Genomic DNA, 72,089 nt, shown 5'->3' with positions numbered 1-72,089 from the left:
ACCCTATTATCAAACCAATTCCGATGCCTGGTGTGTCTTTAGGCCGGTAGTCATTCACGAGCACCTTGCCTTGTCTCCTTAATTCTTGAATGAATGCGCTGTTAGCTGATGGCAGCGCTACGTCATGATAAATAAAAGGCACCACTACTGCTTTTACATCGACCGTAACGTGGTTGTACCGATTTCGAAGGTGCAGTGTGACTACGTTGCGATTTTGCATTGCTGAGGTTGAAGCGCTTCCGAAGGTGTTTTGCGTGAGACATGGCTTGCAGATTACTTTAAAGGGACCGACAACTGCCCAGAACATGAAATGAGATGACGGCATGGATAGAAAGATTGTCCCTTGTAGTGACTGAAAGCAACCCAGATTTTCTCATGAGAAGTGGATTTTTACGTTTATTTCTGCATTGGAAATCGCGAAAAATGGCCTGTGGCGTCTCTGGTGGCCAAACAAACTATCATGAATGTTCTGTTACGTGACCATGCGTTAATGTACACAGTCAACAATTTATTGATTAGTACTGAAATATTGTTCAATTTTTATAGCAAAATATATTATTTTATAAAAGTATACGTATAAGCTTGCGTTAGTAGTACACATTTAAAGTGGCACTGCCTTTGCGTGACACATGCGCAGTTCCGCTTTCGATTACTTGGCTTGGCGACGCGATACAAATGCAGGGAAGCTCTATAGAGCCACACCGTCTCATTGTGCCGGCTTGTTATTTTCAAAATTAGTTCCAAAGTGCAGAATAAACGTGGTTAAGCATTGTTTCAGAAAATCCTGTGAAATAAGAACAACTACAGCACCACATAGCTACCGGCATTGCTATTAATACTCTGCGTTGCAGATGAAAAGACACTACTGTATTTAGAGCCTTTCAGTTAAAAAAATACTGCTTATAAAATGACTGTTAGCTCTTGTGATTAACTGCTGCAGCTACGATCACTAGGAAGGGTAAGCTTTCTGTCGTGCAGGAAAAAACTGGATCGAAAAATGTCAGTCATCTGTCCCTTCAAGTTTCAACTTGTGGATTAGCTCTTCTTGAATAAATGTCCCTTGGCTACCTCCATCTAGAATACATTGAACGAACTTGCTCCTGTCGTAGTTGATCAACTCAGTGCTGAATGTCGGAAGATAGACCACATTGTCCCAAGGTGGTTTGTCAGTGGATAGTACATATTCGCAGGACAAAACAGCATTTGAAGAAATGCACATTATGGCCACTCCTGAAGTTCCTTTGGTCATCGAAGCCTTCTTTTAACTGGGGTTGCACATGCTGGAAGCGCGTCTTCCATGACAAGAACTGCAGGTAAGCTTGACACAGCACTCTTTCACTCGGTGGTCTTTTGATGTGCAGCGAAAACACCGGTTGTCTTTTTGCAACTGCTCTTTCTTGACCTCAAGAGAAAGAGTGGCGTTGCAGCTGCGCATCCCATGCTGATCAGTATGGCAAAAGAAACACTGCAACTTTGCGATAGATGCAATTTGCATCACTGATGCCGTAGGAACATCACCATTCACTTCGTCAGTGGATCGTCCGTTGCAGGACTTCGACTTGGGGTTGCATGCTGTTCTCTGCTTTCGAGCTCTACCCACATGAAGAGTAAAATGTCGTTAAGCTCCGTGTCGAACTTTGCTACCGCATCTACTGATACACTTGACGAGGAGGTTCGAGCAGCACGAACGCCGGAAGGCTGTTTCAAGGCACGGCGCCGTTTTTCTCGCGTGAAACAAAGACCGATGTCCATTAAAAGAGCTTGTAGCAAGATTTTGACAAACATCACTGAATACGTCAACGTCGGCACGTTCAGCGCTCCGAGGCAGCGAACATTCAGTTGCGTGGCATTGTACAATCTTCGTAACCCACGGGTGTCATTGGTCGTTGTCACAGCTGGTAGATTTCTCAGTGCTGTCAGATGGTGCTGAATAATCGTTGTTTTATCACCGAATTTTTCCTTCAACATACCCATGGCATCGGCGTAGCAAGATTCAGTCGGGGGCGCCATTGCTACTGCTGCGTCCCCAAACAGAAGACTTTTGAGGTAGTAAAACTATGTGGATGGCGTCAGGTTGTTATTGAGGTGAATCAGCTGTTCAAATTGTTCCCAGAAACCTGTATAGCGTAAGATGTCACCTGTGAACTATGGAATCTGCAACTGCGGCAATTCGGCTGCCATGAACCTTGAGGGAGCTTCGTTTCTGAAAGCCGTTGATTCTGTATTTTCAGTACTGTGAGATTGATCATGGCTGTTCTGCTTCCGTTCCAACTGGCTGAGTCGGCAACGTAGCTCGGCGTGCATGCTGACAGCTTCATCTTGATACTCCGCTATAGCTGCATACTCCTCCTCAATATGTTCTGTCGAGATATAAAGCTCGTATTGCTCATTATCTGGGAGAGCTCGTCGTTACTGGAGATTTGCTGCTGTACAGCTGTGAGCTTGGCGATGTTGACACTAGCGGTGTCAAGCAAGATCCGTGCTTCTTGAAATATCTTTGCGTTTAGAGCGCGTCGTGCAGATTTCTTGCCTTTTAGACGATCCATCGAGAGCGTAACTGCTGGCTGGCATCGTTGCCCCAACGCCGATCGTCAGGTCATCACTCCGTCAAGTCCTCACCGCCCGCGACGCGAAGCGAGAGTGAAAGGTCTGTCCGCCGTGCGTAGAGGGAAGGCTTGTCCGCGCGTGGGTTTTCGGCACCAAAACTTATGTGGACGCTAACACGTTAACAGGCGCGGAATAACTCAGCCAGAAGCCATCGTTGCCAATATCGAACACGATCTTATTCTTTCCTGACTTCACTGGCTGGCAGTATTTGTTGCATTTTCAACACCGGGTTCACTCGGAGTGAGCTTCCTCAAAGTATTACTCACGCGGACTCGCCCAGACTCGAACTCATGGCTCGTTGTGAGTCTAAGTGAGGATGACTGAGTAGGTCGTTAGGTGAGTTTGCTGACCTATTCCTTTTTTGGAGGGCTCTGGAGGTTTTCAACGTTTGCTGTTCTCGGGCGTGGATTAATATCCACTTTAGCATTTCGCCTAAAATGACAACAATCGTCGCGTCAAGAATCAAACCCACGCCTTCCGTGACAGCAGCCGAGCACCGTAACGTTTGCACTATCGCAACGCGCCGCCGAGGATTCCAGCGTCAAATTGTTAAGTATACGTCTTTCAACTTGAGGGGCTTACTGTTTGGTGACAAACTTATCGCCAAACGTATCAGTTTGGCCAACTCTGTGTCCTTCCTCTGTTCGTATCTAACCCATGGCGCTGTAAAATATTCCATGATCAACTCAGAATTAATGACATCTGCTTCGTTTTCTTGAATTATTCACGAGTTTTCCGCCACTGAAATACAGATGAAGGCTATGGGAAATGTTGGCATTGCCAGTTCTTATTGTTTCTTCTCTTTGTTCCATGAAAGCAAAAAAAAAGTCTTAAAAATAGGATAAAAATAGTTTTATTGCGAATTCAGCAATTGAAATTTTTGGAGCAATGTCTCCTCAGGTTGCTGGTTTTCTCGGCCTAAAGCGTTCTGTGGAGATCAAAGTAATAAACCTCATGGCAGTCAGTGTCTTGTTATCACGTTAACCGACGATTTCCTACCGGTGCTCTTTTCCATAATGCAGCGTCGTTATTCGGCCTTTATTGGCTTAATCATCGCGAGGTGTATTGCCCTTGCAATATCAAATTATGCAGTTTCCTTTTCTCCACATTGAATAATTTGTTTCAAGCCGGTAAGATGTATGAAGGTAAGAAAGAAAGAAATATTTGGTGTGCGTTTGTCAAATGACCTAGAGCTGCTGTATATATAGGAGCACAAATGAAATGAAAGACCTGTTCTCTGCCCCACGGATTATATTTAGTCTTGGTTGAAGGAATACTGTGCTCCACTAGACTATAATGAAAAAGAAAAGCTAGGTTGATGAATCACAGCCCGCAATTACAATATTCTTCTCATATCATTTCTCTAGGAAAAAAGTGTGACTCATAAAGTAGGATGGTGACATTTTGAGAACCATATAAGGTGATTGTAAATAGAACCTGAATGAATACGTCTCAAAAATAGATGAGCAACAGTGTTATTTCTTAGCATTACAGGCTTCGCAGGAGTAACGCTTGCTTCACAACGCGATGAACCGCCCTAGTGCAGTGAATGAACAAACACCTGCAGCCACAGTATATGTCATTATCAGGGGCCACAAACAAACCTCTGAAAAGTCGTGATAAAAGACAGGAGACCAGGACAAAAGAAGTAAAAAGGAATTAATTAATATGTGGGGTTGAATGTCCCAAAACCACCATATGAATATGAGAGACGCCATAACGGAGGGCTCCGGAAATTTCGAACACCGGGGGTTCTATAACGTGTACCCAAACCTAAGCACACGGGCCTACAACCATTCCACCTCCATCGCAAATGCTGCCACCGAAGCCGGGATTTGATCCCGCGACCCACGGGTCAGCAGCTGAATACCGTAGCCACTAGATTACCGCGGCGGGGCAGAAGTAAAAAGGAAGACCTTGCACTTCGGCATATGAAAAATGGTCTTGAGTGAATCGCGCTAAAAAGTAGCCGAAATATTACAACGATAATGACTTATGTCTTATTCGTTTATTATTGTCACGAGGCCATGACGTGAACAGAAGGAGCTGATTCCACGTCGAAGAAAAACATATTGGACAAGTCATAACATTAAAATCTTGAGAGTGTGTCATGAATGTCATGATTTACATTTCTTGATCCTGCAGCTCTTGTGGTGGTTTCGTTCACGTAGCATCTTGCCAAACTGGTGTGGTATGACACGATTGCATGGCGAACACAAGTGACAGACCCTAACATGAAAATCATGGCATACGTGTCATGTAGCAGCATGACTACATGCTACGTTCATGATGCGCTTGCAGGCGTTTCGCTAGCGTCACATGCACCAAACTCGGTATTACGGGACGCGAAAGGACGACAGAGATAAATGACACATCTAAACATGAAAAATTGGCAGCATATCCACGGAGTGAATGATCGAGAGTGGGGCGAAGCATTCGTCCATCCATTCGTTCTTTTTTCCGTCCGTCCATGCTTCCGTCTGTGTGACCGTCCATGCGTCCACCGGCCGATCTTTGCGTGCGTCTGTTCGTGCGTCCATCCCTGCGTCCATTCATGCGTCCATTTATGCATCTGTCTATGTCCGTTCGTCCATCTATTCAACACTCCAAGTACCACCATCTCGCATCTTTTCATCATATATTCCCCATATAAAAGCACCGACATCCGGCGGACATTCCAAGGACTAAGAAGAGGTGGCACACGCACACTTTCTTACGGCTTGCGCTTCGGGTCTACTTCCCACTTTTAACCACTTCGAGTTCATGGTATATACTTATTCACTGTATTCATGGCACTGCGTCCCGACACTCGCTAAACCTTTCTAAAACCAAGAAGGTTACGCCCAGCGAGTATAACGTAGCAACACTTTCTTGTCAGATAGAGCTCAATGTACTTGCCAATGGCTGCTAATGGGGATCGCAGTGTGCGCGTTAACTAAAAGCCGAATGCTGCTGTCTCTCATTCCCCATTAGCAGCCACTGAGATGTACATTGAGCACTATTTTGTATTGTTCAACAACGCACAGAAGAAATATACCACCGGCAACACCATGGAGGTCAAAATGTCACATTTGTTACACACTACGACTACGAAGTACGAACGGGTGGCGCTTTAAAACATTTTGCGCCTAAAAACTGTTTATTTGGGCCGAACTTGTGGCCACGCAAAAGGAAGGTAAGATACTGGCACTGATAGCGGCAAACAGAGCGTCGGCCGTCGATCAACCGACAAACGGCGAGGCGTGTCGGCAGTTATACAGTTGCCATCAAACATTTTAGTGTTATTGGTAGCGGCTACCTAGGTTTCAGAATAACCTGAAAGGTTCACGAGGTGGGCGTAACTTTAACAAAACAATCTACTACAGCCTCGAAGCTTCTCTAACACTGTAGGCGTGGTTTGCGCTGAACATGGTGTAACGGGGCGATAACAAAAATTGAGGAAAGAAACGTGGCATTACTGTATTATTTGTTTGGTATACACAGAAACCACATAGACGAAGAGGACCATATGAGGTAGCTAGCTAAAAAGTGTTACCTAAAGGGGCACTATGGCCTATCTTATCCTTATGAAAGAGGCTAAAGAAGATGTAACCAAGATAGGGAGAAATAAAAAGAAAAAGATGAGAAAGCAGAAACAAATCAAACACTATGGACCTAAGTAAAATTAGGTACTCTTATGGAACAAAAGAAATGTATAGACTCCAGGGGATGGAGGTTTCATTTAAGAACGTTCATCCTTCTAGATGTCACGTCGTCGCGGGAACCAGCATTCAAGATTTGTGCTCGTAAGTGCAATAAGTTTTTATTCCTTTATGGAAGCGCTGCGTGCATAACGGATGCGAGGCTCCAACAGTGATTCTTAAAGCCGTGGTCATTGGGCCACATGTGGTCTGCTAACCTTTCGCTATTGCTGTCCTCTGACCACTCGCATATTCACAAAAATTAGTGAGCCACTTGCCAGGATGGTAGCGAAGCAGTGTATCTATAGGTGGTACAGAAATCCACGTCAACACATGGATGGTTATTTCCTTGCCTAAAGACTGGCCGCAGACTTTTTAACAGTAGTTGTCAGTCCTGACTGCCACGTCTGTTACATAGGCAATACACAAATCTTTCCGGTAAGACACGTAAAAGCCAAAACAGCATTCTGGGTTCACTGCCACCCAAAACGCTTACGCAAAACCGCCAGGAAATGAACCTTCGCATCAACTTCGACATCACCCGGGTCATCGAAACAAAATGTAACTGTGCCAAAGCACCATACTTCGCATATTGGCCTATACAAACGACCCCTGCAAACATTAATCACTCGACAGAAACCTGTCGGCCAGTTGTATGGAGGTATCTACGACGTCTCCGGAATGAGAGAAGACAGCACATTGATAAGAGTGTTCTGTGTTATGTCGCTGCACGTTAAAGAACAAAATTCCGGAGCCCTCCATAACGGCCTCTCTCCTAATCATATTCTGATGTTGGGACATTGAACCTTGGATAGTAATATTATTACAATTCCAAGATGTCTGTGGCACTTTATGAAGTAAGTTTACCTATGAAAGCTTTGCGTATGTTCCTGCCAATTTACAATTGCTTATTTGTGCAAATTTTCAGTGTCAGCATGTCGAAGATGTTTGCATGCGGGATGTGGCTAAAGCCATAATTCCGCGCCTGGATCCCCACCCAGATGCTTACCAAAAGATGTTACACGGTTTGTCGCAAACCAAAGAACGTGCTTCTAAGTGTTTATCTTAAAGGTGCCCCTGCCGTGTTTAACCGAAGAACGTGCACTGATAAAAGCGTTTTCATTTTACGGGTGCAACGGCCTCGTTTATGGCACATAGAAAAATAAGTGCTACCTATGTACTGTCTTGTTCATACACGAACCTACCACGATAATCTATTCTGAGAGGTAACAATGTTCATTGTGGTACCTCACGGGCTCAGTGACAAAGGGTGGTAATAATACTTTCTCTTTTCTCCACTCCGGCTCTGGTAGGACAGCGTATTCTGTAGTCCGCACTTTGGTACAGAAACAATCACTAGTGGTTGGGTAATCCATGTTATACAAGGCGAGCAAATCTCGCCAGGGGTGTATTAGTATTGTTCCCACAGAATGGTTGTTATGCATTCCTTGGGAACATTCCCCAAGAGATGCATAACAATTATTCTGTTGTTGTCCGTATAGTGAGGCAACTACTTGCTATTTTTCTTGGTCCTAATACTCAATACACACAACACAGTAGAAAGAGTGTTACATGTACTGCTGGTATAGATGAATCTTTCATCACTGCCCCTCATAAGGCAACGCCATGCTTAACCTGACCGCTCTCAGTGGCAGTGCGCTGAAATGACTCCTTGTCACGAGTCCCGTTAATTAGGGAGGCGATCGCCGGGCTAATTCCAAGGGCTGAAGTATCGGCCCCCCGAACCACACCACGAAAGCGTGGACAATTTAGAAGTGGTCCTTTTTGGTGCGCCAGCGGACGCCGGCTGTGGCCTAAAGAACAAGTCAGAGCCGAGAGTTGATAAACAAAACAGAATAAAATTCTCAATAATGGCAGATCCAAAAACAATACACAAGTATGCACACTCCACAATAGTTGAATACAATATGTCACCCACCAAACAACGTACTACACAGTACAATCAGCCACACTCGAAACAACAGACACAGACAACAATACGCACTACAATGCAGTCGCATGCATTGAACAACCAAGACACCTAAAGTCTAAAGAGATAGAAAACCTATTCAGTCCAAAGTTCTTGGAACAAAAGTCTGGATGATACTCTTCCGAGAATCACTCACTCAAAATCCAGCGTTGTTGTCGTTCCGCTGCCCCCGAAGTTTCTCTTCCAGGAAACCTCACCGAAGTTTCTCTTCCAGGAAACCTCGCGTCTTCAATAGGCCACTCTCCAAGCTTCAAACTTCTTCGCCGGAAACACGGCGGCTTCACACACGCAGCTGTTGCCACGCGTCTTCGCTCGATAGCGGTAAACACACGCTCTTGCCTGTAGCTCGAGTCGTCACCCCTCAGGTGGAAATCATCTTCTCCTGCTTTGTCTCCATGGACAAAACCTTCGCCGACTACACGGCGGAAACCCTACGCGCTCTGGCGCTAACTTCTGTCTTCTCCTGATCTCTCACCTCGGCTGCTCGATTAAATACCCTCCGCGCGAGATTCCAGAAAGTTCTCGTCATTTCGTCGGCGCGCTACGCAGCGAAGGCTGGGGAGAAGGTCGAGACGATACGAGGGCCATCCCCAACGGATGACTCAACCCGGCGTCTCCACGCCCCTTTCTATCTAGAAAATTCGAGTGCTTGCTCGGCCGCCGATGTGGGGTGAGGAGGTTCGTCGGCGAAGCCACGCTTCCTAGAGGAGAGAGAGCGTGCCCGGGGAGCTTGTTTTCTTTTTCCTCTTTTTCTTTTGACCTCGCGGCGTCACTCTGGCGTTTCGTCATGGGAATTTGGCGGCGCGCCCTTTTTGAGCGCTCGTTCTGTGACACTCCTCTCATTTTAATATGCGGGCCTAAATTCAAAGCCTTGCAGTACGTGATGACCACTGAAACAGCCATATTTTTGATAAAGCCGTGTTTCTTCCGAAACACCGTAGCGTTAGAAACCTGCTTTACGAGACAACTACCACGGAAATGCCCTTTAGCGTGTCTATTTGTGTATAACAAGAATCTTTCGTGCGTTATTGACGAAAGTCAACGTCGTTCCATTGAGTTGGTCTTGCGCAACGACGCCAACATGCAGCATATGAAAGCAGCGGCATCTCTGGAATCGGTTGGTACCTGTTTACGTGATCTGGTGAGTTTCTTTATGCATGTACGTAAATAAAAAAAACAGGTAGACAGGAGAATGTTGAAAAAACCGTGGAACAACACAACGAAAGTTGATTCGAGGAAATATAATGTGGGGCTTCATCTGGATTTCAGGAGGCAGATTTATGTTGCAAGCGTTCAGCGGTAGAGCTTTCTTTTACGGCACTGGTACCAATGACCTGTTTGAAGAACTAGTAATTCTTGACGAGTTGCGTATTTCTTACTTCTTCTTTTAGAGCTGTTGGGCCCTCTTTCTATGTGCGAAATGCCTTATAAATATCTGACACGCTGGTACCAAAGATATCTTATAATGCTTCAACTTACACCACACTAAACGCACTGAATTTGAACATAAGACAACCTTTAAAGCCTTCCGCGTATGTGTAGAGAAAAAGTAGTTACCGATTTAGAGTACTTTGTACTCTACTATGAGATAGCTGAAAGCCGTCCCGTAAGCCTCACTATTGACGAGGCCACATTGGCTAAGAAAAAATCTGTTTTTTTTTGTTTAGGAAAAGAAAAGTTCAACAATTTTTAGTACTTCGTACTAAACTATGGGAGAGCAGTGAGCCGCCCCGATTCTCAGAAGTGTCGAAAAGGAGACACAAAGTCACTTTTCCACGGTTGGATTGTAAAAGCTTTTATTTAGTCCTCCAAAATACAGATCACTGTGTTGCGGGCAGTTCCCACGTAGGGACTGAGATGTCGAGCTCCTCAGCCGCCTCGCGGTCTTGGTGGACAGCCCAGAGCTTATCTGCCAAGGACGAGCTGCAGATTGCCGCCTCCCATCTGGCAGAGTTGATGTTCGATAAATGAGCGAATTTGGTACACCGCCAGAGCATATGTTCGAATGAAGCTATTTCCCCACAATGTGGGCAAAGATTACTTGGTATAGGTTAGGGTACATGATGTGTAACATTTTCAAAGTAAGGTACATCCAAGTTTGCAAAAGCCTTATTGTAAGTGCTTGGGGCCGAGTTAGATTTTTGTGAGGTGGAGGGGAAATCCTTCTAGACAGGTAGAAATGTTTAGTGAGCTCGTTATATGTTGTAAGAATTTCCTGGTTATCCCCTTCACCGGTAGAACACATCCCCGGGGAGTCATGGTGGGAGAGGGCTCACGCCACCTCGTGTGCTGCTTCAGCGAGATTGGGAGGGGAGTCGTTGATTTGTCCAAGGTGAGCTGGGAACCAACTCAGAAGATGATGCGTTATGTTCTTGCCATGTAGTACTCACAGCCTTTGTTCTGAGACCGTCCCTTTTGCGAAGACCCACAGTGCTGCCAAGAAATTACTGTAGACGACTTCAACGTTATCTATCTTGAGTGCTAAGGCGATGGCCGCCTGCTCCGCAATGCTTGGGCATTTCGTCTTGACTGTCACTGAGTAGACGACACGGCCAGCCCCATCGACGATCACTGCCACGAAAGCTTTCCCATTGGCGTAGGAAGCCGCGTCAACAAATACGACCCCTCGTTCCTCGTTTGAGACTTGACGAAGTATAGTCCTGGCCCTCGCTACTCTTCTTCCGTCGTTATGTTCTGGATGCATGTTTTGTGGTATAGGAGATACCGTGATATTCTGCCAAATGTTGTTGGGGATATCATTGTAATTGAGTTTTATGGCCATTGGGGTTGGCGCAGCTCCTGAAGGATCATTCTCGCCGACGTTGTTCGGGATAACCTTGCAAACTGTGCTCTCTCTTGGGCTTCTGCTATTTCTTCGAGCGTGTTGTGAATGCCAAGCTCACTAAGATTGGCTACTACCTTGCTGAGCGTGTTAAGGACCTCTTTCATATCTGACATGGTTGTTTGGTTGGCGTCCACGTGTTCTGCCATGACTGCCCTCTTTTTTGTGGTTCTCGGGTCCCCCACGTTTTTAGCCACAGGGAGATCAACTGGCTGAGGCGTTGGCTGTGAATACTGCCTGCTGGTTAGCTTAGTGAAAATATTTTTTTAATTTACTTTCACTTGGCTGATAGCCTCTCATTCGATTTTGAAAGCCTCGCGTTTCTTGCTCTAGCACAGGTACTTGTTCTTTTTCAGGGGTCTGTGGCGCGAAACATGACTGGTTGCCAACTGTATAACCAGCAGCTGCCGCCGCAAAAGATCGTGGTCTTACGCACTCAACTGTGGCATGATTCCCTGTGCACCTCCGGCAAAGCTCCATACACCCCTCCGCGGTGTGGCCAAAAACACTGGAACGTGAGTATCTGGTGGTGGCGCAGTCTTTTCCGATGTGTTCTGCTAAGCGGCAATGAGAGCACACCTTTTTAACGCCGCGGTGAGCGTACATCAACGTGTGGCCTTGGACCGACATGAATTTAGGTATTGGCTTCTTCATTTCCACACGAGTCATCTGGATGCCTGTACCCACTTCTGGGCGCCCCTTGAATGCCGGCCCGTGTATTTGCTGCACGTGTCCGTAGGCCGAGAGAGCAGAGGCAAGCGCTGCGTCCCCGACCTACAGTCGAACTCAAAAAACAGATACGTGAACAATTTCGGGTCCTGTGGTGACTAGGAATACCGACTCACCGTTCAGCAGGATGGCACCTCGGTTCTTTAATTTCATTGCTGCAGTCACGTTTGGGGGGCAGCACTGAACTTAACACCTCCCATATGTTGGAGGAACTTGATTCCGGCAGGGCCGGTTACAGCTTCAAGAGCATCGATGATATCGTCGACAGTACTGCCTTCTGGAGCACTAAGGAAGAAACAGCGGGCTTTCAGCGGAGGCGTGGCGTAGGTCACCGATGGCCTGGTTGAGCCCTGGCTCCCACTGCGAAACGCTGTGCTGCCTTGGTGGGAAGGGGGGGTGGTTAGAAGAAGTAGGTAACGATTTAGAGTACCAGGTACTCTACTTTTGGACAGCATAAGCCGTCCCGTGGGCCTCACAATTTACGTGCCTGGTTGACGAACTGAGAGAAGAGCGTTTAGGAGTGAACCCAGTGAGGTCTGTCCATCGCCAATGCTAGACTATAGAAAGAAGCACCCTATCAAGTCACGTCAAAGTGGAGTTAGTCGACTAATCAAGCATGTTTATACAGCTGCATGGAGCGTGTGTGCTACTACATGATGATGTTTTGAACACACACCTCAACTTTTATTCAAATAATGCCATGAGAAAATAGAACCATCTGGGAAAGTTGCGACGTACGAGACAGCTGTTAGCAAACTTCGAATATGGCAGAAAAGGCGCACGTGTTCCTACCGGCTGACTCAAGAATAAAGCTGGTGCAGCGGAGAAATTTTCGTTTGCCTAACGTTCTTGCATTTTGTTTTGCTTTTTTGTACAACTAGTACGTTCGTTAAATTGTGTATTGCCTCTATTCACAGTAAGAAGCTCGAATGCTATCTCGCTTCCTTCCATCTGCTTACGGATAGATTGCTTCCTACAATGTAAGAGATCACAAAGACGTATTTCGATACACATGTGTCGCCAGAGTGTCTTCAATGTGGTGATGTGAACCTTTGAACACACCACATTTTTGGAAAACAAACCTTGAAATAGTTCCCGCTTTACTACTGGGTTCCATATTACAGTATTGTATTTCTGAACTTAGAGACTATATAGGTGGAAAACTTTCGCTCCTGGTTTTGGCCTGTTGAACTTTGTAATGTCATCAGCATAATTACAGTAATTAGTTTCTTTTTAATATTACAAGGCTATGAACAATGACTGGTGGAAATCTGAGGAAAACAGCCTGATACTATACTTGGTAAAAATAAAAGCAGATATCCTATAACAGTCTCATAAAATTTAAGAGGTAAGAAATTGCTCGTTGCTAGAAGTAAAATGATGCTTGCTTTTAAATAAAGGGCTCTGCAAGAGCTCGCAATAAGAAGAATTTTTGAACCAAGAGCAATAGGAGCTCGGCTAACACAAACGTCACCATTACTTCTAGTATGAAAATAATCAGTTCGTGCACGCGCGCATAAGGTTTTCCAGATGCCTTGAAGTGAGTTGAAGCAAGTCTCTGTACATTGAGTAGCTTCTCGAAGCAACTTCACACAAACAGAGTGTCACCTGTTATAACTGATGCTTCAGTATAACGTCAATGGTACATAACTTGCTCAAATCTAATGGCAGTGCAAAAATATTCAGGTTCAATCGTCATATCTTCTGTAACATGTTATGTAACACGCATGTTACCTACATCTGTAATAACGCTAAACGAACACTAGGATACTTACGCCGCAACTTTTCTCGCGCTCCGCTGTCCCTCAAAATTCTATTATACCGATCACTAATTCGCCCAAAGCTTGAGTACGCGTCCGCTATATGGGATCCCGTGCAGCAAAATTTAATTAACGCATTAGAATCTGTTCAGAACCGCTCAGTTCGGTTCATTTGTTCTAATTATTCCCGTACTGCTAGCATATCAGAAATGAAATCTAACCTTGACCTACCCAATTTAACTGTCCGGAGGAAACTGGCGCGACTGCATTTTTTTCATAAGATATTTTTTCACAATCCATCAATGAAGCGAGACCTCATTTCACAACCGTCATACCACTCATCGCTCATTGATCATCAGCATAAGGTTGCCATTCCGTTTTGCCGCACCAAATTCTTTTCAGCAGCCTTCTTACCGAAAACAGCCGCCGATTGGAACCACCTTCTTTCTTCCGTTGTATCAATAACAGACCCTTTGTTATTCAAGACTGCAATTTCTCAGCAATGCTTGTAACTATACGCAGTTTTCATTATCTATCTTTGTCTTGTATGTGCTTGAATTCTTATACATTTTTAGTTGACTTATGTTGCCTTCCTGATTTGCGCATCTGATACTTGTTTCTTTATTTTCTCTTTTTTTCTTGTGTGTTATATATGTTGTACCCACCCCCTCTGTAATGCCCTACGGGCCCTGAGGGTATTCTAATAAATAAATAAATAAACATAAGTCAACTATCCCTTGGTCAGCTCTGGCAGAATGGTGTGGGGGATATGAGGGCACATTTTTTTTACTAGTGAGATAAGAAGAGAGTGACAAAAATATACTTCGGGAAAGCAGAAATGTTAGCCAACAAATGAATATCTTAATCACTACACTGCAGTAAGAGTGACGTCAGGGGAGACAAAAAAAGCAAGTATATAACGATGACTGAGGAATGGAGGCAAGTAGAAACACCCACGCACACAGAAGTGCCATTTCAAGATTGGCATTCTAAGGCCGATCGCACAGCTAATTACTTGCTAGAGGGGTGGAGAAATCTACCTGAATAATATTAATAATTAACAAATGGGCAGCAATTAAAACAATGTGATTTGCTGATTGCAATATATATATATATATATGAGATATAACAGACAGTAATGCCAAGGAATGTACAGGGGAAGTTATTAACATTAATGGAATGTAAATGAGAAGAAAGAAAAGTGGATGAAAAAATTACCAACTGTAAGCAGGAATCGAACCTACGACCTTCGAATTACGCGTTCGATGCTCTAACCACTGAGCTATTACAGCGGCACTCCCTCCATCCACTTTTTTGGGTTTATCTGTGAATTTAGAAATAGGAGCGACAGTCAGCGCCATCTATAAGCCAAACAACGAGTGTGAAAACACTCTTATGCGCATGTTTGGCGTCACGTAGCACGTGAACTTATTATGAGCGGGCAGCTGATTAATTGTCCCTCTTATACAACCTAAACACACCAAGTCTGCCAGTACGAGACCCTCGTTCAATGAAATAAGGGAAAGAAGTGTATACCTAAGGGCTCGTTTTTCCGTGTTTTTAACACAATAATAATGAGATATAACAGACAGTAATGCCAAGGAATGTACAGGGGAAGTTATTAACATTAGTGGAATGTAAATAAGAAGAAAGCAAAGTGGATGAAAAAATTACCAACTGTAAGCAGGAATCGAACCTACGACCTTCGAATTACGCGTTCGATGCTCTAACCACTGAGCTATTACAGCGGCACTCCCTCCGTCCACTTTTTTGGGTTTATCTGTGAATTTAGAAATAGGAGCGACAGTCAGCGCCATCTATAAGCCAAACAACGAGTGTGAAAACACTCTTATGCGCATGTTTGGCGTCACGTAGCACGTGAACTTATTATGAGCGGGCAGCTGATTAATTGTCCCTCTTATACAACCTAAACACACCAAGTCTGCCAGTACGAGACCCTCGTTCAATGAAATAAGGGAAAGAAGTGTATACCTAAGGGCTCGTTTTTCCGTGTTTTTAACACAATAATAATGAGATATAACAGACAGTAATGCCAAGGAATGTACAGGGGAAGTTATTAACATTAATGGAATGTAAATAAGAAGAAAAGTGGATGAAAAAAATACCAACTGTAAGCAGGAATCGAACCTACGACCTTCGAATTACGCGTTCGATGCTCTAACCACTGAGCTATTACAGCGGCACTCCCTCCATCCACTTTTTTGGGTTTATCTGTGAATTTAGAAATAGGAGCGACAGTCAGCGCCATCTATAAGCCAAACAACGAGTGTGAAAACACTCTTATGCGCATGTTTGGCGTCACGTAGCACGTGAACTTATTATGAGCGGGCAGCTGATTAATTGTCCCTCTTATACAACCTAAACACACCAAGTCTGCCAGTACGAGACCCTCGTTCAATGAAATAAGGGAAAGAAGTGTATACCTAAGGGCTCGTTTTTCCGTGTTTTTAACACAATAATAATGAGATATAACAGACAGTAATGCCAAGGAATGTACAGGGGAAGTTATTAACAATAATGGAATGTAAATAAGAAGAAGAGGGACAATTAATCAGCTGCCCGTTGTTTGGCTCGTTGTTTGGCTCGTTGTTTGGCTCACTCGTTGTTTGGCTTATAGATGGCGCTGACTGTCGCTCCTATTTCTAAATTCACAGATAAACCCAAAAAAGTGGATGGAGGGAGTGCCGCTGTAATAGCTCAGTGGTTAGAGCATCGAACGCGTAATTCGAAGGTCGTAGGTTCGATTCCTGCTTACAGTTGGTAATTTTTTCATCCACTTTTCTTTCTTCTTATTTACATTCCATTAATGTTAATAACTTCCCCTGTACATTCCTTGGCATTACTGTCTGTTATATCTCATTATTATTGTGTTAAAAACACGGAAAAACGAGCCCTTAGGTATACACTTCTTTCCCTTATTTCATTGAACGAGGGTCTCGTACTGGCAGACTTGGTGTGTTTAGGTTATATAAGAGGGACAATTAATCAGCTGCCTGCTCATAATAAGTTCACGTGCTACGTGACGCCAAACATGCGCATAAGAGTGTTTTCACACTCGTTGTTTGGCTTATAGATGGCGCTGACTGTCGCTCCTATTTCTAAATTCACAGATAAACCCAAAAAAGTGGATGGAGGGAGTGCCGCTGTAATAGCTCAGTGGTTAGAGCATCGAACGCGTAATTCGAAGGTCGTAGGTTCGATTCCTGCTTACAGTTGGTAATTTTTTCATCCACTTTTCTTTCTTCTCATTTACATTCCATTAATGTTAATAACTTTCCCTGTACATTCCTTGGCATTACTGTCTGTTATATCTCATTATTATTGTGTTAAAAACACGGAAAAACGAGCCCTTAGGTATACACTTCTTTCCCTTATTTCATTGAACGAGGGTCTCGTACTGGCAGACTTGGTGTGTTTAGGTTGTATAAGAGGGACAATTAATCGGCTGCCCGCTCATAATAAGTTCACGTGCTACGTGACGTCAAACATGCGCATAAGAGTGTTTTCACACTCGTTGTTAGGCTTATAGATGGCGCTGACTGTCGCTCCTATTTCTAAATTCACAGATAAACCCAAAAAAGTGGATGGAGGGAGTGCCGCTGTAATAGCTCAGTGGTTAGAGCATCGAACGCGTAATTCGAAGGTCGTAGGTTCGATTCCTGCTTACAGTTGGTAATTTTTTCATCCACTTTTCTTTCTTCTTATTTACATTCCATTAATGTTAATAACTTCCCCTGTACATTCCTTGGCATTACTGTCTGTTATATCTCATTATTATTGTGTTAAAAACACGGAAAAACGAGCCCTTAGGTATACACTTCTTTCCCTTATTTCATTGAACGAGGGTCTCGTACTGGCAGACTTGGTGTGTTTAGGTTGTATAAGAGGGACAATTAATCAGCTGCCCGCTCATAATAAGTTCACGTGCTACGTGACGCCAAACATGCGCATAAGAGTGTTTTCACACTCGTTGTTTGGCTTATAGATGGCGCTGACTGTCGCTCCTATTTCTAAATTAACAGATAAACCCAAAAAAGTGGATGGAGGGAGTGCCGCTGTAATAGCTCAGTGGTTAGAGCATCGAACGCGTAATTCGAAGGTCGTAGGTTCGATTCCTGCTTACAGTTGGTAATTTTTTCATCCACTTTTCTTTCTTCTTATTTACATTCCATTAATGTTAATAACTTCCCCTGTATATTCCTTGGCATTACTGTCTGTTATATCTCATTATTATTGTGTTAAAAACACGGAAAAACGAGCCCTTAGGTATACACTTCTTTCCCTTATTTCATTGAACGAGGGTCTCGTACTGGCAGACTTGGTGTGTTTAGGTTGTATAAGAAGGACAATTAATCAGCTGCCCGCTCATAATAAGTTCACGTGCTACGTGACGCCAAACATGCGCATAAGAGTGTTTTCACACTCGTTGTTTGGCTTATAGATGGCGCTGACTGTCGCTCCTATTTCTAAATTCACAGATAAACCCAAAAAAGTGGATGGAGGGAGTGCCGCTGTAATAGCTCAGTGGTTAGAGCATCGAACGCGTAATTCGAAGGTCGTAGGTTCGATTCCTGCTTACAGTTGGTAATTTTTTCATCCACTTTACTTTCTTCTTATTTACATTCCATTAATGTTAATAACTACCCCTGTACATTCCTTGGCATTACTGTCTGTTATATCTCATTATTATTGTGTTAAAAACACGGAAAAACGAGCCCTTAGGTATACACTTCTTTCCCTTATTTCATTGAACGAGGGTCTCGTACTGGCAGACTTGGTGTGTTTAGGTTGTATAAGAGGGACAATTAATCAGCTGCCCGCTCATAATAAGTTCACGTGCTACGTGACGCCAAACATGCGCATAAGAGTGTTTTCACACTCGTTGTTTGGCTTATAGATGGCGCTGACTGTCGCTCCTATTTCTAAATTCACAGATAAACCCAAAAAAGTGGATGGAGGGAGTGCCGCTGTAATAGCTCAGTGGTTAGAGCATCGAACGCGTAATTCGAAGGTCGTAGGTTCGATTCCTGCTTACAGTTGGTAATTTTTTCATCCACTTTTCTTTCTTCTTATTTACATTCCATTAATGTTAATAACTTCTCCTGTACATTCCTTGGCATTACTGTCTGTTATATCTCATTATTATTGTGTTAAAAACACGAAAAAACGAGCCCATAGGTATACACTTCTTTCCCTTATATATATATATATATATATATATATATATATATATATATATATATATATCCTTATTTTTTCTCTCTCTCTGGTAACATTATTTTTTTCTAGAACATATCTATTTCTTTATTTCTATATATTATCTATGTATTTTTTAGTTCTTTCTGTCTTTTCTTTGTTTTCCATTTCCCCCTCTTCAATTCCTCAATATGTTTTTTGGCCCGCTTTTATTTTTCATCTTTTTCTCACTTTCTCTGTCTGTCTCTATGCTTCATCGATTTCTTTCTTTTCATTTCCATATACATCATTCGGCCTTTTGTTCCCTTTGTTTCTTTTTTTCTATTGTTTTATTACCTTCTCTCTTCACTTTCCTCTTCCTCACCTTTGCATGTGTCTTCCTAGTCTTCCTCACCTCTTTTACCACCCCTTCCTATACTGCACTATTCAAGGGGTCCTGCTGTCTACCCGTTCGATTGGTGTGTACGCGGGTACAAATGTTCTCCGGTTAAAAACGTTTTCCCCATAGTTTCTCTTTTAATATATCTTTCTTCATTCCCCTCTCTCTAAATTGTTGTAGGCCCGTGTACTCAGTTTTGGGTGCACGTTAAACAACCCCAGGAGGTCGAAATTTCCGGAGCCCTCCACTTCGGCGTCTCTCATAATCATATAATGGTTTTGGGACGTTAAACCCCACATATCAATCAATCAATCCCTCTCTCTATCTGAAGTGGGTTCACCTATGAGACTTATGGCCTGATGCACCGGAAAAACCGGTGCTCGTGTCTTCGGAGCGAAGCAAAAAAAGACGACGGTAATGATGATAAAAATGATAAAGAGGGTGTGTGCCCATTATGAATCATGTTTTTCTGGTGACAGCGCATAAACTACGGTGAGCTAGAACAGCTTCACTGATAAAAGCTTAGAATAATTTTCTACTCAACATTAAAAGGCAGGGCGAGCAGCGGTCGCATATTAGGTAGCACCACTTAACATCACTGTGCACAAATTGTGCGCCTTGTTCAGCGTGGCGGGCCATGTGGACGAACAAGGTTTCGAAAGAGTGTGACTCGACCGCCAACCCATTCCGAGCATTCTCTTCAGTAAACGCGCACCGACACCCATTACACGAGCGCCATAGCAGCTGCAGTTATTGGGCGATAAATCCAAGGCTCAGTAAAGTAAAAAGTTGGGCGAGTTGGTGCTGGTTCATGATGATAATGGGCGCGAAAAAAACGACACACAACAGAGAAGAAGTACACGGGACGACGCGCTACTAGCAACTGGAATATTTTATTCAGGAAACACCATTTATACCGCAGTGACATCAAATTTAACCCAACGAATCGTCCAAAAACTAAAACTACGTGCTCAGCATGCCTATAAGTAACGTTGCAGATAGGCTATCTCCCCTTCCTGCAGACTGATAGAGGGGTGGCTGATGCAATCAGGCCCCTCCCTCTGGATAAAGAGGGCTTCTATAATCTCCCTCTCCGCTGAGCCCCTGTGCCTGTAGATTACAGTTGTCTGCTCAAATACCGGCTTACAGTTACCCTGACCGCATCCTCTGCAATGCATCGCCAGATGCGTGAACGGCCTTCCTATTAAAGAGCTGCTGTGCTCTCGCAACCGCACGTTGAGGCATCTACCAGTTTGCCCTATGTATGCCTTGCCGCACGACAGTGGTATTCTATATACAACACCACGTGCGCAAGGAACGAACTGTCTTACGTGCTTAATGGCACATCCTCTTTTTTCACACTGCTTTGGCCTACCTGTCTTCTTACCAACCGCTGAGCAGATGCGGCCCACCTTGTTTTCTGCGGAGAACACGATATCCACCCCATACCTCGAAGCCACTCTCTTAAGGCCGTGCGAAAGCCAGTGGATGTACGGGATTTTCGACACTCTTTTTCTTCCCTGCGGGACATTCGTGTCTAGGCCTGTCCCAGGCCGTTGCTTAATGGACTTTTTTATTTTTTCGCAAGCAGCAGCTAAGACACTATCAGGAAACGCCGCGTCTCTTAGTCTTTCTACCTGCGCGAAAAAACTTGTCTCCATAAGATGTGGGCATGATCTGTCAAACGCCGTTTTTAGGCACGTCATGGCAATGCCATTTTTTACTAGGCGAGAGTGCCCAGAGCTGTAATCAAGAAGCGGCTTCGCGGTCCTAGGGGAAAACATCCAACACACGTGTTTTTGTTGGAATGACAGCTGCAAATCCAGAAAACGCAGCATTCCATTCTTCGGCACTTCGCGCGTGAATGTCAAGCCCCGCCCCTTATTACCAAACACACTGAGCACTTCATCAACTCTGCTATCAAAGTTGTCTGAATTAATCAACAGCAAATAGTCGTCCACATATCTGTACACTTTTTGGACCAAACCATCAAGGCCAGTTACAAGATCGTTGTCAACTCTGGCTAAAAAAATGTTGCTCAGTACTGGAGCCACTTTGGATCCAATACAGATCCCTGATCTCTGCACAAAGTTCTTACCCTTCCAGCCGACGTACGTGTGTTTTATGTAAAAGAACAATAATTCTAAAAAACTTTGAACAGAGATGCCGCACTTGGTCACAAACTTCATTTCATCATTGTTGCCAATGCACTCTTTCACACTAGTCATCAGTTCATCATGAGGCAGTGAATAATATAAGTCTTCTATGTCGATGCTAAATCCCGAAGTGTTCTCATGGACATTTCCTTTAAGGAAATCCACTACCGTAGACGAGTTCGGAATGATGAACGGGTCCTCCACTTTCAGTGAGCTCAACTGCGACTGAAGATAGGTAGACACCGCAAGACACCAAGTGCCTCTCTCCGACACGATCGCACGGAAAGGAAAGTCTGGCTTGTGTGTTTTCACTGAAAAGAATGTCTCCATAGTTGAGCCTTTCATCTTTTTCACTTCACTGCACACTTTTTCCAAGTTTAACCGAAGTAGGAGCTCGCGCACTTTTTTTACTACCTCCTGCGGCTTCTCCGACACTTCGCGAAAGTTTTTACACACCGCCGCACCTGCTTTTTCACTGAACATACCTTCAGGCATAACTACAAAGGATCCTTCTTTGTCCGACAGAAGAGCACGCAGGCCGTTAGTGGTAAAAAAATCAATAGCGGGATCGAGACTAACAACCCGTTTTTTCCTACCTTCTGACCGCGGTAGAAGTTCCACGCACTCTGTGATACACCTAGATTTGTCTTCTTCCTTGACCTTGTTGGACACCGACCTTGCCAAGGCGACCTTATCGATGGCCCGTAGGTGTGGCTCCAAACAAAACTTTGGGCCCAGCTGAAGCACTCTCCTGTGTTCCTCAGGAATGTGGACGTCATCCATGACGACTACCGGCCGTTCAGGGAGGCGCTTTTTCTTTCTTGTCGGCAGTGTGGGACGAACGCTGTTCCAGAGGAGCTCCGTGACTTGGTCAGCAATTTTTGTCCAACTCCCGAAAGCGCGCATTCCACCTTGCCGTTCAAACGAGACTACAAGGCAATCCCTGAAGAAACGCACCTGATGCTGCCACTCAGCGCTGAGAATCCTGCACATACGCCGGCAATGGCCTTCCGAAGGTTGCATCCATCCACACATCTGTTGCAATTCAGGGGGGCACAAGGATTCTCTTGCATACCAAGAAGCTGTTCTTGCCTTGCATTTGTAGATTCCGATGAGGGCCGTCATCACCGAGGGGTTGAACAAGACTGCGTTAGAACACTCAAAAGAGCCCTTTGTACAAGAAATTATACTCAGTAAAGTAAAAAGTTGGGCGAGTTGGTGCTGGTTCATGATGATAAGGGGCGCGAAAAAAACGACACACAACAGAGAAGAAGTACACGGGACGACGCGCTACTAGCAACTGGAATATTTTATTCAGGAAACACCATTTATACCGCAGTGACATCAAATTTAACCCAACAAATCGTCCAAAAACTAAAACTACGTGCTCAGCATGCCTATAAGTAACGTTGCAGATAGGCTATCTCCCCTTCCTGCAGACTGATAGAGGGGTGGCTGATGCAATCAGGCCCCTCCCTCTGGATAAAGAGGGCTTCTATAATCTCCCTCTCCGCTGAGCCCCTGTGCCTGTAGATTACAGTTGTCTGCTCAAATACCGGCTTACAGTTACCCTGACCGCATCCTCTGCAATGCATCGCCAGATGCGTGAACGGCCTTCCTATTAAAGAGCTGCTGTGCTCTCGCAACCGCACGTTGAGGCATCTACCAGTTTGCCCTATGTATGCCTTGCCGCACGACAGTGGTATTCTATATACAACACCATGTGCGCAAGGAACGAACTGTCTTACGTGCTTAATGGCACATCCTCTTTTTTCACACTGCTTTGGCCTACCTGTCTTCTTACCAACCGCTGAGCAGATGCGGCCCACCTTGTTTTCTGCGGAGAACACGATATCCACCCCATACCTCGAAGCCACTCTCTTAAGGCCGTGCGAAAGCCAGTGGATGTACGGGATTTTTGACACTCTTTTTCTTCCCTGCGGGACATTCGTGTCTAGGCCTGTCCCAGGCCGTTGCTTAATGGACTTTTTTATTTTTTCGCAAGCAGCAGCTAAGACACTATCAGGAAACGCCGCGTCTCTTAGTCTTTCTACCTGCGCGAAAAAACTTGTCTCCATAAGATGTGGGCATGATCTGTCCAACGCCGTTTTTAGGCACGTCATGGCAATGCCATTTTTTACTAGGCGAGAGTGCCCAGAGCTGTAATCAAGAAGCGGCTTCGCGGTCCTAGGGGAAAACATCCAACACACGTGTTTTTGTTGGAATGACAGCTGCAAATCCAGAAAACGCAGCATTCCATTCTTCGGCACTTCGCGCGTGAATGTCAAGCCCCGCCCCTTATTACCAAACACACTGAGCACTTCATCAACTCTGCTATCAAAGTTGTCTGAATTAATCAACAGCAAATAGTCGTCCACATATCTGTACACTTTTTGGACCAAACCATCAAGGCCAGTTACAAGATCGTTGTCAACTCTGGCTAAAAAAAATGTTGCTCAGTACTGGAGCCACTTTGGATCCAATACAGATCCCTGATCTCTGCACAAAGTTCTTACCCTTCCAGCCGACGTACGTGTGTTTTATGTAAAAGAACATCGGGCCATCGATAAGGTCGCCTTGGCAAGGTCGGTGTCCAACAAGGTCAAGGAAGAGGACAAATCTAGGTGTATCACAGAGTGCGTGGAACTTCTACCGCGGTCAGAAGGTAGGAAAAAACGGGTTGTTAGTCTCGATCCCGCTATTGATTTTTTTACCACTAATGGCCTGCGTGTTCTTCTGTCGGACAAAGAAGGATCCTTTGTAGTTATGCCTGAAGGTATGTTCAGTGAAAAAGCAGGTGCGGCGGTGTGTAAAAACTTTCGCGAAGTGTCGGAGAAGCCGCAGGAGGTAGTAAAAAAAGTGCGCGAGCTCCTACTTCGGTTAAACTTGGAAAAAGTGTGCAGTGAAGTGAAAAAGATGAAAGGCTCAACTATGGAGACATTCTTTTCAGTGAAAACACACAAACCAGACTTTCCTTTCCGTGCGATCGTGTCGGAGAGAGGCACTTGGTGTCTTGCGGTGTCTACCTATCTTCAGTCGCAGTTGAGCTCACTGAAAGTGGAGGACCCGTTCATCATTCCGAACTCGTCTACGGTAGTGGATTTCCTTAAAGGAAATGTCCATGAGAACACTTCGGGATCTAGCATCGACATAGAAGACTTATATTATTCACTGCCTCATGATGAACTGATGACTAGTGTGAAAGAGTGCATTGGCAACAATGATGAAATGAAGTTTGTGACCAAGTGCGGCATCTCTGTTCAAAGTTTTTTAGAATTATTGTTCTTTTACATAAAACACACGTACGTCGGCTGAAAGGGTAAGAACTTTGTGCAGAGATCAGGGATCTGTATTGGATCCAAAGTGGCTCCAGTACTGAGCAACATTTTTTTAGCCAGAGTTGACAACGATCTTGTAACTGGCCTTGATGGTTTGGTCCAAAAAGTGTACAGATATGTGGACGACTATTTGCTGTTGATTAATTCAGACAACTTTGATAGCAGAGTTGATGAAGTGCTCAGTGTGTTTGGTAATAAGGGGCGGGGCTTGACATTCACGCGCGAAGTGCCGAAGAATGGAATGCTGCGTTTTCTGGATTTGCAGCTGTCATTCCAACAAAAACACGTGTGTTGGATGTTTTCCCCTAGGACCGCGAAGCCGCTTCTTGATTACAGCTCTGGGCACTCTCGCCTAGTAAAAAATGGCATTGCCATGACGTGCCTAAAAACGGCGTTGGACAGATCATGCCCACATCTTATGGAGACAAGTTTTTTCGCGCAGGTAGAAAGACTAAGAGACGCGGCGTTTCCTGATAGTGTCTTAGCTGCTGCTTGCGAAAAAATAAAAAAGTCCATTAAGCAACGGCCTGGGACAGGCCTAGACACGAATGTCCCGCAGGGAAGAAAAAGAGTGTCAAAAATCCCGTACATCCACTGGCTTTCGCACGGCCTTAAGAGAGTGGCTTCGAGGTATGGGGTGGATATTGTGTTCTCCGCAGAAAACAAGGTGGGCCGCATCTGCTCAGCGGTTGGTAAGAAGACAGGTAGGCCAAAGCAGTGTGAAAAAAGAGGATGTGCCATTAAGCACGTAAGACAGTTCGTTCCTTGCGCACGTGGTGTTGTATATAGAATACCACTGTCGTGCGGCAAGGCATACATAGGGCAAACTGGTAGATGCCTCAACGTGCGGTTGCGACAGCACAGCAGCTCTTTAATAGGAAGGCCGTTCACGCATCTGGCGATGCATTGCAGAGGATGCGGTCAGGGTAACTGTAAGCCGGTATTTGAGCAGACAACTGTAATCTACAGGCACAGGGGCTCAGCGGAGAGGGAGATTATAGAAGCCCTCTTTATCCAGAGGGAGGGGCCTGATTGCATCAGCCACCCCTCTATCAGTCTGCAGGAAGGGGAGATAGCCTATCTGCAACGTTACTTATAGGCATGCTGAGCACGTAGTTTTAGTTTTTGGACGATTCGTTGGGTTAAATTTGATGTCACTGCGGTATAAATGGTGTTTCCTGAATAAAATATTCCAGTTGCTAGTAGCGCGTCGTCCCGTGTACTTCTTCTCTGTTGTGTGTCGTTTTTTTCGCGCCCCTTATCATCATAAATCCAAGGCTGCCATTGTGGCCCGGCCGCCGCTCCTGAGAACGACTTCCACATAAGAGCTATACTTAGGCGGGAGCGACATTCATATGTCGTCGTTAGCGTCGACGACTCTTACACGTTGCTCGCGTGCTGCCCAGAGCAAAAGGCGGAGCTCCAATACATCATTCTCGTTTATTTTTGTTACGTTGGTGTTTCTACACTGAAACAGTGCTATCACATGATCAAAATGTTTTTGAAAATGAGCCATAATAATAAAGACCAGTCGTAAAATAACAGAGAAAAAGTTGCACCTTCTCCGCGAAGCGGACCATGGAGTGATGAGGAGCATCGTGGTTGTGCAGCGCAAACAGTCGGCTTTCTTATTCAAGACACTCGCTAGCAGACACTGCTTGCGTCGGCTTTGCGAGACGCCGCGGGGAGGAATGCCTAGAAGAGAGGGGGATCGAGCGTAGGTAGCAGACAGTCCCTGCATCATCGTTGTCAGGCAGAAAAGGGAGGTGTAGGAGAGGAAAGACATGAGAGGATGCACATGTGAAATGGCAGAGTGAGCGCAAGCAGGTGTTTGGAAAGAAGTGGAGAAAGCAATGCACAGCTATTCGAGAGAGGGAAGAAGAAGAGTCGCGCATGTGTATTGTGAGGGCAGACGCCGGACGCCTGACATACACGCGAGCAAAAAAGTCTACAAAAAGAAACTAATGAATCTGTTGCAAATATTTCCTTCATAGTATGTTTATTTCAGCATCAATATCACCTTCAGAAAAAGTGCGATAGTGGTTTATCAATCTATCATTCTTTTAAAATTTAAACTAATGTATATAACACGAATACTGGTAAATTCATTACTCGTATTGACCCAGTGAGTGTTGAAAATAAAAGGAAAATTTTTTGTTAACATCAGTGCGCTCACGTCTTATGAATGCACCTGACGACTCTGGTACGCATTCTAGTAATGTCAGGCAGGCATGAAGACATCGTTAACTGAGCACTCAGGAGACTCTCACAAATGGAGAGAAATTGCAGAGACGCACCGAAATACGTTGAGTACACTTTCCCGCTATTGATATAATTTATTTGCGAGCGATTTTTTTTGCACACGGAAGCCTATTTGATAATTATTTGTTTAGCACACGCATTGTCTTAATATTCCTTTTGTGGACAATTACAAAACAGAAGCGCATCTTGAATACCTGCCATGACTTGCTATACTGCAAGGGGAAGTAAAGAAAATACACTTAGGTTCAAAATGCAAATGAGTTCTGCGGATGCTTACAAAGTGGCTAAGGACTAAAGAAAGGAAACGAAATTTGCCCTGCATGCGCATGTTACACTGTACATGTCGTCGAAAGGCGATAGTCTTGCGTATGAAGAGAGTGAACAAAACGTTTATTTGATGTTCTGCGCAAGAAAATCGGTGAATGGTACACTGAAGGCGCTGCGCTAGAATGCCTCGAGCATGCAGCGGAGGCGAACAAGCGCATCAAGTCACGTTACACGTGAGACATGAGCGCTATCTGGCAGTTATCATGGAAAACAAAGCGCGCGCGCCCTGCGCGCCCGTATCGGAGGTGATAAGGTGTACAACGCAAGGTGGCGGGTAAGTGCCATCACCGTGTCGTCTTGGCAATATGTGATATGTGGGGTTTAACGTCCCGATTCATTTGTGGAGTTTAACGTCCCAAGACCACCATATGATTATGAGAGACGCCGTAGTGAAGGGCTCCGGAAATTTAGACCACCTGGGGTTCTTTAACATGCACCTAAATCTGAGCACACGTACGGGCCTGCAACTTTTTCGCCTCCATCGAAAATGCACCCACCGCAGCCGGGATTCGAACTCGCGACCTGCGGGTCAGCAGCCGAGTACCTTAGCCACTAGACCACCGCGGCGGGGCTGTCGTCCTTAGCAAGGCGTTGGAAACGCTTGCCTTTTCCTACAAGCAGTCCTGGTCAGCGCAACATGATAAACGAAGCGGTCCTTATAATTACTTATGTATGCCTTTTCTAATAAGAGACATACATGCAAAATATTGACTTGTTGTTATGGTGACTCAGATATGCACAATATTTGCTTTTTAATTGGCAGTCGCAGAAGTATTACAAGTATGAGCGCTGAATCTTGAGCAATATTGGTGGGCGCTGTGGGTGGGGTGGACCGTTTGGAGTATCGTTTGACAACTTTGGTGCCGTTTAGGGTACCGTTAAGGACGGACAATCACACAAAGGTACAGACAGACAGACAGACAGACAGACAGACAGACTAAAATTTTTGCATCGAAGGTCCCCAAAAAGACTATCGCCTTTAAAAGACAAGCACCTGGTGTAGCACGAAGCTACATATAATTCTTTGTGGCTTCGTGCTACACTGGGTGGTTGTCTTCTTTTTTTTCTGAACTTAGATTGCAACAGTGTAAAGGGTGGTTTTTAAGGCAATTATTTGTTTTCTATTGAAGTATTTTTAGGCAGTGAATAGTACCTGCTCATTTTATAACTAGAACGACTACTCTAAACGAAGAATGAGTACGTTCTGCAGACAGAGAAGAAGGCGGAATGAACTTTTCGCTAAATTGTAGGGCTGCAACGTTTAGAAAACCATACCTTCAAAGCTTTGTTACCCCGACTACCCACTATATCTTGTCTCTCAGGTCTTGACCCGGTAGTATTTGCACCTGTTTCTTGTTATGTGCCGAAGTGAATCATATATAGATTCAAAGTAGCTTTGAGGCAGGTTCATGTTTTCTAGATGATGGCTTCTTTCATGATGACCTTCTTACAGGATCCTGCATAGTACTCTCGACTTTTTCCCCAAGTTTATTTAGTACATCCACGTACTCCTGTTTGATCCTTTGTAGTAGTGAGGGCCCTACGTGTACTCAGGCAGCATTGTGTGCCACTAGATTCTCTTGCAGAGATGCTTAGGTCGGCGTCCATAGCACAGTTCATGAGACGTCTCTTATGAACTAACTCGGAGTATCACTGTGGGGCTGATAATTTTTTTCCGGCTTCCAGCAGACCTCTTGGGAGTCTGTCGCAATATTGATCCATTACTCAGCTTAACTACTAGCGCTACCGTCAAGTCTTCAGATCCAGTGCCTTTTCTCTAGAGCTCGTATAGTGGGGCGGCCAAACTCTCCATCTCTATCAATTACAATTATTGACAGATATGTCGTGGCACTTGCGCATTATTGCACTTAGAATACCACTATTTCAAGGCGTAGTCTTTTATCGCTAAAAGAATGCACGAAACCATGACATCACTGCATGGGCAAAAGATCCGCGTAACATTTGCCCTTATAGTGTCTTAGCTGCCTCCGTTCACTGAATTAGTTACAAAGTAGCATGGAGTTCTTGTGCACGTCTAATTAGCTTTTTAATAAAAGAATCGATATTTGTAGCTACTTATGTTCTGGAAATGATAACGTATGGAAATTAGGCAATTTTGACTAGACAACATAAAGAGCTTGTTTTTGAGATATTCTGGTGTGAAAATCGGTGTTGGCGTGGCTGGTTTTGAGCAAAAAACAAGCGTTGTTATTGAGGGAAAATTCGACAAAGAAGCGAATAAATAAATAATACCTTTCGGTTTGAGTGAGAATATTTCGTGGGCACATGTTAGCGAACTTGCGGTGTGCCGAGGTAATCAAAGGTACCTTGTACCTCTTAGCCGCGTTATTAGGTTGGTGAGCAACTTTGTGCAAGTATGGTATCATCATGGGTCTTTTTTTTTCGTCGTATGCCTGTTTCTTTTCAATCCTTTCGGTTTTTGAAGGAGTGTTTCTGACACTGTCAACGACCACTGAACCAGGGAAGCCAGATAAACGCAGCCGCGTCACCTGAATATTGAAACTTTCCTGGAGTCCATGCGAACGAGATTTCACCAAAGCTTCTCTCATTCACATAGACACAACAACGTTTTGTGAAGTTAAATGGTAGAAGGACCTTGTCTGAACGCAGACAATGTGCCCGACATATTGTTACGTGATTTCGTCTGACTGAAAGAGGGCGTAGTGGGGCATACCCAAGTAAGGTGCCTCGGACTGAGAGAAAAGAAGTGGACGTTGTGAGTGAGCTGCGTTGTGGCTGCGGACCGACAACTGTTATTTTCCACGTAAAATTTTGGTGGAAGTGCTGGGTGCTCTTCTGACAACGGAGCTACGCAGTGGACGCCTCCTTAAGTCTGCTACCATGGCTCCGGGTGAGGATACGGCTTCGCCACCTACCTCAGCAACGACAGCAATCCGGTACTTCGCCCTAACGCAACCCCGTGATCCCGGTACCTTTACTGGAGAGGACAACGTGAATGTGGACAAGTGGCTTAGCATGTACGAGCGCATCAGCAAGCAATATGGCTGGGACCCAACTGTTATGCTTGCGAATGTCATTTTCTATCTGGACAAGACCCCTCGCACCTTGTTTGAGACCCACGAGCACGAAATCACAAGCTGGGAAATGTTTAAACATCAGCTCCGCGACCTTTTTGGCAACCCGTTTGGTCAACAACTTGATGCCCGAAAGCAATTGGCTGTCCGTACACAGACGTCCACTGAGCCCTACTTGACTTATATTCAAGACGTCTTAGCGTTGTGTCAAAGGGCCGATCCCAACATGACTGAGGCCGACAAGATTTCGCACGTGTTAAAAGGAATCGCCGACGATGCGTTCAGTCTGCTTGTATTCACCAACGTAACGACCATGGACGCCGTGATCAAAGAGTGCCGCCGTGTCGAGCAGGCGAAGAGTCGACGCATTTTGCAGCAGTTTCAGCGCTTACCCAACACCGCGGCAACGTCGTCTTGCGAAGCCACTCCTTGTCATCCGTCTACAACCGAAGACGTGACGCGCATCGTCCGACGTGAACTCGAGGCCGCTTACCCGGCTGCCAACAAACCGATGTTGCCCGACGCCTCAACGCCAGCTGTCGCCTTGATCCAGGCTGTTGTCCGCCAGGAATTTGCTAACCTTGGTATTATCCACACTGGATAATACTTGCCCCTCGATAGCTTCTGTGGACATGAGACGTCGCCGTTCATACTCTATTCGAACCAGGAACCCGTCTGAATGGCGAACAGCTGATGATAAGCCAATTTGCTTCCGCTGTGGTCGCGCAGGACCCATCGCTCGTTACTGCCGCAGCCAATGGCCATCTATGTCTTCTGGCTCGTACTCCGCTTACAGTAACTCATTCCGTCCACCAAACCACCGTTATCCGACCCGCACCGAGTCTACAGCATTTACTGCCCCTGAGGACTACGGCCACCGTGCCCCGTCGTCGCCACCGCCTCAAAGCCGCCCTTCTCGTTCAAACACGCGTCGCCGCTCTCCCTCGCCATCGTTCAACCGCCGCGCGTCCCCGGAAAACTAGGCTGCGCAGCTTCTGGAGGTGAAGCTGCCCTGTCGACCTTACCCAAAAATCCTCTGTTGCCCTTACGTTTGAACCGGAACACCCTAGAAGTATATGTTGATGGTACACCTGTTGAAGCTTTGATAGATACGGGCGCTCACGTCTGTATTATGAGTTCGCGTTTTCGTCGTTGCATGAAGAAGGTTCTCACGCCCCCCTTGACCAGTGTCGTCCAAGTTGCAGATGGTGCAAAAGTCCCTGTCGTCGGTATGTGCACAGCTCAACTTACCGTAGCCGGTCATCAAGTGGTCGTCCTTTTTACCGTGCTTGAAACATGTCCCCACGACCTCATACTAGGCCTCGATTTTCTTGCCGCCAATTCTGCTCTGATTGATTGCTCCGCTGGTGTGCTCCGCCTTGAACTGCCACAAATCAGTGCTGCCCCGTACCAACCTACATGCCGATTACAATGCAGCGATTTTGTTCGCCTGCCCTCGAAAACTGTGACGTACGTCGATTTTCTGTGCTCACCAGCTGTGCCCGACGGTGACTATTACGCTACGCCTCTCACCGACGTACTCCTTGCGCACAATGTTGCAGTGCCCTATACGGTGCTCAGCATCACAGATAACAAAACTTGTCTACCTCTTGTCAATTTCGGCTACATGAATCATGTGCTTCCACAAGGCATTTCTGTGGCCCACCTGTGTCCGTTGCTCGATTCACAAATTGAAGTGCTTGCCTTAGACACACTTGCTTCACCGCCGCGCACATCACTCGCAACACATTCGGGCAGCCGTCAAATTGTAGACATGATCGCCACTGATCTTCCGCCTCCGCAAGTTGAAGCCCTACAACATCTTCTCGAGGCCTACCAGGATATTTTCGATTTTGGTGACCGACCTCTTGGGCAGACGTCCTTTGTCCAGCATCGCATACACACAGGTGATGCCAACCCTGTTCACCGCCGTCCCTACAGAGTGTCTGCTTTTGAGCGGAGCATAATTCAGAAGGAGGTGAACAAGATGCTAGCGAAGGACATTATTGAACCATCCTCCAGTCCCTGGCATCCCCGGTGGTATTAGTTAAAAAGAAGGACGGATCGTGGCGATTTTGTGTGGACTATCGCCACCTTAACAACATCACCAAGAAAGACGCGTACCCTCTGCCCCGCATTGATGACGCCCTTGATTGCCTCCATGGTGCCGCCTACTTTTCTTCCATCGATCTTCGTTCTGGTTATTGGCAGATTGCCGTGGACCCCATGGACCGAGAGAAGACGGCTTTTGTAACACCCGATGGCCTCTACCAATTCAAAGTCATGCCTTTCGGCTTATGTAATGCCCCCGCCACCTTTGAACGAATGATGGACTCCCTGCTCCATGGATTCAAGTGGTCTACGGGTCTTTGTTATCTGGATGACGTGATTGTGTTTGCTCCCACTTTTGAAGCGCACCTTGAGAGACTGTCAAAAATTCTTGATGTATTCCGTCTCGCCGGCCTTCAGCTGAATTCATCTAAGTGCCGGTTTGGTCGCCGTCGCATTACAATAGTTGGACATATTGTTGACGCTTACGTTGTACAGCCTGACCCAGAAAAAGTTCGAGCTGTGAAGGACTTTTCTGTGCCGAAAACCGCCAAAGATGTCCGCAGCTTTGTGGGGCTCTGCTCCTATTTTCGGCGGTTCATCAAGAACTTCGCGGAAATCGCTCGACCCCTAACAGATTTACTGAAACCGGAGTAGACGTTTACCTGGGGTCCCTCGCAAGCAGCAGCATTTTCCGACCTGACCACTTGGCTCACCTCTTCTCCTGTACTGGCTCACTTCGACCCCACGGCACCGACGGAAGTGCGCACCGATGCCAGCGGTTACGGAATAGGCGCTGTGTTGGCTCAGCGACAGCGTGGGCAGCATCGCGTGATAGCTTATGCCAGCAGGCTGCTGTCCACCTCGGAGCGTAATTATTCCATCACAGAGTGCGAATGCCTAGCGCTGGTGTGGGCAGTCGCGAAATTTCGCCCTTACTTATACGGCCGACCATTTATAGTTCTTACCGACCACCACGCTCTCTGCTGGCTCGCCTCCCTCAAAGATCCCACAGGCCGTCTCGCCCGCTGGGCACTCCGCCTCCAGGAGTATTCGTACACCGTAGTGTACAAATCAGGAAAACTGCACAAAGATGTGGATTGTCTGTCACGCTACCCTGTGGCCGACTGCGATCCTACGAGCACTGATTCTGTGGGCTGCGTCCTTTCCATCTCCCAGCTGCTTCATCTCGGGGACGAGCAGCGTCGCGATCCGGATATCAGCCGCCTAATACAACAGCTCGAATCTTCACCGCAAGACGCTTCCGTTCGCATGTTTACCTTAAAGGACCACACCTTATATCGGCGTAATTTATCGCCCAATGGTCACGACCTACTTCTGGTCATACCAAAGCACCTGCGTTCTACAGTCCTACGCGAGCTCCATGACGCGCCAACCGCAGGTCACCTTGGTGTCTCTCGCACATATGACCGTGTGCGCCGCCGCTTCTACTGGCCTGGCCTTTCACGTTCTGTACGTCGCTATGTCAACGCTTGTGAAATTTGCCAGCGTCGCAAAAAGCCGTCGAGACTACCTTCCGGATATCTTCAGCCCATCGACATCCCATCGGAGCCATTCTTCCGTGTTGGTTTGGACCTTCTCGGTCCCTTCCCAACATCCGCCTCCGGAAACAAGTGGGTCGCGGTGGCTACGGATTACGCGACCCGTTATGCAGTTACGCGAGCCATGCCAACAAGCTGCGCTACAGACGTCGCTGATTTTCTACCACGCGATCTCATTTTAGTGTATGGAGCCCCTCGTCAACTGCTGACAGACCGAGGTCGTACGTTTCTTTCGAAAGTGGTTGACGATATCCTGCGTTCCTGCTCTACCCAACATAAGCTCACGACATCGTACCACCCCCCGACAAACGGGCTTACAGAACGTTTAAACCGCACCTTGACAGACATGCTATCGAAATACGTCTCGGCCGACCATCGTGATTGGGACCTTGCACTACCCTACGTGACGTTCGCATACAATTCCTCCCGGCATGACACTGCCGGGTACTCGCCATTTTACCTTCTGTTTGGACGCAAACCAACATTGCCGTTGGATACCTTCCTGCCAGCCGCTGCGCAGTATACTTCTGAATATGCACGCGACGCTATTACCCGAGCTGACCATGCTCGTCAGCTTGCCCGCAGCAGATTAATGGCGTCCCAAGACTCGCAGAAGCATCGTTACGACGAGTGGCATCGCGATGAACACTTTCTAACAGGCTCCCTCGTTCTTCTTTGGTCCCCTACGCGACATGCAGGCCTGTCAGAAAAACTTCTCTCTCGTTTCACGGGCCCATACCGCGTGCTTAGACGAGTGACCGACACTACATATGAAATTGTCCCTGATAGTCCATCAACCACTTCCGCTCTGCTGTCAAGAGACATCGTCCACGTATCAAGGCTCAAGCGTTACCACACTGCTCCTGCTGTGGCCCCGTAAACTCGCCGGGTCGGCGCTTTTGCCGCCGGGGGTCGTGTTACGTGATTTCGTCTGACTGAAAGAGGGCATAATGGGGCATACCCAAGTAAGGTGCCTCGGACTGAGAGAAAAGAAGTGGACGTTGTGAGTGAGCTGCGTTGTGGCTGCGGACCGACAACTGTTATTTTTCACGTAACAATATGATTGTCTCTGAGAAAGTAAGACTGAAGCCTTAAAATTGCAATATCTGCCAACAAGGAGCCCATGCGTAAAAAGAAGTCTCTTGGCATTTTTTTAAAAGCAGAAAAAAACATCACCCACTGAGTTAGTGATTGTGAAGAAAAGGTCAGCTTTAGAGATTACTAAAAAGTCATCTACATATCTAAAAAAACGTGCAGACCTCACGTACAGTGGGAATTGATCATATGCGAAGCATGAATGAGGAACGTTGATATGCCGCTTTAAAATCAATCACAGCAACATTATGAGGCGGACGTAAAATATACTATACAGGCCTTTCATGTCCTGATTATTAAGTTTCCAAATAGATTTGTTTTCGTCATTCATTCCCGTCACGTCATACCGAATTTGGTGTATGTGAAGTGAGCGAAACAGTCGCGAGCATGCTATGAGCGTAGCATGTCGACACATTTATATGAAACGCATGTCATAATAATCATGTGTGTACATGTCTTTTACCTTCGTCCTTTATTTATGGCGCATAATACCAAATGCGGTATATGTGAAGCTAGTGATATGACCGCGAGCGCGCTAAGAGCGTAGCGTATAATGATTTAGGTATAAAACGCATGTCTTGATTATGCTGTTTGAACGTGTCATTTACCTTCGTCATCTATTGACATGTGAAGTGATAAGTGAAGCTAGCGAAATGGCCACGAGCGCGATATGAGCATGGCATGTAGTCATGTGTTATGTGACACGCATGTCAATAATATAATGTTGCGATATGTGATTTACTGTCGTCGTTCATTCACGTCACGTATTACCAGATTTAGTATATGTGAAACTACTGAAACGGCCGTGAGTGCGCTATGAGCGTAGTACCTAAACATATTCGTACATGATACGCATGTATTGATTATTATGTTTGCAGCAGTCATATACTTCGTCATCCATTCACGTCACGTAACAAAAAATTTGATAAACGCGAAGCTAGCGAGACAGCCATGAGCGCACTTTGAGCGTAGCAGGCAGTCATGTTTTACATGACACCCATGTCATAATTAATATGTTCAAACGGGCCATTTACCTTCGTCGTCCATTCGCGTCACATAATATCGAAATTGGTACCTGCAAAGCTAGGGAAACAATCGTGACCACATCTATCTATCTATCTATCTATCTATCTATCTATCTATCTATCTATCTATCTATCTATCTATCTATCACTCAATCTATCTATCTATCTATATATCTATCTATCTCTATCTATCTATCTATCTATCTATCTATCTATCTATCTATCTATCTATCTATTTATCTATCTATTTATCCGCCTATGTTTCGGTGCTCTCATGATCACCCCCTTAACTTTGGGTGATCCGAAATCAGTACAGGAGCATAAAATGGTTCGACAAATTAGACTCACTGATAATGGCATGAATAATGGTGCAATGCCCTTGCGCGCACCGTCAAACATTTTCCAAAAAACAGTGGCACATACCTAGGGGCAGGTATATGCCAAGAGATGTTGGGCACTTCTTAACTACCCAAAAATGGCGAGAACACACATCGGTGATTGTAACACTTGAGCGCGTTAAGAAAAAGCTGACATAGGCAGCATTGACAGGACGAATGCAAATAATAAATGTCATTGTCCTAGCAGCAATCAAGTCCTAGCATTCTACGTAGCAACCAATCATTCCACGTTGGCTTATTCCTGAAAAAAACATTGTGAGGTCTCATGGAACTTATAATCAACAGACCTTTTCATACCCATTTTCCTTACCCCAGTTCAGGGTATCAAATCAGAAATTTTCTTCTGAACTCCCCTCTAGCACTTCTAGAGCCTACCTCATAATTCCCCACTGCATAGTCTCCGGCCTGTTTTTTTGCCCGCTTTAGCATTAAAGTCGCCCATCAGAATATTATACGGTGTCTTTACTTTATTATTGGCGAACTGTACGTCTGCATAGAAACATTCAACTAAATTGTCATCATGGCTAGACGTGGTTGTGTAGGCTATAATGGCGAACATAACGTCTGCATAGAAGCATTCAACTAAATTGTCATCATGGCTAGACATGGTTGTGTAGGTCTCTACCACCTTCATCTTGTGTATACCTTTTGTTAAATGATACTTGCCACCCTCTCACTGACGCCATAGTATACCTATATGTTGCCAGAGATATCCTTGTGTATAAAAACCCCACCGCTGTTTTTTTTTTCTGGCAACTAATCCATGTTAGCATAGGACGTGTCTGTAGCAAAGGCGAAGTCCTAATGGGGAAAGTGAAAATGAAATTGACTTCATTCTGTGTGCACACTTGGGCATTGTGCAGGATGTAGGAGTGCTTGGCAAGATCCAATGCAGTGACCATAAACTAGTAAGAGCTCGTATTCACTTAGATTTAAAAAAGCAAAAGCATTAACTGATTCGCAAGACACCATTAACGAGCTAGCAGTGAGAGGGAAAGTAAAGAAATGAAGAGTTTCACTTCATAATAGACTCGAGGGTCTAAACAAAATAATTGACGTTAGTGCTGACACAATGAACGATAATCATATTAGTATCATTAAAGAGAGTTCCATTGAAGTCTGAGGTACAGTTTTTAGACGGGACACTGACCAACTATTTCACGAGACACAAAAAATCTCAATAAGAAGCGATAAACCTTGGAAGCCTCAATAGCCGTCGATAAAATGGAGCTGCTGGAGCTTCCGAAGTTAGTAAATACGCATAAGGTCACGACATCAGAAATTATAACATAGAGAGAAACAGGCAGGCTTTAAAAAGAGGTAGAACTCTAAAAGCTGCAAAGGCAAACTTGTGCATAGGCAAAAATTGAGTGTATGCTTTATTAGACAAAGAAGGCAATGTCATAACGATTGTGAATAGGATAGTTAAGGTGGTAGAAGAGTTCTATAGAGAGATGTACAGAAGCATAAACAACTAGGATGACATTGTAAGAAGAAATAATAGCCCAGAGGAATTAAACACCCTACCAGTAACGAAAAGGGAAGTAAGAAAAGCCCTAGAAGATATGCAAAGAGGCAAAGATGTCGGTGAGGATAAGGTGACAACGAACCTGCTAAAAGATGGCGGAAAAATTGGGCTAGAAAAACTGGCCACCTTTTATACGAAGTGTCTCTTGACGGCAACTGTACCAGAATCTTGGAAGAACGCTAACATTTTATTAATGCTTAACAAAGGTAGCGTGACGAACATAAAATTTAAAGGACAATCAGCTCACTGTTTGTTCTCTGCAAACTACTAACAAAAACAGTAGCTAATAGAAAAAAGGTGAAATTAGAGTTCAATCATCCAAAGGACCAAGCAGTATTTCGTACAGGCTACTATCATTCACGTATTTGAGAAATGTGTTGAATACAAGCAGTCCTTACACATAGCTTTCATAAAAAATGGGAAGGCACTTGACGCAGCTGAGACATTATCAGTATAGGGAAGGCACTATGGAATCAAGACATCGACGAACCTTACATAAACTACTGGAATAAATCTGAAACAAGGTGAGATAATCCTTATAAAGAATGATGTAAGGCAGGGAGACACATGTCCTCTATGCTATTCACCTGTGTTGATAGGAGGCTTTCAGGGCTCAAGATTGGAAAGAGTTAGGGATAATATTTAGTGTAGAATATGCAAGTAACCGGCGATATGCTGGTCATGTGGGCTTAATGAGCACTTCAGTAGAAGAATTGCAGCTTACGATTACTAAACTCGATTGGCCAAGTGGAAGAGTAGGTCTGAAGTTTAATACGCACAAAACGAAAGTAAGGTGCAACACTCTCGGCAGAGCACAGAACATTGAAAAAGGTGGAGAGACGCGGGATGTTGAAAAGGAATATGTCTTCTTAGGACAGGTAGTAACCACGGAGCCATATCATGAGAGTGAAATAACTAGAAAAATAAGGATGCGATGAATCACATTCCGCAAGTATTTTGAAATTATAAATGGTAACGTGCCAATGATACTCAAGATGAATGTCTATATTATATGCATCTTGCTGGTGTACCTGCCGAACAGAAACATGGCAGCTTACAAAGAGGATTCGGCTTAAATTGAGAACGACGCCGCGAGCGATGGAAAGGAAAATTGGTGATGTGACCTTAAAATACAGGAAGAGAATGAAGTGGGTTAGGGAACACACCAGGGTTAAGGTCAAGAAATGGACATGAGACGGGCACGTAGGACGTAAGCAAGCTAACCACTGGTCATTAAGGGTAACTGACCAGATTCGTGGAGACGGGAAACGCACAACGAGGAGTCAGAAAGTTACGTGGTCCAAGGAAATAAAAAAAATGGCAGGTATAACGTGGTAGCAGAAAACACAATACTGGGTTGATTGCGGATCATGGGAGAGGCCTTTACCCTGCTGTGGGCGTATTCGGGCTGACGATGATGATGAATCGTTTAATTCGGTATGTTTATTCACATACATTTGAAGTGACGATGTTGGCATAAAAATTGTCGTAAATGTCTCGCAATTCTTCAAGTCTAGATATTCGAACTTTCTTAAAAGAAATTCTGATTCATTTTCTGGTATTTCACTTCACAGGGACTTGTTACGAAAAGAATACTGAAGTTTCTAGCATAAGCAATAAATCCCTGCAGCAATATACATTAATAGGTTATCGTATTTAACGTGCTAACGTAAAATCTTGGTCGCTCTCCAATAATTTTTGCTCGGCTGTCACAATTCACCACAATTATAGTAGACCTGCTTGCTTTAAGTTTTTACCTGCTTTTCATGTTTTAAGGTAATACTTTTTATTGCTGCACCAAAAATATATTACAACATTTCTCGCTTCCTCGCCTCTTTTATGTTGATTCATTTTTTTTATACTAATTGCTACGGAATATCCTTCTTTCCGCAAGACAAGTGCTCATAAGAGTTGAATCACGTACACAGCAGGCTTGTCGCATATATCAAAAGAACCACGGTTCGTAAAATGGCTGGATGTTCATTGTTCCTGATTGTTGTTTCCACCATTATACTAAACAATAGAATAAACATATTAAAATTCATACGTTGTTCAATTCGTAGGCAAAATAATTTAGAGATTGGCATTTCTTTGGTCACGTGATTGCAAGGAGTTTGGAAGTCAGTTTGAAAAAAAAATGAAGCTCACATTCGAAATGAACGTTTCGGATCCCCTGTTTGACCTATTGCACTGTTGTAATTTCAATGAAAAAGAAGGCAGCAATGAAACCATATCTTACTTAAAGCATCAATGTTGAATGTTTGCCTCCTTCAGAAGTTTGCATTAAACTGACGGAGACATGATTAAGTACCTACCGCAAGGCGCTACATAGCACATATAAATATATATAGAAAATATACAGAGAAAGGTTTGTAATATGGTGACGTTTTTTATTTTTCTTTACATGGCGGGTAATGTGACAACATGTTTTGCCAGTCTTCTTATTCTTTGAACGCAGTGATGAAGCCACATACTAACAGATAATGTTGTATTAAAAGGCAGAGTACATTTACCTATGTGCTTGTTTGATGCTTCCGGATACGCCAGTCAGGATGTTTTACTTATGTGCCCCTAGTTTGTTAATCGCTCGATTAAAAAGCACGTGAAGCAAGTGTACTTAACTTGTCCAACTAAAAGTGAGCTCAAGCTTTAATATTGCATCACATATAGCAAAAATTCGTTAGTAAAACAGGATAACGTATGTGTAGAAAATAAGGCGTTATATTAATGACGAGCATCGTTCCTTTATTTATATTGGAAAGACCCATCCTTGCGTAAACATTTGAAGGTAAAAAAACACAATATGAATGTGGACCTTATATTGTGGAATGCACAAAATAGAACCACACTTGTAGGATTTCCACTGGAATGAACCCTATGTTGTCCTGCCCTCCCACGAACACTAAGCAGTATAAAAAATGCAGTCACATCCATTCAGTAAAAGCCGTCGAAGTACTGAAGCGGGGGCCTCAATTTGACAAGTTTTGCCTTACTAATGTCTACGTTGGGTGACTTCTTCTTTGGGAGTACGAGTAGCATTAGGCATTCTGAAAGGGCAAACTCTCGAAGAACAAACTCCTTTATACCCCACCGAGCCCCTCACTCACCTTTTTCTCGCTAACGGCTGGGCTATGACGGGCTGTACACCAAGCTTAACCATCACGACTATCGCCGATCGTCCCATTGGTTCCTTTCTTTCCATCAAACTTTGACCCCGCCTCTCTCAGCAAGCACAGCCCTCTCGTCTTCACCCCACTTCCACCTCGCCCCACCATAAGGCTATACGTGACCAGAGTTACAGTGTCTCGATGAAGGGTGAGCTAAAAGCAGCATTCCTCCTAATAAAATAACGATTAAGTATAGACCTTTGTCAGCGTTGCCTGCTGCAGATTATGTTTTACATTTTCTTCATGGCAATGTATTGTGTCTTGGGGATCGACATTGATATAAGAAATCTATTTACTTTTAGGACTCGTCTTTGTTAGCAAATACATGTGTGTTATTCATTTTGAGCTCTTTCTCCAAAGACACTGTCGGGCACAAGAAAGTTCGTAGACAAGTGAAGTTTGTAGACAGAGAACCTTCGTTTCTTGATGCAATAAATTATCGAACGAACAAGGCTTTCCTGTGCGCTCCTCACGCGCCACAATAAAGTTGACCGGAAGGAGCCACCTCGAGCACAAAGGAAAAGGCCTCTCTGGTTTTAATGACCTCTCCTTAAGTACAACTGTCGTCCTCCACCTGCACTTTTTGTCAGCTCGTTTCCCGGCACAAGCCCACTCACATTCATGGGTGTTGTCATGGTTGCTGAGCGCTGCAGTATCAATTCAAGGGTGCTAGCAGGATAGCCCGAGATTGGCTAAGCTCGGGATCTCTCTGAGCTCTGGAAACGCCCCCTTTTGAACGAGCCAACAGTGGGAAAAGGCCAAATAGATTCCTCAGCGTGTTCTGCATTTGATTGGTTACGATAGCATGGAGTGACACGTCAAGGGTGGTCGAAAATGTGCGGCGATGTTTTCAAACTAGGGGCATCTTTTCTCATTTGTTTGTAGTTTCACGTAGTGCAGAGGTACACCCATGTTAGAAAACTGTCACAAACTCTTTCTGATCATATTTTTAAGGCCATGGGCGGATTCAATTCATTTACAAACGTTTGATGTCTGCATTAGGCATATTTTAGTAGAATCAGCGTGGTGGCCTAGAAGATTAGTTCCGGTGGAGCACCTTACGATATCATGGAAATAGATAAGCTTTAGGCCACATGTATAATACTCATGGTCACATGATTCATTTTAGTGCGCTACTTAGCTCGCGCACGCCCTCTTTGTTGTCCTCGTCATCTGCTATCTCCCAGAGAACTTGTGGCCAGCTGATTGGATATTTGGCTGGGCGGCACACTTGGCGAGTTAGGACTAGACCTGCTATTAGGAAGCAGGCTAGTTAACCCTAACATAATTACGAGCATGCTGTGGAAAGCTTCGATGATTGCATTCTACTAATAATACACTAAATACATTGTGTAAATTAGTTCTACGATACTCAAGACCTTGCTAATTGCACCCGAGGTAACTTTGTCATTTTAAATCAAACCTTACCTATTACGAAATACTTTATACTCATGTTCATCAAGCAATAGCTAATCAGTATCATCAAAATTAAGACCGAGCTGATGCGGTCTGAACACGAAAGCAGACCGAACAGACTGAGCAGACTAACGACTTCAAACGCTGGAAGAAGCTCGTGACTCCAAGCTTCTCTATTTCTCCAGCTTCGCAGAAGTAGTACAACCTGACCTAGTTATTTTGTATAAGAAAAACTGCTGCTCAGTGCCCGTCGCATGACAAGCTTTTCAATCTTACTGGCACTATGACAGTCACGAGTTGAACGGAGCCATCTCATAATGAACGAGTTTGTACTCAACTTCACCCGTCAATCAGTTTCATTGAAAGACCACCGCAGCGAAGATCCGGTCCACCCACCACGTTTGGCTTTGACGCGGAGTGTTGCTACATCGCAACGCCAACGAGTGGAGCGATTCATCTGTCAACTCTATCGCGTAGACTACGCACACAAGCACAAAAACGTTGTATCATAACGTGGCTACTATGTCTCGCATTCAATTTCACCGCGCTCATGACGTAACACCCACAGCTGCGTAACCACCATGACTCGAGCACTCCTGGTGACCTGTCCGTATAGGTATTTACAATATTTGATAGACGGAAAACGAGCTTCTCGATGGTGCAGCGTGTGCACTCTTAATGCATTCGACACTGCAAAGTTTCGTGCATCAGGTGGAACGGAAGAACCTGACCGAAAAAAGACAAACGCCCACAAACACGCCTGTGTAAGCTGCTAAGCAGTTGGCAAATCGATAGCGCGACAGCCACGCTGGCGTCGCCGCACTGTTGGAATACTGGCTGAGTAGCGGGGCGAACGTATTCGCACGCACTGCATCTTCGATAACCGCTGCGAATGCCCCACATGTGATCTGGACGCCATGCTTGGTCTCGTCGCAGTTTTATTCAAGGTTTCTATCACACGCTCCGCACAGACTTCGAATGATGACTATCCTAGTGTGAGCTCGGAACAAACAGATGTGCCCGTGAAGCTTGGGCCAACCTGCATAGCACCACTGGTGGATCAAGTTTCTTAGTTTTATTTATTTTCGTAGTACTGGTTACAAGCTAGGGGACCCTTAAAAGGCGCGTCCTCCAGGACTGAAATAAAGTTTTTCCATTCCATTTCATTGCGACCTGAACGAATGACAAATGATATGCGAGCTGATATATTAAGTCGTAGTGATATCAAAGCCTTTTGACCCATATCACGAATGACAGATGATATGCGAGCTGATATGTTATGTCGTAGTGATATCAAAGCCTTTTGACCCATATCGTGCAAGTTGTTCTAAATTATGGCGGCATTCACAAGGCGGGTAGGTTTTAATAAACATAAAACTATTGTGCATTGAACTGCAACAAATATGTTTTCAAAGCAACACCTTTTCGTTTTTTTATTTTAGCATAGCGAGACAATCGCGTGATTCACATTTTGCCAAATCTTCGAGCATCTCCATGTTAGGAAAGAAGACGACCGCAAAACCGCTTTTAAGAGTACGTTCACATTTTGGCGCATTTAGAAAAATATATAGATCATCGCTGACTAAACAGAACCATGAGTGGCATGGGAAGCAGCGAATGGGAGGACTTAAAATTCCGCTCATCTTGAGCACCTTTCCCGATGTTAACGCGTCCTAGCCAGTGGAAGACACCATGAATTCATTGCACTTTATGCTTCTGCAACTTGTCCCGAACTCTCATTCGAGCAAGCCACGTGGATTCATCGCCATGGGAGGGAGCACGGAATGACGTTTATGTCATAAATGGCATGATTTACATGTCATGGTCTTGCTGCTCTTCCGGTGGTTTCATTCACATTATAAACTGCAAAACTGGTTTGGTATGACATGACTGCATGGCAAACACTAGCGACAGACCCTAACATCAAATACATGACATGCGTGTCATGTAAGAACATGACTACATGCCGTAACATGCCTACATGCCTCACTCATGATGTGCTCACGGCCGTTTCGCTAGCTTTGCATATACCGAAATTTGGTACTACGGGACGTGAATGGATGACGAAGGTATGTGACTGGTGCAAACATGATAATCACGCGATGCGTGTCATGTAACCACATGACTACATTTCATGCTCATGTTGCGCTCGTGGCCGTTTCGCTAGCTTCTCGTGAACCAAATTCAGTATTTCGGAACGTGAAGGAATGACGAAGGTATGCGACCGGTGCAAACATGATACTCATGAGATGTGTGTCATGAAACATGGTTACAAGCTACGCTCATGATGGGCTCGCGGCCGTTTCGCTAGCTTTACATGAACCAAGCTAAAAATTACGTGACGCGAACGGACGATATAGGTAAATCGCAAGTCAAAACATGATCATCATGACATGCGCGTGAAGTAACAATATAACTACGTCCCACACTCATGATGCGTTCGCCGCCGTTTCGCTACCTTCACATGTGCCAAAATTTGGTATTACGTCACGCGAACTGAAGACGAAGGTATGTGACTGGTGCAAACATAATAATTATCAGATGCGTGTCATGTAAGAACATTATTACATGCCACACTCAAGGCGCCAATACACTTCGACGTGAGCCGGTGCGCGTACGCGCTGCCGTTTGTTCTATTGCGTCACGCCGGTGATGCTACGCCAGGCGCCGATATCTCCCTAATACAGATCAGTGGAACTGTCCACTGACCTTCATTGTGGATCTGCAAGCCATGTACTCGCAGGTGCGCGCCGCGCTGCCTTGCTTTGACGCATGCGGGTTTGAGCGCACGCGGCGTCCCTGCGTCACGAAGAGAGGCAGACGCGGTGCTGTCTAATGGCATCTTCAGCTGACGGCACCGGCGGCGTTTTCTGTGCACTCGTGCCGTGCCATACGTTCGACTGAGCACCACGCGTGCGGTGCCGCAAGGCCAGACGACGCGGTTACGTTCCACCATTTCAGCCGTAATTTACAGCTGGCGCTGCCGCATAATACGGCCGGACAGGACGGAAAAAGCGTGCGTAATCTTACATCTTCCAACCGTACTCGCACAAGGCTAGTTTTTCTGCCAGGATTCCACTGGACACCGAAGGTCATGCGAAAGTTACCGTAACACTCGTCGAGTTGGTACAGAATCGATGCAGCACAACCACCCGGAAAACAAATGCGCACTTTATTTGTGAAATACTGCAAGCCAAAAAGGCCCAAGCAGGAGGGGCACAAACACAAACACAATATCAGTACATGAGTGACACAGCTTCACTAAAAAAGATCTGTGTAAGAGGAGAGCGAGTAGAAGAAAAACATCAAAACAAAGAAAGCACGCGATCAGTACATGAGTAACACAGCTTGACTAAAATACATCTGTGTAGGAGAAGAGCGAGTAGAAGAGAAACATAAAAAAAATCAAGCAATATTGGGAGGGGGGGGGGGGGGGTCAAGATTCACAGAATTAAACATTGGTTTCATCAAGATCGAAGGTTTGGAGGAAATCAGAAGGCAAGTTATTCCATTCTGTTACAGTTCTCGGAAAAAAGGAAAACTTAAATAAATCTGTCCGCGCAAAATACGGAGTTAAGGATCGGACATGAGAATGACGAGTTTGCCTGGTCGAAACTGGAGTAACGTAATGTGATGGGTCTAGCCCAAGTTTATTGTTAATTAGTGAGTCCAAGAATTTTAGACGGAGAAGCTGGCGCCGCGATTGTAGCGTCTGAATTTTGTTATCTCGCATTAGTTCCGTAACTGATGTACCACGACCATACTTTGAGTAAATAAAACGCACTGCTCGTCTTTGAATCTTTTCGAGGGAATATATGTTAGACTTAGTATGCGGATCCCATACAAAACAAGCGTATTCAAGCTTTGGACGTATTAAAGTGTTATAAGCTAATAGTTTCACTTGCGACGGGGTGTCTCTGAGTTTGTGCCTTAAAAGACACAGTTTACGGAAAGCCGATGACGAAACATCGGCAATGTGTGCATTCCTGGACAACTTATTCGTTATCGTTATACCTAGGTATTTTATTGACTGACTTCTTTTAAGGGTTGGCTTTTGGAGTAATAGGAAAACTGAAGGGGATTTTTCTTGTTAGTAATTCGAAGGCAAACAGATTTATCGAAATTGAGCACCATGCCCCATTTGTTACACCACGAAAGAATATTGTTAAGGGCAGTGTCGAGAGCAACCTGGTCATCTGGCGACTGTACATCTGTGAAAATAATGCAGTCGTCTGCAAAAAGTCTTATTTTAACCGGATCAGTAATAGCATTAACAATATCATTGCAATAAATTATAAACAGCAGCGGACCTAGAACACTACCCTGCGGTACGCCGGAATCTACTGGGAGATGAGGTGATGTCTGTCCACAGACGTCGACATACTGTTTCCGGCCGTTCAGGTAAGCAGACACCCAGGATACTAGGTAGTTTGGAAGCCCTATAGTCTGCAATTTCTCGATGAGCTTGTTATGGGGAACACGGTCGAATGCTTTACTGAAATCTAAAAACAGTACATCGACCTGACCAGCTTTGTCTAAAATAGAAGCAATGTGATGAATAACTGAGACCAACTGGGTGACTGTGGAAAACCGTTTTCTAAATCTATGCTGAAAGGGAGATAAAATGTGGTTATCATCTAAGAAGCTGTTCATACGAGTGGCAATTATATGTTCTAGCATTTTGCAACATGCGGAAGTCATAGAAATGGGACGGTAGTTTGGTATGCACTCTGGGTCCCCCTTTTTCACAAAGGGCAGAACACGTGCCAATTTCCAATCGATGGGTAAAGTTGCTGAACTTATTGAAGCTCGGAAGATCACAACAATGTACTTGGCCAATATTTCGGCATATCGCCGGAGAAATGCATTGGGTATGTTGTCTGGTCCAGCGGTTGATTTAACTTTTAATCGCAGCAGTAAATTTAGGACACCATCGAAAGAAATGAGGTTAGGATCTGAATCAGAAGCGTCAATGCTAATTGAGACAGGCAGGGTAGAAGTTGAAAAAACACTATGAAAATAGTCGTTGAAATTTTTCGCGATAGTTTGGGGATTGTAAATTATAGTGCCGTTAAACTTGATTCGATTTACAGAGCTTTTACGGTCCCTAATAAAATACCAAAATTTTTTAGGGTCCTCTTTGATGAAGTTTTGCAACTTGACAGTAAAATAAAAATTCTTGGCACTTTTAATAGCTTCGGAGAGGGAGTTACGAATTTCCCTGAGAGTGTTAACGGGAGCACCTTTTTTCCGATAACGCATGGCTTTACGCTTCATTTGTATTATTGGCCTTGTGATCCATGGTGTGAACTTTGGGGGTTTTTTCGTTTTGTTTGGTACAAACCGTTCAATGCAGTGGAAGCATAGTTTCTTAAACTTATCCCAGAGAACAGCAGCGTCGTCGCCATCAAAATGCACCAATTCACATTCAAGATAATCTTGGATGCTCGTATCGTTAGCACGGGAAAAATTTTTGACCTGTTCAGAGTTAGGTGGGCTATTGGAGCGATTACAATGCAAAGGAAAAGAAACTGTGACCATGTCGTGATCACATAAGCCGGGTTCAACACAAACACAGCAATCGAGAATAGTGCGATGCATGAACACAAGATCTAGTAACGTGGACGAAGCATTACCAACACGTGTTGGTTGCTGAACAATTTGGGCGAGATTGTGGGAAAGCATTATATCGAACAGTATATTTGCATTAATCAAATCTGATGTCGACTTCATTTGGTTCCAGTCAATATTAGGCAGATTGAAGTCGCCGATGACAATTAGCTTTTGATTACTGTAACTTTCCATATGGGTTTTCAAGTTAAACAAATAATCCGGCAACGAATTCGGCGGCCTGTACACTGCATACAATACAAAAGACTTATTGATGAGTGAAAGCCTCAGGCATATGCTTTCTGTACTTTCAACGTCCGGTAAACGGGTGACAGTGATTCCTGTTTTAACAAGTACTGCAACTCCACCACCTCTTGAGGCCCTATCTCTGCGGTACATTTCATAAGCTGGAGGCACTAAGTCTTGGTCACACATTTCGCTGTGGAGCCACGTTTCCGTTATTACAACAACATGAGGGTTGTATGCTAAAAGTACAGCCTCAAGTTGTTCGGTTTTATTTCCAATGCTTCGAGCATTCATATTAATCAGTCTAACTTGCTTCTGCGCAGCTGGTCAACACTTGCTACCCGTACTTTCGTTATCGGGTGCACTGCCGATAGACTGAGGCGATGCCGTGGCACACCGACGGCTTCCAATTAACTGACGTTTCTTTGTTACGTCATTCCAAATAAACAAATCATCACCTACACGCAACTTATCATGCACCAAAAATGCCTTCCTGCCTTGTTCTTTGTCGGCTTTTGCACTTTCCCACAGTAATTTACGTTTTGCCAACGTCTGCTTTGAGTAGTCGTTCTGAACAAAGATGTTAGTTCCCTTTAGGTTGCTCGCCTTTTTCAGCACAGCTAGCTTTTCGGTGAAGTCTTGAAGATACAAGATAATCGGCCTATTCGAGCCTGATCTTCCAAGCCTATGAATCCGGGCAACAGAAGTGCATTTAACGCCGAGCTTGCTGTGAAATGTTTCAGAGACGACTTTCTTTTTAAGATCAGATTCAGTTTCTTGCGGCTGTTCTGGGATACCAAAAACAATCAAGTTTGAACGTCTGCCTCGATCTTCAAGATCCGTTAGCTTTCGGGCCTGGAAATTCATTGAGTTTGTGTAGACCTTAAGAAGGTTGTCCAGGTCATCTGATTTTGAATTTTTAGTTTTCATTTCAGCCACATGGGTCTCGATTTCTGAAAGACGCCGTGTAAGCTCTGCTAACATGATTTCCGTTTTAGTTGTAAAATCTGCTACCTCACTACGGAGAGCTTTTTGACCCTCTAAAAGTTTAGCCAGCATGTCTTGGTTGGTAGGTCCGGGGTTTTGTTCGACATCACCACAAAGTAGTAACCGAAGTGCACAAAAACAATCGTATGCAATTTTACGACACTGCCGTGGGCACGGCATAACAACCAAACAGCGGCAATCGCTTCGAAATGAGCTGTACGCCCTACTAACCTGCACAAGGTAGAGGAAACGTTTAGCCATGTTTCCATGGATTTCGCCGTGCCCACTAAGGGAGGGGGGGTTCCAGGTGTCTTTAAGTAGTCGATGATCGGATGACGTCACAGACCAAGCACTGCCAGGCGGCAGCAGCTTCGGGATGACGTCACATGGTTTCACGTGGGGCGGCTGTGACTTGCAGAAAGGAAAGTGGTGCGAATGCGGCGAGTACCCAGTGGTGGCCGTTGTAGATCCAGGAGATACGTTGGGGACGCAGAGCACTTACTGGACACGTAGCGTCTCGCAAGTGTCTCTCATTGTTTTTCTGTTGTTTGCTGTTTTAATGCTAGTAAAACAGGACGTTGGAAATTGTCGTCTGCTAAATGACGTCTCTCGCATACAGCTCCCCTGTAGCGGATTCGAGTTTTGTGGTTTACACGTTCGGCTGACCCGTAGTGAGGCGTGAAACTCGGGTGGTGTTTGACGTAACTTCCTAAGAATTCCATCTTAACGATGCCAGTGCAACTCAGCCGAAGATGCCACAAGTAACGTCGTCATGCGACATGCGAAATGCTGCATTTCGCGCCGCTTGCCTCCGGGCCGCGCTGACGGACGGTGGTCGCGCTGGTCGAGCCTGGCGTCACCCTATAGGTGGCTCAAGCTTTGCTAGCGTGGCGTCGCTGTGCCCCAACTGCTTGTGCGTCAACGTTGCGTCAGAGTATATTGGGTCTTTCATGACGCGCTCGGCGCCGATGCGCTAGCTTCACATGTGTCAAATTTGGTATCACGGGAAGTGAATAGAAGACGAAGGTGAATAGAAGATGAAAGTGAATAGAAGACGAACCTAGAAGACCTTCGTCTTCTAGGTTCAGCTTTCTGAAATAGACCGCACTGCACAAGCTAGCTCAGTGCATGCCCTTCTGTACCCTGCCAGAGAATATTTTTATCACCAGTTTGTTGTAACGTGAAGTTAAATGATGATTGTATACTAGGGCGCGTCCTGCAGGACCCCAATGAAGTTGTTTCACTTGATCGGTTGGTGTGCTGTAAGCAGAACATTTCTAAGAAAACTTGTATAGTTCGGAGGAGGACTTAAGCAAGGAAAGGTGTAGATAAAACACTGGATTCACTTGCATTATTCTCACCAAGTCTAACATTGTTTTTCTGATGAAGCTTTGTGTCTGAACAGCGAGCAGGATAAGCTGGTAAGAACAGATGCAAAATGGGAAGTCTGGCACAGCAATCTGTGCAGTACTGCTCATTTCACGGAGCATTATTTTCACAGGCTTTGCTCATTGTTAGCATTAAGCCTATATTATCTCCACTGCTGGGTGGAAGCCCAACCAATGTTCCCTGTCCTGTGTGAGCCGATTTCATAGTATGGCTGATAACTTCTCGATCTCATTGGAACTAGTCACCTGCCACCCTCTGCTACATTTCATGTGTCCTAATATAAATTAATTGGCATTACTGACCTGTCATCCATCTTTTTTTCTGATTGCCAACTAATGCATTCATTTTTTGATAAACTCTGCTTTTTTCCAATGTCCTAATATTATGCTAGTCTTTTTTCATTTTTCTGAAACATTATCTTTGCTCAGAAGCTAGAAGTTATCAGAAAGAACATAACGACATTCTACCTCCTGAGCATATGACATCATCAATACGAAAATGTCTTAAAAGTGAGAAAACATCCTATCTATGTAAGAGGCCCTAAAATACTGCAGGAGGCAACAAACAAACTGGTACTTGTATAAAGGCAGTGACAAAAACTTTGACTACTGTCACTTTTTCTGATTCTTGGGACATCTTTTTTAGCACATCATAACACATAATTACACATTTACACAATGTTTACCGTGTCAAATTTGGTACTTCAAAATCAAAATGGTAGTCTAAAAGTAGGCAAAAGGTGCATAACGTGCAATTGTGGTTTTGACAAAATGAAAGCTTTCATTTTGGATAGGTTTCAGAACTGATCATCTGTAGCTATGCTGTTACAAATTTTGATAATTATTGTTTCCTTGAGGGTTGCTTATGTAGTCTTTTTAGTTGCAACGGAAAGAAGCTATTTGAACATTTAATGGGGTGCACTAGTAATAAACTTTCAGGGCAGACTTCAATTCATCCTTTTATGTGAGTTGGGAACAGGCAGCCAATCATAATTTAATACTCAGGCAATATTCTAAATGCCAGTATTTCTCATCAACGTGCCTAACAGGTGGCATTGTCACACATTGTCAGCTCATGTTTCACAGTTGTGTGTCTTTCCCACAGCAATGACACATTGTACTCTTAATCCCGTGGATAAAAAAAGACTAATGTTCAAGAAGCCTGGCATTTATTTGCTAACTAGATTGAAAAATGCCAACTCTGCCACATATCAATGGGCTCTGCAAACTGTTGGAGAGTCCTGTCTTGCTGGGCTGCAGGTCTTGAATCATGTAAAACAGCTGTATAACACTGAAAGTATGCTCCAATTGACTGAATGGAACACTCATTCAAAAGAAATTAGGTTAGAGGACAGCGTCGGCACTTTTCATATAAAAAAATTTATGTGCAGAAATTAATCAAATTTTTAACAAGGCTATATAAATTGAGGAATGTGTGAGCTGAGACTGACAGGGAAAGAAAGCACGTCTATCTTCATTGAGCTGATCAGCTTCCAAGCCTCCGTGTAACTGAAGCAAGCCTGGTCACTGCCACTCATGTGGAAAGATAGCAGGAATATATTATAAATATTTATATATGAAATACACACAATACTATTAGACCAACATTTTAGAATTTTATTTCAGACACACTGTAAGTACTACAAGTATTTAGAGATATCTGAAAGTTGCCACAAATTTTACTATTCTCTATATTCGTCCTTCATGCCTTTCACTTAGCCCAACTAAATGAAAATGTCAATGTGATTATCAGGGATGGGACAGAAGTAAAAGCTGGTGAAAGAGGACCATGCAGGCCATTGCTTGATTATTCGAATGCCATCGTGTGCATACGTTCCTGCCATTATCCTCTCTCTCCTTTATCGAGCACACTCCTAGCAATAAAGATGGTAAGCTTACAGTGAGCAATTAGGTGAGTCAGAGTCTATAGCCTGGACTTTTTCTCTTTCATTCATTCTCGCTGTACTCATGATTTCGCCCATCGGAATTATTGCACCTCACACCGGACTGATCAGTTCATGTCAGGGCTGTATCCAGGAATTTTTTTCAAAAGACTCTATTTCTGGAATGGTTGACTTTGGTGACTCTTGGTCGATGAGGAGGCGTGTAAATGCTTGAGTGTCACATGAAAAGTCATGGTTGTGTTCCAGTAACAGAACGAGAACTTCAGGAACAGACAAAAAGGACAGGAAAGAGCGCTGACTGTCAACTGAATTTTATTGAAGGTGCTATGACCGCTTTTATACAGAGTTCAAGAACAGTGCTCATGCACGACGACACATGTGAGACCATGATAATATAATCTTAACTGAGAAAAGAATACTTTTTCTCCGAAAGGATAAGTGAAGGCGCACTGATGCACTGATCCTTGGTCTTCCTGATAAAGAAATACTTCCACAGGCTCTCTTTCATTTCTTGTTCTCGCTGTTTTTTCAAAAACCGTGTTTTATGAAACATATTGGACTGCACTTGCATTCTTTACAGTGTACAGCCATGAGACTTCCATAGCCATTCTTAACATTTAAAGCATGCTGTTTTGCTCGATCATTGAAGCATTGGCCAGTTTGTTCTATGTTTACTTTTCCACATGTGAACGGTATCTTATACACAAAATTATATTGAAATTCAGTAAACCTATTCACGTGACGAATGGTGAAATAATGGCTATTTCTGTTGCTTTTTAAAACACACACTTCTGAAAACTTGTAAAGGACGGCAAACAACTACTTAAAATCATATCTGCTCGCTATTTTCTTGTATTGTGAAACACCTTATGTACGTACGGTATAGCATGCAAAAGTCTTTGGTCATTCTGTTTTTATTTTTGTCCTGTTTTGTTTACCTTGACTTTTTGCAGGAGGGTCTCGCACACGGGTGTAATGATGCTGTTGGGATATCCAGCATCTTTTAGTCTTTTAGTCTGGTTTTTATTTCTGACCTCACCCTTGCACTCACATGACTTCTGAAGGGTGGCCTGAATGCACGTGGTGGCAATTCCTCTTTTAACTAATTTTGAATGCACACTATGAAAAGGCAGGGCATTCTTAGCACTCCTGGGCTGATAGCACCAGCAAATATGAGCATTATCAGAAAAAGAAAAGTCATCGTCTAAGAACTGAATACCGTTGTCTTTTGGCAATTCAAACGTAAGTTTGAGCCCCCAGGAGTGCTGTTTGAAGCCATTGAGCAGAACTTCAATGTTGTCATTAAAACACATTTGTCCAGTTTTTTCAACAAGCACAAGATAATCTTCAACATAATGATGCAGTCTGAGTGCAGGTACACATGCAAGGCTAATAGAAAGGCTTTTGTCAATAACACATAAAAAGATGTCACAAGGAAGTGGGGCCAATGATGAACCGATACATGTGCGGGTGCGTTGGATAAACGAAAGGCCCATCGTACTTTATGGTCGTCGAATTGAGATAAAATTGTAAAAGTGTAGTAAAATTGCCAAAGTTCATGCTTATATTATTCTGAAAATGCACTTCCTGTTCTTCAAAACATTTCTTCAGAGCAAAATCAAGGCCATCACAAGGAACAGAGTACTAGAGATCCACAACCACTAATGCAAATAAAAACACAATGCAGGGAAAACCTTCCAGTAGTTCTTGGACCGAATCGAAGGAGCTTCTTACGAGAAACGGATATTGAAAAGTCCATTATTTTCTGTGCTGCCTTTAGATAGTGGGCTTTCAAAATTAGTTAAGAGAGGAATTGCCACCACATGAATTGAGGCCACCCTTCAGAAGTCATGTGAGCGCAAGGTTGAGGCAAGCATTAAAAACCAGCTTAAAAGACTAAAAAATGCTGGATATCCCAACAGCATCATCACACTCGTGTGCTAAACCCTCCTGCAGAAAGTGAAGTTGAACAAAACAGGACCAAAATAAAAACAGAATGACCAAAGATCTTCGCATGCTATACCGTACGTACATAGGGTGTTTCAAAATATAAAGAAATAGCGAGCCAATATGATTTTATCTTGTTATTTGCCATTCCTTGCAAGTTTTCAAAAGTGTGTGTACTAAAGAGCAACAGGAATAGCCATTATTTCCCCATTCGTCACGACAATAGGTATACTGAATGCCAATATAATGTTGTGTATGAGATACCGTTGACATGTGGAAACGTAAACATAAGACAAACTGGGTAATGCTCCAATGATAAAGCAAGACAGCATGCTTAAATTGTTAAGAATGGCTATGGTAGTCGCATGGCCGTACACTGTAAGGAATGTAGGTTCAGTTCTATGTTTAATTAAACACTGTTTTTGAAAAAAGCAAGAACAAGAAATGAAAGAGAGACTGTGAAAGCATTTTCTCATTAGGAAGGCCATGGATCAGTGCATCAGTATACCTTCACTCATCCATTCGGAGAGAGAGTATTCTTTTCTCAGTCAAGATTATATTATCATGGTCTCACATGTGTCGTTGTGCATGAGCACTGTTCTTGTACTCCGTATAAAAGTGGGCGTAGTACCTTCAATAATATTCAGTTGGCAGTCAGCGCTTTTTCCTGTCCTTTTTGTCTCTTCCTGAAGTTCTCGCGCTGTTACTAGAACAAAACCACGATGAACCAACTTGCCCAGATTAAGCTACTGTTGACGAAAAGTCAGAGCATGAAAAAATTTCAGGGGCTCAGAACCTCCTCACTACCCGTCTAGTTACGGCCCTGGTCTATGTGTTCTGAGAGTGAAGCACTAGTGGAGCTATCTAACTACCTAACGGTGAGGAGGGTTTGTGTATACTCGAGCTTGTTTCATGACATGGTGAGAGGTGGAAGGTTGTTGATATAATACGCTGTGTGGGAGGTCAAGATTTTGATTGAGAACGTTGAGTATGAGCCAATGGCATTAGGTGTTCAAGATTTTTTGCGATATTCACTCTAGCATAGGACCTTGGTTTGTGGTGGACGTGTGCATTTGGTCATATTGTAGTCTGCCATCATAATTTTTTGCCACTTGGTGTCGGCGCTCTTGAGTTGTACCAAAGTAATTAAGCATCCAGGTACAAGTATCTTCTGTCAGTGTTTGAATGAAGAGCTGAATATGAGTAATAGTTTCCATCGATACTTCTGGCATTGGTGTACGCACATTTCTTTTGAAGTTTTCTTGCAAAAAAAGGCATTAAAGGTACATTTTTGTGTCTTTTTAGTGTTGGCCTGAACTGCTGGTGTGTCCCAAAGGCTCTTAGATTGGTTGTGGTGTTGTCTTGTTCAGCCTACCGTTTTGGGCATACGTAAAAAAAAAGTAAATGAAAAAGAAGCGTTACACGCCGAAATTCGCGCTCGCAACGAGCTGGGCGCCTACAGGGTGCCGTATACGACGCCTACACAATCCGTAACACCTTACCAACCGTTCGCTGCGATGTTCTTTGGAATTTGTGTGGTCGTTGCATGAATATAGCGCGTGCGTGCGTGCGTGCGTGTGCACGCGCGTCTGTGTGTTAGATCACGGCAACTGCATATGTTGTATGATTCAGCCACCGTAACGCAACTGACGACCCCCGCTCTTCCCACACGTCAAGCAGCAGCAAGTGCCATTAACACGTACTGTGCTGTGAACGCAAAACAGATCCGAATAGGTCGCGTAGATAGCTAGCCCGACATATGATACGATAAGATTTGTGTCAGATATTGGACGTCTACACGCACGCGTACGACAGCGGTATCCGCAGCAGCTTCGTGATACGTACAAATAGCACCGCATCGGACGTCACGTCTGACATAGAAGCTTGATCGGTAATTTTTTCTCGCTCAAATAGTCTACCTTGCACAACTTCAACCAACTATTATGCCTATCAACGAGCTGTGCATGACTTAATGACGGAAAGATAGTTCTAATGTTATGTCCTGCACATATATTACTCTCTCTCGAACCTGAAAAATCGGCGCGTGAAGTGGGGCCAGAACAGCACCAAAAAGTAGCAGACGCAGACATTGGCTCATTTTCAAATGTTATGACAACGATGTTGACTTTTCATCTGACGCCGGCAATAACTGTCGAACGGCGGGCCAATAATGCCGGTCTTAATGGATGGCTCCGCCCATATTGGCTGCTACTTGTACAACCTGGCCCGATGTGTCCGTTGTAATAGGCCGGCACAACCTAAATGGGCGGAAAGTTCTCAAAGCTGGCCCAATATAACCGATCCAATAGACTGGCACAGCCATCATTTGCGGAATATTGTTATTGCTGGTCCAACATAGCCGTTCTATTCGGCTGGCACAACCAATATTGGGGGTACGTTGTAAATGCTGGTCCAACGTCGCCGTTCTATTTGGCTGGCACAGCCTATCTTGGCGGTAGGTTGTGAAAACTGGGCCGTTCATAGGCCAGGCAATGCCGATCTATCCCCAACATTGGGCCAACGTTCTGTGCTGCCTGGGAAATGACACGTCCAAACTAGATAGTCATAATATGCGTTTCATGTAAAACTTGACTACATGCTATGCTCATGGCGTTCTCGCAGCCATTTCACTAGTTCCACATATACCAAATTTTGTATTACGTGACGTGAATGGATGACGAATTTAATAGAAACGTCCAAATATGATAATCATGATGTGGTTGTTGTGTAAAATATGACTACATGCTACGCTCATGGTACGCTCGTGGCCGTTTTGCTAGACCCATATATACTAAAGTTGGTATCAAGTGACGTTAATAGATGACGAGGAAATGATACGTCAAAACATGATAATGATGACATGGAAGTCATATAAGGCATAATTTACCTCCGCCTCCTAACGCTGTGCTCATTTCAAAGCGACCTATCTATCACCCTTCCTCATTCGTGCTTCGCATATCATCGATTCCCAGTGTACGTGATATCTGCCAATTTTTACGTGCACTTCAAACGCTCAGCGGCATCTACGTCTACATGAAACGCTGACGGTGTGCTCCCGTCACTTTCCACAGCCTTACGAGACGTGTGCCAAAATGGACGGCTTCGCGTAGTGCTACAGTGCATCAGCTCAGTCCTCCGTCGCTTTCCCTTCAGTGCCAAGAAAAGATGTCGCCGAGTATAGTTCGTGCCAGCCGAGTATAGTGCGAGCCAAGAAAAGATGTCGCCGAGTTTAGTGCGTGCCAGTGCGCTGCCACTAAAATACAACGCGTTTGTTCGTCGCGCGTCTGAAGAGTCTTGTTCCTCGACGCCATCACGTGATTGCTGAGACAGTGTAAAGAGGAGAGCCCACGGCGTTTGACGAGCGTCTTACACTGAGCGCAACGTGCTACCGTGTGACCGTGTTCTGACAGCGCTTGGGCCAGCTGCTGCGCATGCACATTTTGAGTGGTGATGCCGCACATTGAACTCCGTCATCAGCTACTAAGCAGCTAATCAGGACGAAATGGTTAGTATAAAGTGTCATAAAGTCTCTGAAAATAGATCATGACGCAATGAGCATGAGATGGTTAGTGGGACCTACAAAGCTTTCATGTACGCACCACCTCCGTTATAGTGGGATGTATTTAATCAAAATTTTTAGACCCCCTGATACGTTTTGACACGTCCTGAAGCTATTAACTAATATTTGAGCACTGTATTTTAACCAGGCATCTCCTCTTTGCAAGCAAGGCAGACTCAATGATTATTTTATTTCTGCGAACTGCACTAAATTGCCTCTTGCGGCCTGCTCACCCTAGATTTTTAGATTAGGCTATATTCTCTAGATTGGAAAAAAAAACCCTAGTCAGTGCTGTATGCTGGTGTCATAAACATTTGCTTAATTCCCACCAAGAACAGAAGCTTTCACAATACCGTGAAAACTCACAGATAGAGAAATAGATGAAAAGGAAAAGGCAGGGTAGGTTGACCTGGTGGATGATCCAGTTTGCTTCTTGCAAAGGGCACAAAAAAATATCAAAACAATATATATATATATATATATATATATATATATATATATATATATATATATATATATATATATATATATATATATATTGACGCGTGTGTACTGGTGGACCAAAACGACGATAAGGGGATTTGGCGGACACCAGGTAGTCAGGTAGTGGAGCTCTGGCTGATTGAAGATAAAGAAGGCGATCTTGCTGTTTGGCTGCTGAGAGTCCCTGTGTCAACGTTTATCTGCCTTTGGTTCACGCTGTAGCGTGACACTGGTGGAAGTGCTGGGACGCAACCCTACCTAATGCTCCATACTCCCACTGGGAGCCGTTCATCTAGCTCGGACGCATTGTCACCCATTGCAACTCCCGTGCACCGGTTCAGTCGGCGGCTGGTAGGCCTCGCTCCAGAGTTCACGCCTTCCAAGGAACCTCGCAAGTGCCGATTACCTCTCCAAATGGCCAACACAAGTCCGCAACCGGCGCCCCAAGGCCCCCCGCCAACACAGCCTTCACACGTAACCATCTTTCAACCGATGGTTCCCTATCACTTTAGTGGCGGCGCACATGAAGACGTGGACGACTGGCTTGAGCACTATGAGCGTGTCGCCAAGATTAATCTATGGCCTGAACAAGAAAAGCTCTCACGCGCCTATTTCTACCTTGACGGCGGTGCGAAAATTTGGTATGAGAACAGAGAACCCAGTCTGTTAACTTGGGGCGACTTCCGACAACAGCTTGTCGATACGTTCACCAATGTCGATTGACGCGACCGTGCGCAGCAGCTGTTGGAGCTACGGGTTCAATAACCCAATGAAAGCGTTACTATGTTTGCTGAAGATATGACTCGTCTTTTTAGTCGAGCTGACCCGAACATGAGTGAAGATAGGAAGTTGACCTACCTCATGCGCGGCGTTAAGGAGCAACTTTTCGCCGGGCTACTGCGCCACCCTCCAAGTACCGTAGTTGAATTCATCAAGGAGGCTACGGCTATCGAGTGGGCGCTCCATCAACGATGCCGGCAGTATCATCGAATGTCTGGCAGCACCCCAATCAATGCTGCCGCCATACCTGAGGATCAAAGCTCCCGGCGAGACCTCATTAGGGAGATAGTTCGCGAAGAACTGCAAAAGTTCCGAAATCCAGTTGCTCAAACCCCCGTTGCGTCCGTCGCTGAACTAGTACGCGACGAAATCCGCCACGCATTTTCTACCACTGGTCCTGGTGACGAGCACCGTCCCATGAGCTATGCCGATGCTCTGCGACGTTCACCATCTGATACATCGCTGCCATATCACCCAGTGCCGACGGCCCCTACGCCACCACGGCAAGAGCAGACCCTGAGCCGACCGCCAAGCCAACCGACGTACCACCAGGCGTCCACAGCAGCACCATGGACATCGTCGCAAGAAGGGAGGTTCAGACGTCCACCCCTCCGAAGAACAGACGCATGGCGCACAATCGATCGACGTCCACTATGCTTTAACTGCGGAGGTGCAGGTCATATTGCCCGTCATTGCTGGCACCGCAGTGATCCGTTCCGCCCTCTTTGAACATGGTCTGACGATCGACGTGCGAACGAAGAATACACACCACGCCGGGAGGACGCCTCTTTCCATGGAGCCCGTTCTCACTTTTACGAATACCGTACTTCTGACGAGGCTGCAATACCTACCCGCCAGCCAGGTTTGGGACGTCAATCCCGCTCTCCTTCTCCTGCTCATTCACCTTCGTCACACCGACGTACCTCCGCGGACCTTAGCGCAAGAAGGTCACCCAGCCCGCGACGGGGAAACTGAGGGCGGCGACCTCCGGGGGTAAGGTTGCAGGCAATGAAGATGACGACGAAAAGCCCCCATTACACGACGCTGTAAATCCGACAAGACGTGAGAGCGACGACATTGTGACCGCTGACCTGAGTGTTTTTCTTGACGGCCAGAAAGTAACAGCCTTAGTCGACACCGGTGCCGACTTTTCTATCATCAGTCAGGACCTCGCCATCCGCCTCAAGAAAGTGAAGACACCGTGGACAGGCCCTCAAATAAGGACGGCAGGTGGTCAGTTATTGATGCCCTCTGGAAGATGTACAGCGAGAATTGACATAGGAGGTTCTTCTTTCGTTGCGTCGTTCATCGTTCTCCCCGCATGCTGCAAGGATCTAATTATTGGTATGGACTTCTTACGACAGTACGGCGCCGTCATCAATATCCCAGACAGTTTGATTACATTCGGCAACAGTTCGGGCGCACCTGACTGTACACAGGCGCGACCAAACCAATTGCGTCTAACTGATGACGATGTGGTTCTCCCTCCTCGGTCATGCACGCTTGTTTCTGTGGCAGCCGCTGTCCAGTTTGACGGCGAAGGAGTAGCAGATCGAATAACCTCGCTCCTTTTCACACACGGCATTTCCGTCGCAAGATGTATTGTAAGTGTCGCCGCTGGACGCACGGACTTGCTTCTGACAAATTTTAGTGATGAGCGCCGGCACCTTCCAAAAGGCATGGCCGTCGCTTACTTCGACGATATCACAGACGCAGAAGGCTGCTTGGCAGTAGTCGACGAGGCGCCAAAACTTGATTCGACACCAGTCCTTGACGTTAGCACTGCTTTGCCTAAGAACGAGCGAAAGAGGCTTCTTGAGCTACTGGCCGAATTCAAAGACTGCTTTTCGACAACATCAAGAGTTGGCCGCACGCCTCTCACCACGCATCGAATCATTACCGAGGACATGGCGAGACCAATTCACCAAAACCCCTATCGCGTGGCTGCAAAGGAACGCGAAGTGATACAAGAGCAAGTCGACAAAATGCTAGAAGATGACGTCATTCAGCCCTCAAAAAGCCCCTGGGCGTCACCTGTAGTCCTCGTTAGAAAAAAAGATGGCAGCCTGCGCTTCTGTGTAGATTACCGAAAACTCAATCAGGTGACAAAGAGAGATGTGTATCCAGTTCCTCGTATAGATGACTCTCTCGACAGACTTCGACATGCTCGTTACTTTTCATCGATGGACTTAAGGAGTGGGTATTGGCACATCGAGGTAGACCCAAGAGACCGCGAGAAGACTGCTTTTGTGACACCAGATGGCTTATATGAATTTAAAGTCTTGCCCCTTGGTTTATGTTCAGCGCCTCCTACCTTTCAAAGACTTATGGATACCGTACTTTGTGGGTTGAAGTGGAAAACCTGCTTGGTCTACCTTGATGATGTCGTAGTTTTCGCCGCAACGTTTGACCAGCACCTTAGAAGACTTGAGGCAGTTTTACAAGCCATACGGTCTGCGGGCTTGACGTTGAAGCCTGAAAAGTGCCACTTTTGCTATGAAGAGCTGCAATTTCTTGGCCACGTTGTCAGTCACGCAGGCGTTCGTCCTGATCCTGAAAAGATCGCAGCTGTTGCACAGTTCCCGGTGCCGACTGATAAGAAGGCTGTCAGACGATTCCTCGGACTATGTGCGTATTATAGTCGATTCATCGCAGACTTCGCACGCATCGCATCACCGTTGACCCGCCTCACGAGAGAAGACGTTGCTTTCCAATGGAGCAACGAAGAGGAAGCTGCTTTTAAGAACCTCCGCCAGCGACTACAGACGCCTCCAGTGCTTGCCCACTTTGATGAGAAAGCGCCAACGATGCTACACACTGATGCCAGCAATATTGGTTTGGGAGCTGTGCTTGTGCAGCTGCAAGAGGGCACAGAAATAGTAATCGCCTATGCAAGCCGAACACTAACACGCGCCGAGACCAATTACTCCACGACTGAGAAAGAATGCCTCGCCGTGGTATGGGTGGTCACAAAATTTCTTCCGTATTTATACAGCCGCCTTTTCAAAGTCATCAGCGACCACCACTCACTGTGTTGGTTGACAAATCTTAAAGATCCTACCGGGAGATTAGCGCGTTGGAGTCTCATGCTGCAGGAGTACGACATGACTGTCGTATACAAGTCAGGAAAGCGCCACATGGACGCCGACTGTCTATCCCGCTCACCCATTGAATCGGCAACTCTATCCGATGAGGAGGAAACAGCATTTCTCGGCGTGCTTGACTCAACCGCTATTGCACAGCAACAACGTGGCGACCCTGAGTTACATGCCCTAATTAATTACCTGGAGCGAAGATCTCGGAAGGCACCAACTGTTTTCGTAAGAGCGCTGTCATCATTTTGCTTACGGAGCGGAGTACTATACAAAAGAAACTTCTCTTCGACAGGATCTGCGTATTTGCTCGTCATCGCAGCAGCCCTTCGCTCCGAAGTACTCGAAGCATGCCACAACGAGGTGACTTCAGGCCACTTAGGTTACACAAGAACGCTGGCCAGAGTACGGCAGCGCTACTTCTGGCCAAGACTGACCATAGCCGTAAAACACCATGTTCGTACTTGCCTCGACTGCCAGCGACGGAAGTCACCGCCGACTAAACCAGCTGGCCTCCTGCAGCCTGTGCAGGTCCCAAAAACACCATTAGACCAGATTGGCATGGATATTTTGGGCCCACTTCCTACTTCTACTGCTGGGAACCGCTGGGTTATTGTCGCGACTGATTACCTTACCCGTTATGCTGAAACAAAGGCTATCCAGAGAGGTAGAGCAGCGGAGGTGGCACAATTTTTCATCGAGAACGTTGTCCTGCGGCATGGTGCACCAAGCGTCGTAATCACAGACAGAGGAACCACATTTACGGCAGCTCTTTTGGAACAAGTCCTCATGCTGAGTGAAACAACCCATCGTAAGACCACCGCCTACCACCCGCAAACGAACGGGCTTACAGAGCGTCTGAACAAAACAATTGAAGACATGCTTTCTATGTACGTAGACGTCGAGCACAAAAATTGGGACGAAATCTTGCCATATATCACGTTTGCTTACAACACTGCCAAGCAAGAAACAACCCAGATGACCCCGTTCAGCCTAATTCACGGAAGGGAAGTACGAACCATGTTAGATGCGATGCTAGCGCACGAATGCGACTACATCGAACCGGACGCCAAGATGTTTACAGAACGAGCGGAAGAAGCAAGACAACTAGCACGCCTGCGAATCCAGCAACAACAAGAGTACGACGCGAGCCGCTACAATTCTCGCCGCAGAACAGTCGTTTACCAGACCGGCGACAGAGTATGGGTTTGGACGCCCATACGGAAACGAGGACTCTCTGAAAAGCTCCTAAGGAGATACTTTGGGCTATATCTAGTACTGCGACGACTGAGTGATGTTACCTACGAGGTCGTCCCCGGCAGTTCACATAGTACGAGGCTTCGCCAGCACCGTCCAGAACTAGTTCACGTTGTGCGCATGAAGCCTTATGAAAGGTAGTGACTGCGCAAGAAACTTCTTAAAGAACAGAAAAAAAACTACACTACTGGTTTAGCATCGGGGCGATGCTCATTAAGAGGGGGGGGGGCAAATGACGCGTGTGTACTGGTGGACCAAAACGACGATAAGGGGATTTGGCGGACACCAGGTAGTGGAGCTCTGGCTGATTGAAGATAAAGAAGGCGATCTTGCTGTCTGGCTGCTGAGAGTCCCTGTGTCAACATTTATCTGCCTTTGGTTCACGCTGTACAGTGACTATATATATATATATATATATATATATATATATATATATATATATATATATATATTGAGCGAACTTGCCGATAGCACATCTGAAAAGAAAATTCTACTTACTAACGTTCCGGCAGTGGCACGGCCGAAACGTTAGTAAATGCAATTTCCTTTTAAAATGTGCTATCTGCAAGTTCATTCAATACAGAAAATACCCAGACCTGTCGTGCCTTCCCTTCAAATGTGTGTGTGTGTGTGTGTGTGTGTGTGTGCGTGCGTGCGTGCGTGCGTGTGTGTGTGCGTGCGTGCGTGTGTGTGTGTGTGTGTGTGTGTGTGTGTGTGTGTGTGTGTGTGTGTGTGTGTGTGTGTGTGTGTGTGTGTGTGTGTGTGTGTGTGTGTGTGTGTGTGTGTGTGTGTGTGTGTGTTAAAGACCACTACCTACACACTAAGGCAGGTCGTTCCTGTTGGAGGCGTTTGGAGGGATCGGATGAACATAGAAAGTGCAAAAATAGCGTCTGCAAAGTGTTATTTTCTGACGATAAGCCCAGTGTGAGGCACAGGATGATTTCTTCCGATAAAGTCTGCGCATCCAGTTGATCGAATACACTGCCATAAGATTGTCTTTGCGAACACTACTGTGGACAACCACACATAATATGCTGAGCTATTTTTTCACTGCTGCAGTGGTCACAGACTGTGGTGTCGCCCATTGCTATACAAAATGCACGGAATCCACTAATGCGACACCCCACTATATCCTGCACAGAAAGGTTGCGTCACCTCAGCGAAGTCCTGGACGAATTCGAAGACAGAGAGTTGGGTCCTTGAAAGCTGAAACCCAATGATGACACTATGGTACAGCAGCATATGGTCCTGTGCTACTTATTTTCTGCATTGACAGTATTCCGCTAAAATGTAATGCCAGTGGATGTTTTTGATATTTCTAGTGAGTGCAAATTGCAATTTTGCGGAAGGGCAAATATCGTAATAGCGGTATTAAAGCTGCTCGCTGCAGTTTTATTTTACCTTTACAATGACTTCATCTTGAGTAAACAGCAAGTCAAGAAAATACAGCAGTGCTGAAATCAAATAATTATACATCTATGTTGTCCAATGCTTCTCTCTTGAATTCGTCACTCACTTGCACAGTTTAGAGATCTGTCTACTCTTTGATGCCATGGGGCGATCTGTGTAATACGATATCTGCATAAAAAGGTTAAGTCGGCGTATAGTAAATACACCGTCAAGAAAAGTAATTTCGCAACTGATGTTGACTGTATCTTCCTGATTAGGGGCAGAGCTTGTTAGTTTGTTTGTTTATGTGTGACGACTTCATCAAGCACTCTTTGCAACGCTCCATAAAACAGCTTTCAGTATTCATCTTTACAGCTCCTATTCATGCATGTTTTTATTCGAAAATGCGGCGCAGATCTCAAATTATATAGATGCACCGCGCGAAAATAAACTCAATAAAGACTGGCAGGAGAGTTGATGATTGCTTCTAACTTCTTGTTTTTAATTCCAGCAAATAGCATTTGCGACGAGTATGTCTTACACAAGAAAACGAAAATATGCGTCATGCAGTGCAGGAAGATATAACGCAGGAAGTCTAACGCGATATCATCCAGCAAATCATTTCATTTCGTCCTTAGCATCTGCTCGTCGCTAATCTCGAACATCCATCAGAAGGCGATTGCTTGAAAAACAAAAAAAAAACGATAAACTCAGAATTACTCTGCCATGGGGTTTTGGAGAAAACTCGCAAACTGTATAAGTAGTGGAAGGATGAAGATTCACTGAATAAACATTCGCTTTAAATACCTCGCCTTATTTATTTATAATAATGAATTTCAGATGTTGTGTGCTCTAGCAATGAAGACAAGTTTCGAAAACGTATGCCACTAGTACGAGATGTGAAGTATATATATATTCATTTCGCATTGCACGTTCTGTTGCGCTTGTGAAGCTTGTTTTTATCACTGCAGAGTAGTCTCTAATGAGAGTCGGCTGATGTAAAAGCTTCCGGTGCACCCGATTCATGAGGCCGTGAAACAACTTAAAGAACAGCCGACAACAAACTTCTCTCTTCTGTAGCTAACGAATTTCTTGAAAAGTATACTTCCTTCAGTAGATTCACCGAGTACTTTTATGAGTACCAAGTAGATTTTTGTTCATTAGAGAGGGAGAAATAGAATCTGTGGCACAGGCACCTTTTGTAACAATTCGCATACTACGACATAATAAAATACTTTTTCTACTAGCTCAAGATTTTTTCTTCATCTAACCCACGCAATAACATTCGACCTGCCTTTTACTGCTTTGTTGCTTACGTATAAAAAATTTTATTTTATTAATATTTTCTCTATAGGTGGTCCAAAGCACAAGCTCGAAAAAATAGCTGGCTGCTAAACACAAAAGTTCATGTTCTGCGCAGAAAGCAAATAAATCACTATTCAGCTTTATAAGGACAGCTGTGCTTGGAGATAGGCTCTCAGAAGTGTTGCAATCTGTTTTTCATTTTTTGATTCTTTGTCCATTTTTCCTAACATACAGTGAGTCTTTTTTATTCGTTTTGATTCCCCTTTGCAGTTTCGTTAGCATAGGGCATCATTCACTCTATCAACCTGGCTAATGTTTCTGCATTTCCGTTTGGTTGGTAATACGTTCCTCGAGCTGTTCTTTTAAGTTTTAATTCCGACTGTTTCACCATTCTGGTCAGTGTTCGTTTTCTTTCGGCCTCACAAATTACTCTTCCGCGAACAATTCGTTCTGATGTAAATGGCAGGCGCAAAAATATGTTTCATTTTTTAACGAGTCACTTTCAACACAATTTGCAAAGTGCAGCGCGTTTTTTTTTTGTTACTATCTCATTTATATAGCTTGGCATGCAACTTTTGGACTAAAAATACTTATCCTGCCAACAGGGACCAGACGGCATTGCATTGTCTTTGGCACAATTAGACGCCTATTATTATTTGACGGGAAATATTAAATCTGATACTACTTGTAGGAAAACTTCATAATTAAGGGTAACTGAAACTGCCCTCAAACAGGGCTGAATCTATCAAAAAAAGAAACTGGCAGCATATCTACGTAGTGAATTATGAAGAGTGTGGCGAAGCATTCGTCTGTCCATTCGGTTTTGCTTCCGTCCGTCCATGCATTCGTCTGTGTGGCCGTTCATGTGTCCATCCGCCCGTCCGTGCGTGCGTCTGTTCGTGCATCCGTCCCTGCGTCCGTTCATGCGTCCATCCATGCATATGTCTGTGTGTCCGTTCGTCCATCAATTCAACACACCAAGTACCACCACCTTGCATCTTTTCATCATATATTCCCCATATAGAAGCACCGACATCCAGTGGACATTCCAAGGACTAAACGAGAGGTGGCACACGCACACTTTCTTACGGCTTGCGCTTCGGGTCTACTACCCACCTTTAACCACCTCAAGTTCATGGTATATACTAGTTCACTGTATTCATGGCACTGCGGCCCAACGCTCGCTAAACCTTTCTAAAACGAAGGAGGTAACGCCCAGCGAGTATAACGTAGCAACCTTTTCCTGTCAGATATTGCTCAATGTACATGCCAATAGCTGCTAATGGGAAATGAGAGACACGAGAATTCGGCTTTTACTTTCTTAAAGCTTGCGCTTCGTATCTACTCCACCTTATAATTTTATATGGGACGGCACTCCGTCTACAACGAAATGGACCACATCAGTCGTGACATTCATATCACATAAGAAAAATCCGTTATTATCAAGACACTGAGACCCATCTCACTTACGTCTTGCACAGGCAAACTCATGGAAACCATGGTTCACGAATACCTTTCCGCCTACCTGGAGGCAAAGAGCCCCTTTGCCGACACGATTTTTGGCTTTCGCCCGCATCTGTCGGCGCAGGACGTCCTGCTCCAGCTTCAACACGATATCATAGAGCCGACTACTATGCGCCATAACGAGAAAGCCGTGCTGACTCTCGATCTCCACGGGGCGTTCGACAACGTCAAACAGAGCACTATACTCACTAACCTGTCCACCACAAACTGTGGGCAGAAGACTTTCAACTACATTCGCGCCTTTCTATCACATCGCACCGCCTTCATTCGCCTTAATTCTACCGAACACGGCCCGTACTTATTAGGCACGCGGGGTACACCTCAAGGGGCAGTTCTGTCTCCTCTGCTTTTTAACCTGGCGATGATGAACCTCCCTTCTCTTCTAAGCGAGGTCGAGGGAATACAACACGCACTATATGCGGACGATATCACAATCTGGACCAACACCGGCTCCTTAGCGCAAATCGAAGAACGCCTGTAAAAGGCTGCCCTTCTGGTGGACACCTACACAGGTTCATGTGGCCTGGAGTGCTCTCCAGCTAAATCGGCTCTCCTTTCAGTCTCTCCGCTACCGCCGCCTCAAATTTTTCTTCCGTCTGGGTCCGTCCCGTCAGTGCAAAATATTCGGGTTTTTCGCCTTCACCTCACATCGTCCTTGGATCCAAAGGGCACAATAGCAGGCCTCAGACGCACCAGCGAACAGGTGAGCCGCATGATACGGCGAGTTTCTACCAAGCGCGGCGGCCTCCGCGGGTTTCAGTCCCTCCGATTGGCCCACGCGTTTGTGACCAGTCGCGTCCTCTACGCCTTGCCTTACCTTCGCCTGCGTCGTCGACACGAGCACCAGCTGGACGTCCTTCTTCATTCAGTATACAAACGCGCTCTGGACCTACCAATTGCAACTTCTAACAGTCGATTCGCCGCTCTGGGGGTACACAACACCTTTGCATAGATGCGCGAAGGTCATCACGTTAACCAAATCAATCGACTGTCGCAGACGCCTTCAGGGCGCCGTGTTCTACACAGACTTGGCCTTAACCCGATATCTGACCAGGACCCTCTGCAGCCGGTACCAGAGCTCTGGCGTTCAAAGCTATGAGTGGAACCTTTACCCCGTAATATGAATCCCGACCTCCATCCTGGCCGTAGACTAGCACGCGCCGCGGCCATTCATACGCGACACTCCAATCGTCCTGGTGTTTTCTACGTTGACGTCTCGCGTCCCTCCCCCTCTGGTCACTTTACGGCTGCCGTGATTACAGAGGGCAAACACGTAGATGGCCTCTCCTTTCGAGCAGACACAGTAACACACGCTGAAGAGGTTGCCATAGCTTCGGCCGCCTCTCACCCTGCCTCACGCACCATCCTGACGGACTCGCGCTCGGCCTGTTCTCAGTACCTTCAGGGTTCCATTGCCCCTCTGGCGGCTAGCCTACTACAGGCAGCCTCTTGGCGCTTTAACCCTCATCCCATTCTTATAGTCTGGACCCCAGTCCACTCGGGCCTGCCCGGCAACGAGGCGGCAAATTCCGCTGCCCGCGCTTCTCCTGTCCGGGCCGTTGCCCCTCCATGTCCCGAGACGGAATCTGGCAATACCAACCTGACGCGCTTTCGCGAAATTTCGGCTTATTACCGGGCTTCGCGCCGCCTCTACCCGGACCCCGCACGCGTTTCGGAGAAAGCGGACGAACGACTGCTACGCCGCCTGCAGACGAACACCTTTATCAGTTCGGCGGTCGCCAGGCACTTTTTGTCGGAAATCAATGGCACCTGCTCGACCTGTCATGTCCTCGCCGACACATATCACGTCGTAGCATCGTGCCCAGTTAATCCCGTCCCTTTCTCATCCCCTTTTCCTATCCGAACTAGAGAGGCTTGGGAGGAGCACCTGCTCGGCTGCTTTACCTTGGCTGCACAACGCTTCTTGGTGGAGCGCGCACGGGCAGCTTCCAGCTCCACTGGCGTCCCGGAATAGGGTCTTGCCACTCTCACACGCCGATGGGCCACGTCGGCACTCTGTAGTAGACTTTTTCTGAAATAAATGTTTTTTACCACCACCACCTCCGCGCACGGGCAGCTTCCAGTTCCACTGGCGTCCCCGAATAGGGTCTGGCCACTCTAGAACGCTGATTCGCCACATCGGCACTCTCTAGTCAACTTTTCCTGAAAAAAATGGCAGCGTATCCACGGAGTGAAGAATGGAAAGTGGGGCGAAGAATTCGTCCGTCCATTCGTTCTTGCTTCCGTCCGTCCATGCGTCCGTCAGTGTGACCGTCCATGCGTCCATCAGCCCGTCCGTGCGTGCGTCTGTTCGTGCGTCCGTCCCTGCGTTTGTTCATGCAGCCGCCCCTGCGTCCGTTCATGCGTCCATCCATGCATCTGTCTATGTGTCCGTTCGTCCATCTATTCAACACTCCAAGTACCACCATCTCGCATCTTTTCATCATATAATCCCCATATAGAAGCACCGCCATCCAGCGGACATTCCAAGGACTAAACGAGAGGTGGCATACGCACACTTTCTTACGGCTTGCGCTTCGGGTCCACTTCCCACCTTTAACCACCTCGAGTTCTTGGTATATACTAGTTCACTGTATTCATGGCACTGCGGCCGAACGCTCGCTAAACCTTTCGAAAAACAAGAAGGTTACGCTCAGCGAGTATGACGTAGCAAACGTTTTCAGTCAGATAGTGCTGAATGTAGATGCCAATGGCTGCTTATGGGAAATGAGAGGCGGAGAATTCGGATTTTACTTTATTACGGCTTGCGCTTCGTATCTACTTCCCATTTTTAACCACCTCGAGTTTATTCATGTTAATACAAGTTCATTGTATTCATGGCACTGCGGCTCAACGCTCGCTAAACCTTTCTAAAGCTAAGAAGGTTACACCCAGCGAGTATAACGTAGCCACCCTTTCTTGTCAGATAGTGCTCAACGTAAATGCCAAAGGCTGCTAAAGTTGATCGCAGCCTGCGCGTTAACTAATAGCCGAATGCTCTTGTCTCTCATTCCCCATTAACAGCCATTGACATGTATATTGAGCACTATTTTTTATTGTTCAACAACGCACAGAAGATGTCTCTCACCGGCACCACCTTGGAGGTCAAAATGTTATACTTGTTACATACTACGGGGGACGAACGGGTGCCGCTATAAGAAGCTTCGCCCTTAATAAATGTTTTTTACCACCACCACCACCTACTTCCCACCTTTAACCACCTCGAGTTTATTCACGGTATTTACTAGTTCATTGTATTCATGGCACTGCGGCTCAACGCTCGCTAAACCTTTCTAAAACTAAGGAGGTTACACCCAGCGAGTATAACGTAGCAACCCTTTCTTGTCAGAGAGTGCTCAATGTACATGCCAATGGCTGCTAATGGGAATTGCAGAGTGCGCCTTAACTAAGAGCCGAATGCTCCTGTCTCTCATTCCCCTATAGCAGCCATTGGCATGTACATCGAGCATTATTTTTTATTGTTCAACAACGCACAGAAGAATTCTCTCACCAGCACCACCTTGTAGGTCACAATGTTGAACTTGTTACATACTACAACGGCTACGAGGGATGTAAAGGTGCGGCTATATGAAGTTTCCCCCCTAAAAAAGCGAAACATGAGTTATATTACTACTCTTCACAAAATTCGCAACTACAATTTTACAGCCGAATCGGTGGCTTTTGAAGGTGGTGGACTTTAATGCCACACGAAACGCAAAAATTGACGTCAGTGCTGGCGGTGTCGAAACGAGAGATGTAAAGATAGCATCATGTGACAATGGCGTCACGGTACTACGGGTTGATAAAATTTGTCATGCCATCATGACGCTATTGTTACGTCGTCATTGCACTGCCTTGACGATCGGCAGGCAGTGAACTCGGAGGCAACATAAAACCAAGTGAAGTCCGAAAAGCTACCAGTGGTGACCGGGTGAGGAAAATAAGCAAATAATGATGGTGATCATTTTCCGGTGCATGTTTAGCCGTGGTCATGCGTGCCAGCTTTCCCGCATGTTAAGATTATACACAAAAGCA

This window comes from Rhipicephalus microplus, chromosome 1 (assembly GCF_043290135.1).
Source record: "Rhipicephalus microplus isolate Deutch F79 chromosome 1, USDA_Rmic, whole genome shotgun sequence".
Classification (NCBI taxonomy): Eukaryota; Metazoa; Arthropoda; class Arachnida; order Ixodida; family Ixodidae; genus Rhipicephalus; species Rhipicephalus microplus.
Note: the sequence above shows the minus strand (reverse complement) of the source record.